At 47.3% G+C, this 70,848-nt stretch overlaps 4 protein-coding genes across 9 annotated transcripts; 3 read left to right on the plus strand and 1 right to left on the minus strand.

Annotated features, from left to right (window-relative positions):
- The first annotated feature begins 3,438 nt into the window (after positions 1 to 3,438).
- Positions 3,439 to 6,717, plus strand: LOC136450744 (pentatricopeptide repeat-containing protein At3g09060-like). Its single transcript, XM_066451336.1, has 2 exons — positions 3,439 to 5,795; positions 6,396 to 6,717. The coding sequence occupies exon 1, from the start codon at positions 3,573 to 3,575 to the stop codon at positions 5,679 to 5,681; it is 2,109 nt and encodes a 702-aa protein (XP_066307433.1). The 5' UTR covers positions 3,439 to 3,572; the 3' UTR covers positions 5,682 to 5,795; positions 6,396 to 6,717.
- Positions 6,718 to 6,856: 139 nt separating this feature from the next.
- Positions 6,857 to 7,895, minus strand: LOC136450745 (uncharacterized). Its single transcript, XM_066451337.1, has 2 exons — positions 7,504 to 7,895; positions 6,857 to 7,421 (listed from the first exon to the last, which is right to left on the minus strand). The coding sequence occupies exons 1-2, from the start codon at positions 7,828 to 7,830 to the stop codon at positions 6,975 to 6,977; spliced, it is 774 nt and encodes a 257-aa protein (XP_066307434.1). The 5' UTR covers positions 7,831 to 7,895; the 3' UTR covers positions 6,857 to 6,974.
- A 2,632-nt stretch (positions 7,896 to 10,527) lies between these two features.
- On the plus strand, positions 10,528 to 17,057 carry LOC136453557 (probable LRR receptor-like serine/threonine-protein kinase At5g45780). 6 transcript variants are annotated; one of them, XR_010759045.1, is made up of 9 exons: positions 10,528 to 11,164; positions 11,321 to 11,392; positions 11,484 to 11,555; positions 11,661 to 11,732; positions 11,828 to 12,966; positions 13,083 to 13,154; positions 13,887 to 13,956; positions 15,993 to 16,067; positions 16,788 to 17,057. XR_010759045.1 is itself a non-coding variant. In XM_066454118.1 (9 exons), exons 1-6 carry the CDS (start codon positions 11,142 to 11,144, stop codon positions 12,009 to 12,011), a joined length of 270 nt encoding a protein of 89 aa, XP_066310215.1. In that variant the 5' UTR covers positions 10,528 to 11,141; the 3' UTR covers positions 12,012 to 12,966; positions 13,083 to 13,154; positions 13,887 to 13,956; positions 14,035 to 14,680. The 6 variants fall into 6 exon arrangements, 2 of the variants coding, with proteins under 2 accessions (XP_066310215.1, XP_066310214.1); XM_066454118.1 differs by lacking the exons at positions 15,993 to 16,067; positions 16,788 to 17,057 and adding exons at positions 11,812 to 11,827; positions 14,035 to 14,680 and having other exon boundaries at positions 11,997 to 12,966; XR_010759044.1 differs by lacking the exon at positions 16,788 to 17,057 and having other exon boundaries at positions 15,993 to 16,166.
- Positions 17,058 to 20,036: 2,979 nt separating this feature from the next.
- On the plus strand, positions 20,037 to 23,672 carry LOC136450746 (coronatine-insensitive protein homolog 1a). The gene is made up of 3 exons (XM_066451339.1): positions 20,037 to 20,967; positions 22,059 to 22,536; positions 22,626 to 23,672. Exons 1-3 carry the CDS (start codon positions 20,459 to 20,461, stop codon positions 23,427 to 23,429), a joined length of 1,791 nt encoding a protein of 596 aa, XP_066307436.1. The 5' UTR covers positions 20,037 to 20,458; the 3' UTR covers positions 23,430 to 23,672.
- The last annotated feature ends 47,176 nt before the right edge of the window (positions 23,673 to 70,848 follow it).

Raw genomic sequence — 70,848 nt, forward strand, 5'->3', positions numbered from 1 at the left:
GTTCCTTTTTCCTTAAAATACTTGCTAATATGTTTTACTTTCTTATTATATATCCAGGTGCCTCTAGGGTGTGTTACTCCTTTTGTGGCAATAGATGAGTCTGCGGGTAGGATTCTTCAAAACACTATGTCTCCACCACCTCAACAACAGCAAATGGAAAATCCAAATGTGCAGGTCCTCTAGGAACCACTATGTCTGCAATGGTTGTGTGCTCCAACTACATTTGCTCTTACGAGAAGCAGGGTTGCTCCATGTTACCCAGTAATAAACAGTGTATCTCTAATTGCTCTGTGCAATGTATGAACCCATCTACTAGGACATGGCCATGTTGACTTCCTCGCCCTGATGCTATTAACATTGGAGCACTGAACACATCTGTTTTGCCCATAGATTTGCCTGCTAATTTCAAACGCCCGCGAGGGCGCGCCCCTTGTACTAATTATATATCAGATATAAGAAGTACAGACTTTATAGGGATTCACGATTTTCTAGGCACCTGAAAAATAGCATGTGTTGAGACAATGGCTGTGAGCCATGAGATGATCTAACGGATTAGATGTATCAATCTTGAAGCAAGATCAAAGGATCACGTTATTGCCCGAACCTGGACAGATTTCAGGCGCCTGCTTTTTTTTTGGAAAAGTGAATGTTCTTGTCCTTAGATATCCCATTTAAAGTTAAACATCTAATATCTCTTTGAGACAAAGGCCCTGTTTAGTTGCACCCCAAAACACCAAATTTTGCAAGATTTTTCGTCACATCGAATCTTTAGACGTATACATGAAGCATTAAATATAAATAAAAATAAAACTAATTACACAGTTTAGACGAAATCCACGAGACGAATCTTTTAAGCCTAATTAGACTATGATTGGATACTAATTGCCAAATAACAACGAAAATACTACAGTAACGTTTTGCCAAAAAATTTAGCATCCAAACTGGCCCAAAGCATACCATTTCCGCCACTATTCACTGCGGCGGTAAGGACTCAAAATCTTGAATGTTATGTTTTTTAAGAAAAAAAGTGCTATTATGCTTTCGTAGTCACACGTCCAATCGTCATCACTACTGTCCTTATGCATCGGCCACCGCGCTAAGTACGGGAAACCTCGATAATTCTCGGCCTGTTCGGAAGGCCGCATCGTATCGTGGATTATTTACTGCTGGCTGATTTGGTGTAAAAAAAAATACTGTTTTCGACTGAAAATTTACGATTGTTTACGAACAAACGAGCAAGAAATGCTCCTACAGTTCTTCCTAGACATCCAGTCCCAAATGCTCAACAACTCCACGGATGAAGGATTAATGGAGAACCAAAACTAGCAGTGCCGAACAGGACGTCAAACAAACAGCAGCAAAGACGGCAGAAATACTACGCTGTACTACTACGCGAATGAGCGTAGCTGGAATTTCACGATCTGACGAGACCATCCAACCTGGGACCATCTGTTGTCACGATGGATTGAGATGGGATTTGGTAGGAGAACCGGTTCCAATCAGATGAGACCCACCGCAGATTGACCGGTTTGACCTAAGTAGGGCAGTAGGCCTCTACCCTATGTAAAGTAGGATGTCAATTGTTAAATCTCTACTATAAAGAATCAATCAAAAACTATATTAGGTTTTTTTTTAAAAAGTCTCCCACTAAAAGACTATAATCATTGTGCACCAACGAAATTGTACCCAAAATTACCGTATCATTAAAATCTATGGCTCATAATCTTTTCTCACAGGCTTCAACTTGATCTGATGGCCAACGTTATTTGGATCTCCCCCGCCCAGGCTTCAACGCACGCCTCACACATCCCGCAGGCTACAGTAAATTGGAAACCAATGGAAATCAATCAAGACAAATATGAAGGTCAATCAAGGCAAATAGGAAGGAGGGATTCGTGACTCCGATGAAGATAATTTCCAGAATTGTCATTATAATAGAAAAACCCACGCCGAGCCCGCCCCCATCTGACGCGCCCCTTCCAAAACTATCCGTGCCGTTCTGGTATTACATCAATAAGGAATGGCGACATACCTGCCAACATACCCACTCGCATGTTTCTGTCAAGAACACGTGGGAGCTGTTTGGTGACCCCACGCGTCAGTAGGAGTAGTGGAGCGTCTGCAGCGTGGCTAAACCTGGAAAGGTCTACCCCTTTCTTCTCATAAAATACCAACGGCGGCACCCTGGACAAGGAAGCAAAACGGGTCACTTACAGTCCGGGCCCACAAAGTGGAGATCGATGAAGAGGTTTAGCACATTTGGTATCAAAGAGAGGAGTTAGACCACTATATTATAAAAGTAACACACTACACGCCCCAACCGAGTTTGCAAAATAAACGAACCGACTTGACACGTGATTATGAAAATAAAAGGCCATTATGAAATAGAACACGCAAGCTAGAGACAATTAGTTTTGTTCTAATTTTTAGATATATAGCTTTTGCTATGCACCTAAATATACATTATATCTATATACATAGTAAAAACTACTTCCTCCATTCTAAATTATAAGCCGCTTTGATTTTTTTGGTACATCTATTTTGTTATGCATCTTGATATAATAATATGTCTAGATACATAGCCAAATGGATGAAAAAAAAAGTTAAAGCGACTTATAATTTAGAATGGGGGAGTATATATCTAGAAAAGCTGGAACGACTTATAATTTAAAATAGATGGAGTACTTAAAACTTACTTGATAAATCAGTTAATTATGCCAAAAAGAAATGTTTTTTCCTTTTGTTCAATAATTTTCATTATTTAGCTTTATAATACCCGAAAATCATCTGAAGAAAGAAAAACAGGATGGGAGAGAGGGAGAAACCGATGAACAACCAGATAAATATCCATCGCGGTTGCGCACATATATTTACGACTATATCTACTATTTAATTTAAAAAAAGATCAAATACAATTTTTTTCTTTCATTTATCAAAAGTGAATTATAGAGTTACTTTAAGAAGCTATATCTACTTTGAGAAGCTTGGTACGACATTTTTGATTATTTAAGATGAAGTTTGCATGAAGATCTTAAAGACATGTTTAAGGACTTAGGCATATTATAAATTATATGGTTAATGCGAGAAATAACTTTGTTATGCCTTGTTACGTGTAAGTGTTTCTCGGATTGCATATACATGATCATATATAATTATGTGAAAGTTGAACTCTGAAAAAAAATCGTTATTTGATTGTTTTCGTGTATATTTCTGAATGAAGTCGTAGCGTAGTCCTCAATAAAACACAAGATCCACCAGGTCCTGATGATCAGCGGCGGATCCACAGGGGGGCTGGGGGGCTCCAGTCCCCTCTAATTTTTTAATTTCAAGCCTAATTACTGTAGTAAAAGCTTGATTTTATCATTAAATGTTTATGTAAATCAACATCTTTATTGTTTTAGCCCCTCATCCCGCATGGTGCATCCGCCACTGCTGACGATGAAAACAAAAGGCACGGCCGGGCAGGGGCAGGCAGCTCCCTACCCAAATGCTCGTCCCCGTTTCCACGACTCCAAGCAAAAACAGCCGCGCCCGATCGGAAGCCGCACGAGGCGAGGGCCCCTGCCGGCGCGATGCCGCCGGCGCGGCCCGACCCTGAGCCGCCGCCTATCCACCGCCTGCTAGGGCTGATCAAGTCCGAGCCCGACCCTGCCAACGCGCTCTCCCACCTCGAGCTCCTTGTCTCCACCCGCCCGGCATTCCCCCCGCCGCAGCCGCTCATCTTCCACCTGCTACGCCGCCTCGCCACCTCCTCCCCGTCGCACCTCCCGAGGCTGCTGGGTCTCCTGCCGCGCATGCGCTATCGACCGCGCTTCTCCGAGTCCGCGGCGCTCGTTGTTCTGTCGGCCTTCTCCCGCGCCCTCATGCCCGACGCGGCCCTCGCCGCGTTCCGCGATCTCCCTTCCTTCCTCGGCTGCAACCCCGGCGTCCGCTCCCACAACGCCCTCCTTGACGCGTTTGTCCGCGCTCGTCGGTACTCCGACGCTGACGCGTTCTTCGCCTCACTCTCCCACGGTGCCTTCGGCCGCCGCCTCGCCCCTAACCTCCAGACCTACAACATCATCCTCCGCTCTCTTTGTGCCCGCGGAGACGTCGATCGCGCAGTGTCGCTCTTCAGTTCTTTGCGTCGTCGTGGAGTGGCCCCCGACAGAGTAACCTACTCCACCCTCATGTCAGGGCTGGCGAAACATGACCAGTTGGACAACGCACTTGACCTGCTCGACGAAATGCCGAACTATGGAGTGCAGGCTGATGCCGTTTGTTACAATGCGTTGCTCAGTGGGTGTTTCAAAACTGGCATGTTCGAGAAAGCCATGAAGGTCTGGGAGCAACTGGTGAGGGATCCTGGTGCAAGTCCTAACCTTGCCACTTACAAAGTGATGCTTGATGGCCTGTGTAAGCTTGGGAGGTTTAAGGAGGCAGGGGAGGTATGGAGTAGGATGATGGCTAATAATCACCAACCAGATACTGTTACTTATGGGATCTTGATTCATGGGCTGTGCCGATCTGGGGATGTGGATTCTGCAGCACGGATCTACTCGGACATGGTCAAGGCTGGGCTTGCTCTTGATATCGCTGTGTATAATTCACTCATTAAGGGGTTCTGTGAAGTGGGAAGAACAGGTGAGGCTGGGAAATTCTGGGATTCCACAGGTTTCTCTGGCATTCGTCAAATAACAACTTATAATATAATTATGAAGGGGCTGTTGGACAGTGGAATGGTCAGTGAAGCTACAGAGTTGTTGAAACAACTGGAGAATGATGCTTCATGCTCCCCTGACAAGGTGACTTTTGGCACACTGATCCATGGTCTGTGTGAGAATGGCTATGCTAACAGGGCATTTGAAATCTTGGAGGGCGCACGGAATAGTGGGGAAGAATTAGATGTGTTCTCATACTCATCGATGATAAATAGATTTTGTAAGGATGGAAGAACACATGATGCAAATGAGGTATATAAGGATATGGTGAAGGATGGTTGCAAACCGAATTCTCATGTTTACAATGCACTAATAAATGGTTTCTGCCGAGCGTGCAAGATTAATGATGCTGTTAAAATTTACATTGAAATGACCAGCAATGGTTGTTGCCCAACCATCATCACATATAACACACTAATAGATGGTTTGTGTAAGGCTGAAAAATATCAAGAAGCTTCAAGCTTAACAAAGGAAATGCTAGAGAGAGGTTTTAAACCAGATATCAGAACTTATGCCTCTTTGATTCGTGGCCTTTGTCGAGACAAGAAGGTTGATGCCGCCCTTCGTATTTGGGATGAAATTCTTGATGCGGGTCTTCAGGTTGATGTAATGGTGCACAACATCTTAATTCATGGTCTTTGTTCTGCTGGGAAAGTAGATGAAGCTTTTTGTATTTATTTGGAGATGAAAGAAAAGAACTGTTCCCCAAATCTAGTGACCTATAACACATTGATGGATGGATTTTATGAGACTGGTTCTATTGATAAAGCAGCATCTCTTTGGACTGCCATTTTAGATAATGGTTTGAAACCAGATATTGTTACATACAATACAAGAATTAAGGGTCTGTGCTCTTGTAATAGGACACCAGAAGGAGTCCTGTTATTGAATGAGGTGCTTGCAACAGGTATTATGCCAACTATCATTACCTGGAGCATATTAGTAAGAGCTGTAATCAAATATGGTCCAATTCAGATATGACACCTTGTAATTCTTCATGGTTTGAAGACTTCTTATGGATCTAACTAACCAAGGATTAGCATCATCATACTGAAAACTTATGCTCTCTCTCTCTCTATGGTTTTGTTTAACAAGGTATGAACTTACGTGCTTATTAAAATTGTTGATACTTGATGATTAGTTAACCTAGCAAACATACATGATATTTTTTTTAATATTATGTGTATGTATTTTCTACTCGCACCCATGATTTTGTCTTCAGAGGCATGTGTCTTTTCTTAAAATAGTATTCAGTTTGGTTGAAATTAGGGTGACATTTCTTTAACGTGTTGAGAATATAACACTTTTACCATGTTTTGGCTGCTGAAACATTGCTGAAGCATATCTCTGATGCAAGATTAAACACAGCTTGAGTTTATCTGATCTCAGGATGGAGAAACCTGTGGTTTATTGGCCATACTACATGTTACTCTTGGATCCTAAAAATTGTATTGATATATTTTCTTTAATGCATCATTGCATCAAGAATGTAACATATGTTTTGGCTGTCGAAACAATACACATCTGTGATGCAATATTATTTAAGACATCTTGAGTTTATCAAATCTCAGGTTGGAGAAACCTGTGGTTTATTGGCCAGGCTACATGTTAAACATTTTTTTGGATTATAAAAGTTGTATCAATATTTCTCTAACGCATCAAGAATGTAACACTGTTACTATGTTTTGGCTATAGCATTGCTGAAGCTTATCTCTGATGCAAGATTGAAGACAGCTTGAGTTTATCAGATCTCAGGTTAGAGAAACCTGTGGTTTATTGGCCAAGCTACATGCTAAACAATTTTTTGGATTATAAAAATTGTATCAATTTTTCTAACGCATCAAGAATTTAACACTGCTACCATGTTTTGGCTATAACATTACTGAAACATATCTCTGATGCAAGATTGAAGACAGCTTGAGTTTATCAGATCTCAGGATAGAGAAACCTGTGGTTTATTGTCCAAGCTACATGTTAAACATTTTTTTGGATTATAAAAATTGTATCAATATTTTTCTAACGCATCAAGAATTTAACACTGTTACCATGTTTTGGCTATAACATTGCTGAAACATATCTCTGATGCAAGATTGAAGACAGCTTGAGTTTATCAGATCTCAGGTTAGAGAAACCTGTGGTTTATTGGCCAAGCTACATGTTAAACAATTTCTTGGATTATAAATGACTAAAACGTTGTATCCATTCATGCTACTTTATACAGTTTACATTGCCTGTGGCAGATCACATCCTACCGCTATGTCTGCAACTCCTTTTTTATTCTTCTTTTTTCTCTGTCTTCTCAGCTTTCGGTGGTGAGATATCCTGCTCGTAGATGACCTGAGCAACCAGGCCAATGAAAATTAGACCCAGAGCAGCCACCTTCCTCCATTCCACCTCTGGTGTTGCAAAGATGGCATTGGCAATTGTAATCCCGAGTATTCCCATCAGGCCCAGGTAAATGTTCATACGAGTTTTTGATCCTGCACTCTCTTTTGCAATCTCTTTGACCTTCTGTGCTTCCACCTTGGCTTGCACCTTTATTTCCTTCTTGTTCCGAGGCTTGACCTTGCCAAGGCTCTGGAAGAACATTCCTTCGTTTTTCTCCTTTTCAATCCAGTCTTCAAAGTCCTCTAACACCTTATCGTTCATTTCTATCTCTTGCCTCTGTGCCTCAGCCGTCTCCTCGAAGGCTTGCATCTTGCTGTCGAGCCTCTCCAATATCTGCCTCATCAGACACCGCAGTTCTTTGTCAAACAGTGAATAGCATTAGGCTGTTCAACTTTTGATTGAAAGAGATGCTCACCTGGTCACCAACCGCATCAAGTTCTTTCATAGCGTTCTGTCCAATCAGGTCGAACTCGGAGTCGGCGTCCTTGGCGAACTTGGTCAGGTACGCAGAGCGCTCGTCCAAGAACTCCGTGATGCGCACCTTCTGCGCCTGAAGCATGGCCATCTGCGCAAGGACCTCCTGCTGACGTTTGTCGCCGCCAAGCGGCGGGGGACTACCGGCTTCAGCATCTTCAGAACCGCTGGCAGAAATGAAAGATCTCTTCCTACCTAGCAGAGCACGCCGGAACAGAGAGGATCTGCGCAGTGAGGGGCATGACTGAATGGTATGGAGAGTAAGCATCTCCTATTCTCCTTGCAATTCTGTAGTCGCTTTGCTGTTGCTGGTGTTGATTTGGCAAAAGTATCTTGCAAGGTATTCTGCCTACCTCTCGTCGCTGGAGCCCGGGAACCATATCTCTTCTGTTCCGTAACAAGACCAAATTGCCCTTGCGTGCTGGGTTTCCTCAGGTCCATGTCTTGCTTGCCCACTTTTTGCAGGAAGTGGACCCTTCGTTGTCCAGTTGGAGCCGCCGAAAATATCGAGCCCCGCAAGGTGCCACGAAGTCACGAGTCGGGCCAAAATGGACGCAGTTGGGCATCATGGGCTCAATCAAGTACTGAAAGACATATGGGCCGTAATGAATGGCCACGTACAAGTCCATGTCCAAGAAATACTATCGATCTATTATGATTGAAGATTCTCAAAAAAAAAAAAAAAAAAAACTATCATGATTGAAGGCGCGAGATCGTCCTTCCATCCATGGCATCATTTTTTCTTTGATAATATGACATCATTCTTGGTTTGATGTCACCACTCACCAATGCTATTATGGAATGAAATGGTAAGGTCGCGCTTATTGCCATCCGGGGCTAAGTTTTTTCCACACGAATTAAAACCTGAATGATGAGTTATTGTTGGTGAGGGTGGACTTTCTCTGTTTGTCGCTTTTTATCCATGCTTGTGAAGTGGAAACGGTGCCCTAGTACTGGCTTGTTCCCTTTCCGTCTGCCAGGTGCTCCCTTGTTCAACGGAGTGATCTATACTATACCTAGAGCATTTCATGTGTAATGATGTTATTTTAATCTCTAGAACTTGTAATGGTGCGGCTCATGATCTAGCTAGCCTAGAAATGAGTTGGGACCCGGGTGAATCCTGTGTTTGATGAGCCCCCTTCCGGGATTTGTAAGACTTTTGGTGGCTCGCGATTCTGTTGAGTCTTCGGTTTCAATAACAAGGCCTTAGAGCTGTCAAAAAGAATCTTGACCTAACGTAATTTCGCAAAAACAAACGGAAACTCGGAATCACGGAACGATGTTCTCCCTCTGCGCAATTCAGTACTGCACAGCCCACATGATGCGAATCCTTTTCCTTCAGGGCTTCAGCAGAATCGTCGGGATCACACGTCGCATCCATTCTACAGTAGGTGAATCCTCTGGCCCCCTGCCCCCCTCACATGCGCCCCTGCTGCCTGTGCTCGTGACAGCAGAAACGGTCTGCAGCCCTGCACGGTCATGACTCAAATGAGCCCCGGCGTGCTATGCCCATTGGCCCATTCCCTCCGCTGTTCTGTCAGAGGGGGGACGGGGGGTGGGGGCCGGGCGGGGCTCAGCTGCTCAGTAGGAGTAACGCCACAAGCAGACGAACATGGCAACATGCTGATGCCCGGGGACAGCGACCAGCGTGCCGAGCGAGCAACTTGGGCCCTGGACGGCTGCACTGGAAGGAGGCGCGAGCTTATGGGTTCCGGGGGAATCAATGCCTTTGGTAACCCGATAGTGCCCATTTGGACCGCTCGACGCGTCGCTGTCGGCGCCACCGGAGCATCGGCTGCGTGCAGATGCAGTGCTTGCTCAGGCACTGTCTAGGTCCTATTTAGTTCCACTTCATTTTGCTAAATTTTTTAAGATTCCCTGTCACATCGAGTCTTTGACGCATGCATGAAGCATTAAATATAAATAAAAAATAAAACTAATTACACAGTTTAGACAAAATCCACGAGACGAATCTTTTAAGCCTAATTAGACACACTAATTGCCAAATAACAACGAAAAGCGCTACAGTGTTATTTTACAAAAATTTTCGGATCTAAACTGGGCCTTAGTTCCCAAAAAATTTTGCACAGTACCCGTCACATCGAATCTTGCGGCATATGCATAGACGAAAAAAAACTAATTGCACAGTTGTGTGAGAAATCGCGAGACGAAACTTTCGAACCTAATTAGTCTATAATTAGACACTAATTATCAAATACAACCGAAAATGCTACAGTAGCCAAAAACCCAAAATTTTTTGGATCTAAACGCACCGTCACCCTCAGTTGCTCTCCTGCCCAACCCAGCAGGCAGCAGCGCAACGCACAGCATATTCTGGCTTCTGCGGGTGAACGACTGAACGCAACGGGGCTTGGAAGTTTGGATATCATCACTAACCGCAGTCAGGTTTCTGAACTCGCCGGCGATGGCGGTGCTGTAGTCGACTGAACAGTGAACACGGGGCAGGGGGCACGACACACAAGCTAAAAACAGGGTGTACGTACGCAGCAGTACGGGGTTTTCATAACACTGTGCTTGAGGTGCTGACGTGCTGTTCATACTCCGTATACTGCAGTGCTTTGCTAGCTGTGTTCGATGTACTGCAACTACTTGCTGCGTTACGATTACGAAATGGCCAGCTGGATTTATTCTCAGCGAAATGGTCAGTTGGATTAATTCCCCACGAAACGCTGTCACTTGGATTAGTTTAGACCTGACCGTCATGTTCTTCCACACTAATAATGGATCGGATAAAAATGTCAACAAAAAAAACTACAGAAATGCTAAAGGACACGCGTGTGTTTTATCTTGTCTTGGCATACGGATTTTGTGTCTGTTGGATGGGCATCGTGTCTCCTTGCCACCGCGTAATTTCTTTCTCTGATTTGGAGGGCCCACTTTGTCTATACTGTTGAAAATTGCTATCCATTTTTAGAGCATTTCCTCTTCCTCTTCTTCCCCTCGACGCACTACCCCGCGGCGCGCTCCCAAGGCGATTTCATCGGCGCTGCGGCGATTGCTCTGACGAACTCGTACTTCCCCGTCGCGGAGTGCTGGCGACCCGCTGTTTTTTCCCTTGTTTGTTGCTCCTTTGCTCTTGTGTGTGCTGGATCCCATTTCGTCATGTGGAGTAGATTTCGTGGATCTATGTATTTTGATGACGGCAGAGAGATGGAGATTTGGATGGGAGATTTTGGGACGTAGGCGGGTGGCGGGGATCGATGAGGTAGGGGACTCGACTCGGGGCTCGGGCGTGCCGGCGTGGGGAGCAGAGCGTGTGCTGTTGCAGCCTGCGGCGGATGATGTGGGGAGCGAACATGCAAGCGGGTCGTGGGTGTCGTCGCTCCTTCGCGGCCGCGGCAGCCGACGAGCCATAGGGCGCTGTTGCGAGCGGGATTAAGACCGACTGCGCTGCTCTGCTGCTGCGCACGGCGCTATGTAGCAGTAGTGGCTATCTCACCGGCCAAGCTAGAAAGAGGACTTGGCCTTGCAGGACTGCACAGGGACACGAACGGAGATCTGCTCACCGGGAGCAGGACAGGCACCGAGCAGCTCAGCTTGCCTGTTGAGTGTTGACGGATGGGCCTTTTTCCTTTTCAGAGGTCTGTAGCAGAACAACTTACATAGCCCAATCCCTGCAGTATTTGATTACTGTTAGTATTTGACTAGTCCAGTCTCGTCGATTTGTTCAGCTAACTCGGTAGAGTATTCAAATCTTTGCTTCTTCTTATTTTTTCTTACTGTGTGTGTATGTTCAGTTACCTGAGAGCCAACTACCTACAAGGAGGTATGCCTTCAGAGATTGGCGAGCTCATGCACCTCACAATCTTGTATGGTCCTTCACATTAGCATCACTCATTATCCAATTGTGATTTAACAGTGTTATTATTATTATTTCTATCTAATGTGTTCAAATTGCAGGGACCTGTCAAGTAATCTGTTGAGAAGCACAATACTAGGCTTGATTGGAAGCCTCACTCACCTTAGCTTTCTGTAAGTTTTTCTTGTGCCCTTGTTGGAAACGCATAAATACATAGTGCTGATGATTTAAAAGTAAAAAAACTGAGAGAGAGCACATACTTACCATGCATCTCCTAGGAACCTGTCTACTAATTTATTCTCCAGAGAGATCCCAAATGTCGGTGCCCTCGGGACCTTCAAAAACAGCTCGTAAGCACCTTTGTCCCTTCTTTACCTGCTTGTTCCTAGTTATGATGTAGGATAGCTATATTTATTGTTGTTGTGTATTTGCTCACGTGATGCAGGTTCGTCGAAAATCTGGAACTTTGTGTCCTATCCATCCAGAAGGGTTGCCGTGGAACCCTCGGCTTTCCTGCTATGCTGCCGCACTCCGATCCATTCTCTTCAGCTGGCAAGTCTTTCATTTCTATTCGTGTTATAGTGTTGAACTCTTTTTTCACAATTTTGGTGCAGGTGCAATGTGTGTGACTGACTGGTGGAGTTATTTGTTTCTGGTTGAAGTAGATTTTTCTCCAATCAATAACAACAAGACATCACATTTCTGAATGGCATTGTGATCAGCTCGATGTCAACCTTGGCTCTTGCCTTGGTACCTGTGCTCGGATTCCTATGAATTTGCTTGCTGTCCAGGAAGAAGAGCATTGGTGGGAACTATGTAAAGATGGACAAGCTAACTGTCATAGCTAGATCTTCTTTTTGCACCAATGGCATTCTAGTTGTATTTGTGGTTGATTGAGGACAGGGGATGGGGACTTATGGGAAAACAAAAGTTTAGATGGGAGTATGATAGCTAGATCTTCTTTTTCTTACTATGTCGTGCTTTTCTTCTAGTTGGACTTTAATTTGCATCAATTCATGTGAGACCAGCATGCATGCAAATGTATAAATCTAGTCTACTACTAGTCTAGTTAGGTTTTGGATAGCAACATAGTAATCTGTGCTAGAACATGTTGGAATCTATTCTTTGTGATTTGTGCCAACACACACCTCTTATTTGAGTGCATTTTTCTGTGAACTTAAGTTAAACTTGTCTAAACTATGAACTGGTATGAACTTAATTGTGAATATGAGGTTGATTCAGTAGTCCAGCATAAGTTTTTTGAGCTAGGCAAATTTTTGACCTGCATGTAGCCATGGAGAATGATGAATTTCTACTGCAAACTGCATTAGAATTCTACTGAACCGTGATTTTATTATATTCTTTTATGTAGAAGCATCATTTTGTTGATTGCACATTTATTAGTAGTAAATTGTACACTTCAACTACTGCAATTATGGTGTGCAACATGTGCAATATCTGATCTTTATAAATAACTTTGTCACTATTTTAGTTAACTTAGAGCATGCAATTGTTCTTGCTTTAGGGCATCAATATTCTTTTGTATGGGCTATCTGGGACTGGAAATGGGTCCTCTGTTTCAATGTAAGCATTAGACACTACATTTTTATGGAGTGCATATAATTTCTATTTTAATACAACTCTTCTCTTTAAGGAATAGATCTTTTGGCTTGATACGACAATTGTTTCCTTAACTGCAGTGAAAATGCTAGAGGGTAGCTGAAGGGTAGTGCATATATCAGCTGGTTTCATGATATTCTTCTCTATTCTAGGTAAATTTACTTGTCATGGGACTAGTATTTGATTCTTTACCAGATCTTTGAGATAATAGATTTTAAGCCTAACATGTATGATGGAACTTCAAAATTGGTCTTGTCTTTTCATAGATTTATGCCAGCTCACACCTTATTTTTGTTCATGTCTTTTCATAGAAAAAAATTGTTCGTTGTGATTTGTGCTAACATATATTGAACTTTGTTAATTGTGATTTGTGCTAGCACACACGTCTTATTTGTCCTTGTCTTTTCATAGAAAAAAAATATCACTTGTGATTTGTGCTAACACATATTGAATTCTGTTGATTGTGATTTGTGCTAGCACACATCTCTTATTTGTCCTTGTTATTTTATAGAAAAAATTCTCTTGTGATTTATGCTAACACATCTTGAACTTTGTTAATTGTGATTTATGCCAACACACACCTCTTATTTGTCCTTGTCCTTTCATAAAAAAATTATCCTCTTATGATTTGTGCTAACACATCTTAAACTTTGTTAATTATGATTTATGCCAACACACACCTCTTATTTGCCCTTGTCCTTTCATAGAAAAAAATTGTCTCTTGTGATTTATGCTAACACATCTTGAACTTTGTTAATTGTGATTTATGCCAACACACACCATTTGCCCTTGTCCTTTCATAGAGAAAATTGCCTCTTGTGATTTGTGCTAATACATCTTAAAATCTATTAACATGTTACATAACTGAACCCTTGATCTGTCAGACCTTTTGTTACAGAGAAGAGGCAGTCTGCAGCTAACCGGATCAGAGAGAAGTACCTTGATAGAATTCCAGTAAACTTCTACCCTCCTGTATGCATTGTTTTTTTGTTTATGTTGATTTACTCAAAATCCTAAAATCTTCTCTGTCAGTGCATCCGATCTGCAGCTTGGCCGCGCTCTGCTACTGCTGCTACATGCTCCCGGCCATGTGAATAGTCTGCTATAGATGCTCTGAACATATAGTATCTCCTCAGGTCTATCCACTAATGGATTAGTGGCGTTTATTGTTCTTGTCCATAATAGTCGCAGTGCTCTATTCCTATTAATATGTTCTATTCATGAAAAAACAAATAAAACATTCAGTTACTTAATAATTGCAACAAATAAGTAAATATTTATAGTTTTATCGTACGTTGTGATCGGATGTGGCCTAGCACTCAATGACATATGGTTTATACTGGTTCAGGCAACGTGCCCTACGTCCGGTCTGAGTCGGTCAGAGACTTTATTTCTGAGCCCAGGTGCTCGAAGTTTACTGTGGGGTTACAAACGAATGAGAATAAGATGGGGGTGTAAGAGGTCCGGCCGGACTCTGGACTGAAGGGCCAAGAGTGACGAGAACTCCTACGTGCGCTAAGTATTGGAATGTGTAGCTTTAGAGTTCTAGAGCCGTGGAGCTGTTCGAGTGCTCAGAATATCTAAAGCTAGTCGAGAGAGAGTCGAAATGAACTGTCCTTGTTGAAAGAGAGTACATCCCCTTTTATAGATGAAGGGGACAGCCTTATAAGTTTTAAGAGAGAGAGAGAGAGTTTTTTTAGTCTTGTTACCCACGCTATCGGGTACAAGAAGGTCATCGACGCTTGCAACATTGTTTATGTCAGACGTATGTGGCAAGCTTTACTGTGTTTGCCTGGTACGGCAAAGGACGGTGCCCACGACACTGTAGGGTAAACGTCAGTGCCCACAACACTGTTTGGGTTCTAACATACTTGGAAGGTTGTAAAGCCGCTAGAAGACATGCCTGGAAGGTTGTAGAGCACCCTTCTAGCGGTACTATTCTGTAGGTGTGCATGGTACAGTCCTTGGTTTGCTTTATCTGCTCCGCCTTACTCTTGGGTCTTCACCGAGCGGGCGTCCCCGGTCGATCGTTCCCAGTTGACTCCGGCCGCGCTGATCGGAGAAGAGCCGTAAGCAGAGGTTCGGTGTATTCCAGTCAGAGAAGCAGGTCGGAGTCGGAAGCAAGCGTCGTTCCCTCCTTAACCAGGCCCCTCGGTCGGAGAACCGGGTTGGAGTTGTAAGCGAGCGTCGTTACTTCCTTGGCTAGGCCTCTCGGTCTGAGAACGCGGGTTACTCTTTCGGCCTGTCGTTAGATAGCTGGGCCGGCCTACGAGTTGTGTGTCGTTCGTAATGCCGTTCGCTGGGTCGGACTTTTGCTGGGAAGCGGGTCCATCGGGTACCCTGGGTTTATGAACCCGACAAATTGCAATAACAATATGTAGTATTTGCACTATTTGAAATGTGCAATTTTTATATTCTTGTTTTGTAATATTTGACGATGATATTCATTGTGCATTTTTTCACTGAGAACATCTCATTATGTGCGAGTAAATATTTTGTGTCGTAGTAATTTCATCAATATAATGCATTACACTTAATTTGCATATAAGATTGTGCAAAATCTAGCAGCATCTAAAATAGTAATTGGGTGCTCTGAGTTAATTTTGATTTGTGGCAGAGTTTCTTTCTGCAGTGGCAGAGTTGTTATTTTGTCAATAAGCTTGTACGTGTGTTTACTATGTCAATAGTTCAATTCTAGCCCAAATAAGCAAAATTTCAGTTACGGGTATCGGTTTATCCTCCCGTTAAGCTTTGGCGGGCCCGGTAAGGTTTGACGGGTTTGATTCGCGAACCCGTTAACCCTGCCTGCGTATAAAAAAACAACTGAAACAGAATTTGTGCGTTGAATCCAGATCTGATGGTCCACGTAATCCATGTGCGAGCTTTTGGTAAAACACATGTTTTTCTATCTGTCACAACACATGTGTTCTGCAGTCAACAAACATCTATATGCTAGCTTTTACTAACAGACATGGTTGTTCACTGGACAGACTCAAAAACCAATACGTACGGCAGCCGAGTATGATTCGGGGTGATATTGGACTTCACGGAACCGGAAAATTCGGGTAAACACTTCGTACCAGCTGTACGTTGTACTTGTAGCCGTAGCTGTCCTTTTTACGACCAAAGGCTTTGCATATTGTTATTATAACTGCGCAGACGTATTGCATGAAGTCATATCTACATCTATACATTTATATTATGTATATTATTATTGTTACTTAATACTTCATCCGTTTCAAATATCTATACATGTATATTATGTATATTATTATTGTTACTTAATACTTCATACGTTTGGCTTTTCTAATTACTAGATACATAGTTTTTACATTATATCTAGACATATAGTAAAAACTATGTATTTAGAAAAGACAGTGTGACTTAGAATTTGGAACGGATGAAGTATTAAAGAGTGAAATAATCCTTCTGTTGTTTTTTTTCTACATTTTAAGGTGCACATGCATCTCTTGTGATCCGTATCTGATTTGGACTTATGACTTATACTCATACGGGTTAGAGCATCTCCAAGAGTACCTAATATTTTCTTCCTAATAAAAACATAAAGTTTTATGACTCCTAAAAAAACATTAGAAGGAATAAAGAAGGCCATCTCTAAGAGTTTCTAATAATCCACTCCTTAAATATAGAAGACAATTTTACATCAGAAATCCTATACTATTTCAAAATTATCCTAACCAATTTTATATATTCTTTTTCTTTTATATATTTGCATCAGTAACCCTTTCCTACTCTTTATTTTTTCCATGTCATTCCACCTATAGATTGGTTGATAAACACGCGCGGGAGAGAGAAGATACGCGCGACTCCGAAACGCGTAACTTTACGCGAAACATGGTGACTTTTTCTAAGTTCTAAAAGTTTAAGAGGATGGATTAAGAGTTATTGAAAATGAGTTTTTTCTCATCTTACTAAAAACCAAGGATTAGAAAGGGATTTAGGGAATTCTTGATATGCTCTTAGAACCCCGCATGTTTGTACGTCCAAAGATGTTGTGGAGTCTGATTCTGATACACATCGGAAGAGATGACACCCTCCAAATATCAAGTTGTTTAGTTAATTACGCAACAAGGTGTATATTTCCACATCGGACTTGATTGTTACGGACAATATGCGTTCTCTGCATTACTGTTATCTTTGCTTGCTTGCACAACCGAATGAAAAAGATATGTCATGATGGGCAAGAGTACAAAGTCAGACCTCCTCGAAGCAGATAGCATTTCACTAAGGGCTCGTTCCGTCAGGGCATTACGACACCAGGAATCACTCCAGCTCGTGGAAGCTTATATAAATCTTTTTTGCGAATAGGAAGCTTATATAAATTAATGTAACGATTCTAGCCGAAATTCTTCCTAGGCTTCGTTCCTGGAGAAACGAACGGGGCATAAGGGTGTGTTTGTTAAAGAATGAGGTGATCCATCATCTTCTCACTCTTCACTTTTTGTATTTGGTTTGTGGAATAGAATGAGTTGGTTCATCACCACCTCATTCCTCACAAGCTAATAACTAGTATATGCACGAGGAATGATTTGATTTTATCAAAATTTATGGGATGAACTATGAGTTGATCCATCGCCACCCCATTCCTCACATGCTAATAACTAGTATATGCATAGGGAATGAGTTGATTTCACCAAAATTTTATAGGATGAACTCATAATGCATCATCTCATGAAGCATGAGGCACACAGATATATTCCTAAAGTTTTTCTGTGAGAATCATGACTCGCTTGGAACGAGAAAGAATGAATTCTCAAAAGTTTGACTGTGCTTTGTATTTTGGGAATTCTTTTCCCACACTAATATACTGTGCTTTAACGTGGGTCCCGTTCGCTGGTCTGAAACTTGGCTGAAACTGGCTGAAAATACTGTTCTGGCTGAATTATTGTGAGAGAAAAATACTGTTCCGGCTAAAAAAAGAAACTGTACAAGACGAATCTGAGGTAAGCCGAACAATACCTATATATTAAAAGTTGTCGTAAAAAAAACGAATTCTCAAAAGTTCATTCGCTTCGGGCAGAAAACCAGGGAACTTTTTTCCCATGTCTTTTTTTTAAACGATTTTTTTTCCATGTCTCAAACGGGCCTAGTTGAACGCAATTGCCAATTTGCCATGAAATAAGATGTCACTGTAGTAAAAATGTAAAATACCCAGTATTCCGTTTGATCCGTAGAGATCTGTAATCTTGTTTATTGGCTTTCACCTGAACTAAGCCTGGTCCACTTGTCAGCCTGCGTGAATGCTGACGACAGGGCCGTTGTTCGCAGAAGAGGCCTCACGCTGCGTTCACGTGGGCCCACCGGCGGCGATGGCAGGCCTCAAGCAGAGAGGAGGGACCACCAGGCTGTCGAGGTGGTTGGTGCGCCTGAGAAGTGACGCCGTTACTTACGTCAAAAAAAAAAAAATGGTCCGATTCCAACAAACCACGGACACTGCTTGCAGCAACAAGATATTTTGTGTAAAGCTTTACAGCTTATTGGTCGCGATGATGAATTTTCTGCCATATAGCTGTTGTTGGACTATTTCCCTTAAAATGATTAATTCACTCACAGCCTGTTTGGATCTTTCAAAATATTTTGAAGGAAGTACAATCTACTCCCTATGTTCCAAATTGTAAGATATTTTGATTTTTTAGTAAATTATTTTTATTATGTACATAGCAAAAACTGTTATATCTAGAAAAGTCAAAACATCTATAATTTGGAATGGAGTGACTAGACTAAACCCCTATTTATATCCATAGAGGTAATAGTTAGTTGCACATATTAGCTTTGTTGGATCCAAACGGGTCCGGCCAATAGTCTAGCTAATTGTTAGTTGAATACTAACTAATAATTATCTCACTAGTTGGACTAAACCAACTAATAGTCAGCTAGTTAATATTAGCTAAAAGCTATTAACTAGCAAGCTGTAGCAACTAATGAATTCAAATAGGACCTCAGCTATCTAATTGGAATTTGACATTTGAAAACTTTTCAAAGTTTAGGTAGGGGGGTGTGAGATAGAAGTAGATTATGTTGATTCTCGTGCTCTATTTCGGCTCTGCAATTTATACCATACTCTTTATCCCTCTCCCCTACAACAACAGGGCAGCACACAAGCATCTCTCCCATGTGGCCAAGACAACATATATATAACGTATACATGTTAATTGAATGAATCTATTATGTCTAAATTGTGATTATTAGAATCAATTTATATTTCAACGATCCAAATGAGACTTATTAATTCGAAGTATCACAACAGAAAAGAAGAGAGGAAGTCATGGGGGTGGAAGCGATTATGCTCTGTCAATCTAGGCACAGGCATATGTACAGAGTACTTTGATTGATGAAGATATTTGAAACACTTACACCGGTGATACATTTAGTCACAACTTGCAGCCAACTTTTGGCGGATAAGTTAGGCAGCCATCTGAATACTTAGCAACAGAACTATCACGTAATATTGTGCTACTATATTGAATAATGTATAGGTGTTGGTACAAGTTAAATGCTTGGTATCATCATCTCATAGCCTGTAGACTGGTCTCCTCCAAATTTTGTATTGTCATTTTTAGCAATGAGGTCTACCGAAAAGGACATCTCTAAATTAAACTTAGATGGTTAGGCCACTAGATATATGTAGAACAGGTCCCAGCAAGGTAAGACAACCAAGGGGTTCCATTGACAGCAGTGTGGTACACAGCGCAATCTTGCAGAAAAAAAGACGGGCTTGTCTACTAATTGTATATTGCGGACCAACTCCATTGGATGGTAGACATCATACCACATGATTAGTCAGACCAATTGTTTTTTTTTTGTCTTTTCTAAACTTCACCTCAAGATATAAATTCCAAGTTTCACCCTACCACACGTCTCCTCTAGATGTTTTTTTTTTATCTTGCTGCTAAATTTGAAAACGGTCATACATAAAAACACTTCTGATTAGATTCACACATAAAAACAAGTCGGTCGTTGCTACGGAATGGGCATAGCCGAATAGCATAATTGATTTTCTCTTATCACAGACAGGGGAGACAGACGGACAGACACCCTTTTGAGCTGGTTGTGGCGCAGCTCACTGAGCACTGTGCTGCGCCCGGCGGGCGACGCCATTTATCACCTCACCTCCTCCACCCGGGTGCTTACGTGACGCGGCACCACCGGCTGATCGGCGCGGGAACGGAGTAAACGCTGGCTCTCCAATCCCCGTCCTCCCTCGCTGCTCTGCTCCTCATCCCTCACTCTCCCTTGCCGAGGCAGAGCCGCAGAGGCTTGCTTCTCCCTCCAATAATTCCCTTCCGCCTCTCCTCCTGTCCTCTCAAGCCCACACACCAGCAGAAATCACAGCGGCAGGGGCAGCAAAAAATCTCCATGCCCACGCTTGGCCTAGATCTCCGGCGAGCCGGCCTCGCGCGGTAGCAGATCTGCTCCCCGATCCCCGGCCGGCCCGATGGGCGGCGAGGTGCCGGAGCCGCGCCGGCTGAGCCGCGCGCTCAGCTTCGGTTGCGGCGCCGTCCCCGAGGAGGCGCTGCACCTCGTGTTCGGCTACGTGGACGACCCGCGCGACCGGGAGGCGGCCTCGCTCGTGTGCCGCCGCTGGCACCGCATCGACGCGCTCTCGCGCAAGCACGTCACCGTCGGCTTCTGCTACGCCGTGGAGCCCGCGCGGCTGCTCGCCAGGTTCCCGCGGCTCGAGTCGCTCGCGCTCAAGGGGAGGCCCCGCGCCGCCATGTACGGGCTCATCCCCGAGGACTTCGGCGCCTACGCGGCGCCCTGGGTCGCCCAGCTCGCCGCGCCGCTCGACTGCCTCAAGGCGCTCCACCTGCGCCGCATGACCGTCACCGACCAGGACATCGCCGTGCTCGTACGCGCGCGCGGCCACATGCTGCAGGTGCTCAAGCTCGACAAGTGCTCCGGCTTCTCAACGGACGCCCTCCGCCTCGTCGCCCGCTCCTGCAGGTAATAGATACCCGTGTTTCTGTTCATTTGCTGATCTGCCACGCCGTGTTTGTTCAGCCTGCTTTCCCATTACGGTGTGCTGGGAAAGTAAGCTGGGTAGTTGCGCACTTGAGTACTTGATCTTTCCCCCCTCTTAGAGAAATCATGATTGATCCGGTGGAGATGTTCCTACAACGGAGTAACGGATAAGCTTGAGCCGTGTGTCAGTTTCTCCAAGTAGTCAGCTCGCCCGCTTCTGGATTCTCCTCTCTTTCCTGAGAAATTGGCATGGGCAAGCTCTGATGCGATCTTAGGTCATAACATGCAAGAATTTTCTTGACTATAAATCGATAAGAGCTTTGGATATGCAAAAGACACATTCATAATACTGCTGGTTTGATCATTAGTCCAGTGTTTTTTTTTTGTTTCCTTGTCCATGCTACGTGAGGAGTCCCCAGTTCTTAGTACAACAATTTCGCATAAGCAGGCTGTTTGAGGTGTCGACAAAATGACTGGTGATCTATCATTCCCAGGAGGCCAAGAGTACTCATGTACCACGTTGATTGGAATTGAACATGGCTACTCTGTCCCCAATGAAACATATTTTTGACCAAAATTCAGTTGCAGCTTTGCGCGTTGTTGATTTCAGTTATCAACCAATTCAATCATGAACACATCTCATATGGTAGCATCTTTTCCCAGAATGTCTTGTATTTCAGGCAGCATCTTTTCCCCTTCTCTCTTCTTCCCAGAAGTCTTTCAGATGGTTTAATCTTTTATTTCTTAGTTTGAATTCTGTAACGATGTTGTTGAATCGGTTGACTAAGTTGAATAATAGATGTTCATGGAAGTTTTGTTTTTGATATCCATCTCAAATGTTTACTATTATTTTTTGTGTGCTGAAGCTACATTCCTTTTTGATACTGGAGGCAAGAAACCATGGTGGATGCTCTGTTGCAATTGCAAGTCATTTTTCCTCATGAAAAAATTGCACTGGTTTCTTTAGCAAGTCTTTTTTACGTATTATTTACTGATGCACAGTGAATTTATCATTCTAGTTGCTATGACTACATGATATCACAACAGTAACATGTCATAAATCGTCTTGACAGATCTCTGAGAACTTTGTTCCTGGAAGAATGCACAATTGCCGATGAAGGGAGTGAATGGCTCCATGAACTCGCTGTCAACAATTCTGTTCTGGTGTCACTGAACTTCTACATGACGGAACTCAAAGTGGAACCTGCTGATCTGGAGCTTCTTGCAAAGAACTGTAAATCATTGATTTCTTTGAAGATGAGTGAGTGTGATGTTTCAGATCTGATTGGTTTTCTCCAAACCTCCAAAGCATTGCAAGAATTCGCTGGAGGGGCTTTTTTTGAAGTTGGAGAGTACACCAATTACGAAAAGGTCAAGTTCCCACCTAGGTTATGCTTCTTGGGGGGTCTTACCTTCATGGGTAAAAATGAGATGCCCGTTATCTTTCCATATTCTGCAATGCTTAAGAAACTGGACTTGCAGTACACTTTCCTCACCACTGAAGATCATTGCCAGCTTATTGCTAAATGCCCCAACCTACTGGTTCTCGAGGTAATGTTTTTGTACATCTTTAATATTACTTGTGTGTCTAAAATAAGTGACTATCTAATTTCAACTGACAAGATAGATGCTCTCGACAGGTGAGGAATGTGATTGGGGATAGAGGATTAGAAGTTGTTGGCGATACATGCAAGAAGCTACGAAGGCTCAGAATTGAGAGGGGGGATGATGATCCCGGTCAAGAAGAGCAGGGAGGAGTCTCTCAGATAGGCTTGACAGCCGTAGCTGTTGGCTGCCGTGAACTGGAGTACATAGCTGCCTATGTATCTGATATCACAAATGGGGCGCTGGAATCCATTGGCACCTTCTGCAAGAATCTCTATGACTTCCGGCTTGTTCTACTTGACAAACAGAACAAAATAACAGATCTGCCACTTGACAATGGTGTCCGTGCTCTATTGAGGAATTGCACCAAACTTCGGAGGTTTGCCTTCTACCTGAGACCGGGAGGGCTTTCGGATGTTGGCCTTGGTTACATTGGACTATACAGTGGAAACATCCAATACATGCTGCTTGGCAACGTTGGCGAATCTGACAGTGGATTGATCCAATTTGCAATGGGATGCACCAAACTGCGGAAGCTCGAGCTGAGGAGCTGCTGCTTCAGCGAGCGAGCTCTGGCAGTGGCCGTGCTCCAGATGCCCTCGCTGAGGTACATATGGGTGCAGGGGCACAGAGCCTCTCAAACGGGCCAGGACCTCATGCTCATGGCCAGGCCGTACTGGAACATTGAATTTGCGCCTCCCTGTCCCGAAAGCGCTTATCGGGTGATGGCAGATGGACAGCCTTGTGTTGACACCCACGCCCAGGTTCTTGCGTATTACTCCCTTGCTGGAAGGAGGCCGGACTGTCCTCAGTGGCTGGTTACTTTGCATCCTGCGTGACTGTAAATACGTCAAGCTGTCCGACTTGTGGTTATTGTACCAGCTGCTTGTGTACCGTAATAAACTCTAGTACTGTAGTGGAGGTGTAGTGCAATAAGGTGCAGTTGTTGCTTGTACTAGTATCTAATCCTAGGAGGATGTATACTAAGTTGTTCTATGCTTTCCTTTCCTTTCCCTGGAATTGTATTTTGCTCCACTGTAAATATAAGAAATGGCCTGCTAGTTTTGGCTGTGCTAGATAAATTGGAATCATGGATATCAGGTGCATTGCATGCACAAGAACAGATGAGCCGAAACGGATTTGGACGTGTACTAGAATTGATAAAGAGGCAATGCATTTGGACGTGTACTAGAATGTCTGGACTCTGAAGCTCGAGTCCAGGTCCAGCACCAGGAAGACGACGGTCACTATGAAACGGGTGGCTCCGTCCCTCACTTGCCACTTGGAGCCCCTACGTGGAGTAGTACGTGGTCTCGGTGGGCAGCGACATGGGCCGTCGCCGTGTGGCGGGGGACCTGTCATCTGTGCCCACTGCCCACCCAGCTACCGCGGCACCGCGCCCAGAATGCGATAGCGTCGCGTTCCAGCACAATGGCCAATTGCTTGGCGATAGCAGTAATGGCTAGCGAACAAAAAAACGTAGCCCCGCCGCTGAATCGACAACTGGGGGCGGCTTTCCTCGTCGGGAAAAGGACGTTTCTGTCAGCTTGCCCATGAATTCTGGGGCACCATTTCATGAAGAACCCGGTTGATCTGAACATGCCAAGGGCAGATACGGGGTTAGGAGCAGCTGGAGTCTGTTGTTACGTCCACTTCTGTAACATTCTAACTGAAAGACGTTTTATATAGTAATTTCCACCTAGGATTCTAGAATGTTACTCTATCGATACAAATCTTGAGAGCAGTTAAACAAACATGTGAATAGACGAGATGGAAGCATCTGGTTCTATCTGCTCCATGCAGGGAAAGCCACAACCTCAACAATAAACTGATGTACTGTTAAGTCCTAGACAGCCGAATCTCAACAATAGCAACAATTGTGTTTGGTCTAAAATCAGACAGGAATTAGAGAGAGTTCTGAATCTTGCACAGCGCATAAAAGGTCAAAAACATTGGGTTTTTTAGCGCCCATCCGATCCGGACGCTGCCCGCACAGAGAGTGAATGAGGGCCCAGCGCGTCAGGCTCACGAGGGAGCGCACCAACAGTGGGCCCGCGCCGCCATGGACGTCGCCCACGTTGTCTTGGATGTCGCTCACGCCGCCGGAGGCTTCCCACGCGCATCCCATGTGCAACACCGGATCTACTTTTAAAATATCCAGATGTAACAATTACAACATACAAAAGAAAACAAATGATACACTTGAAAAAAACATCTGAAACACTCGCGAAGACACCTAAAAAGCATTTTAAAAACCATTGCAAACATATGCAATATCCAGATGAAACACTTACAAATATATTATGAAACACCGTGAAAACACTTGAAATATATACTTGCAACATGCATGTATATGCAACATCCAACTCTACTTTTGCAACATCCAGATAAAACACTTGCAACATTCGTCTGGAACAGATAAAACATTTGGAACATACACTTGAAACATACGTGTATAACCATTACCACATGTGCAGCATCCCGACTACTTTCTTAACATCGGTATACAACACTTGCAACATGCCTCTGAAACATCTGAAATACTTGAAACATACTATTGCAATATGCGCTTTGAACATAGCATCTGCTTGCTGATGGGACGAATGAAAGCTCGTCGACACAGAGCTCGATACCACGGAATGGCGCGGAGGTCGCCGGTGTGGAGCTCGTCGGCGGCACGAACCTCGGCAGAGGCAGAGGCAGGCGGATGGAGCACGACCGTGATGGGAGGCGCGAGTCCAGGAGCAAGCGAGCGCCAAGCACGTCAGGCTCACCGTGCGTGGCGCGGGTGGGCAGGGCAGCGAGAACGAGGTCCGTCCAGCGAGCAAAGCGAGCAGGGGCATGGGCTAGTGCATGGTCTGTCCGGACGGACGGACACCCTATAAGGAGCGTTTCTGTAAAAACATTCCATGTGCATGTCATATTTTGGATTTTTTTCTAGGTTGAGTAAAAAATTACAGCCCAATCCGGTTACGATTGAAAATCATGGCCCAGACTCACCCGATGCATAATTTTTTACGAACATATCATAGGACCTATTTAATTAAAAGAAAAAGAATTATACAATACAACTACTAGAGAACCCTCGTAGCGCTGGTTACGTACCACTGAGGCAGTGGTAAACGGCCTGGAAAGGCATTAGGGCAGCAAAAAAAAGCACGAGGGGAGGAACTTCAACCTTAAACACTCAAACAGATTGAACCTATGAGAACAAAATAGACATCAATGCAATGGTTGGCTATAGAGAAGTTATAATCATGCTGGCAAAGAATCCACCCAAAGAAGATGAGATGAGCTACCAGGAATAGCGATGACAAAGCAAGGCCTAGAAAAGTAGACCAAAGCGACCTAGACGGCAAAGCATCCGCCATGAACGATCTCGGAAGCAAAGCATCTGACAACAAAAAGAGACCAATGTGACATCGTCGATAAAGCATCTACTAGAGAAGAGATCATCGGCGGCCAAGTAACTGCTCGGAAAGCGACACACAAGATAGCGACAAAGCATTTTTCATGAAAGCCGAATGACTTTAGTAAAGCCTTCATCAGATAGGACGACCCTAACAAGCACTACGGTAGTACAACACCACAAGGAAAACAGACATGAGGCACGCACATGCACAACAAAGAGCTCCAACATGGACAAACGACGTGGCAGGGACCACGGGCGGCAACGATGACCTTGCGAGACATCAACAGGATGAGTGGTTCTTCAATGACGCCTTCAAAGAAAAGAGTAATGCCCGAGAACATCATCACCATCAATCCATCATCGATGCCGGCTATGAGCTAAAGCAAGGCTTTCGCTAAGAAATCACCGTAATGGCCAAGCAGCATGTCATCCACCAGGGCACCGTGGCCGCCACATGCAGAACACCACCGGCCATCCCTAGCCCGTATGCTCATGATCGAGAGAATACCCGTTGATACATGGTCAACACCAAATTGAGTTTGCCCGTGGTTGCTCATGCTTGATGTGGCAGAACCGCCTGAGCTAATGCCCTCCCAAGAGTACCTATCTACCATTAGATACTAAGTACTTAGGGGAGCGCACTAATTTAGATTGTTCCATCGAGCGCACCCAACGGAAGAACTAAAAAAATCCTCATTTTTCATCAGGATCATAAACGAGTGGATAAAGCTTACAACATTCCTAGCCATTTCTTACATCACTTTATTACAACATCAGAGTACTTAAACAAGTTGAATGCAACAACGAAAACTAAACATTTTACATGTAAACGAGTTTATACATTCAGGTTCACAAGTTTTATCTTGCAGCGAAAAATAAACATATGATCAGAGTTACAGCGAAAACAAAGATTAAACTAATGACATGGTAAAACATTAACGTTGTGGACATTTCTATACAAGATATGCTAGCAGATTTTACATCTTTTCTTATAAAAACCTTTAGTGAGGGTTATAAATAAACACTATGATCGCAACATGAAAGAAATTCTCTCTGAGCCCACCAGAAGGTTTCCACACACAAGAGTCAGCTCTAGTATCCACCTGTCATCTGCAACAGGGGGAATAAAACCCTGAGTACTCGATTGTACTCAGCAAGACTTACCCGACGGGGGAAAAATAAAAGACTCCAAGGATATGCAAGGCTTATTTGGCTTGCTGGTTTATTGCATTTGCAGGAATCATTACTAATGGTGCATCCTTATGTTCTAAGTTTTTAGCAGTTATTTTTAGTTAATTAGCTAATCATTCTAAGTAAGCACCTAAGCTACTTTCAAGCATGTGGTAAGCAATCAGAACCATTTTACCATATCTCATATTCCAGTTCTTACTACGATGCTAGACATAGCCAAGTCGATACCGTTCATAGAAACGGCGATTCGTGAATCAATATATCCCAGCTAGGTACCTCAAAACACATGTCTCGCTTGTACCCCAGGTACAAATGAGACCAACCTATTTCACTCCTATTGAGGGGTCTATGTCCCTGTCCAAACTTGGACTCCAAGCAGCCACACTTGAGACCCGGTCTTAGTGTGGTGCTTAGACCTCCACCTTTCCCCGCCTCCAATCAGTCGGTCCGAAAAGAGACAGAACCCACGACAAGAGCGCAACGAGTCTTTCCGCTCCAATAAGCAAGTATGTGCTCAAGATAATAAGTCTGTGACCTGACTATCATCCACAACAATGGACGGTCCTTAACCGACACAGACGGAACCAATGCAACTAGAGCATCGCTTGGTTGCCTAACCAAGTCCACATACGGTCCCGCCCAGTCATATATATATATATATATTCCATGTGATGTTAGTATGATAATAGTAACAATGATATCTTTTCCTATCTCTCGCGAGTGATAGGTAATCACTCGACTTCTACCGGGTCCTATAGCATAGCAATCTACACAGTCGTTGCACAATGTCGTTGCCCCAGTTGGCTAGGTATGATGTGACGGTGTTTCTAACTCTCATTTTCCCTTTCTGTGCCTCTAAGTCTTGTCCTCTCCACAGTCCCTTATGGTTCGTAGCTAGGAGAAGTCCCAATTCCTTCATCGTGAGAATGACATTTGGGACCACCTCACCGAATAGACATGATAGAGTGAGGGGTTGGTCGCATAGCTCATTGTCACCCATTAGGAGGTGGCTGAGCTTGCCCCCGCCACCTGAGAGCTAGCCGACATCTAAGTCAGGGAGAAGGATGCTTGCTATGATGCCCGTGAGGCCAGGGAGAAGCTCATGGCCCTGATCAAGAGGACGCACACGGACATCATGGAGGCCAAGTGGCTAGGGAAGGAGTGGGATGATTTGCGCTGGGCTATAGAGGGGCTTCGCATAGAGTGTGACTTGGCTTGCTAGGAGTGCCGACGCCCAGCAGTAGATTGACCTCCTCGAGAGTGAGCTTAAGGGGGAGAGGGACCTGAAGGTTGCAGCCGAGGGCATGTCTGCCAGGCTCACCATGGAGGTTGGCCAGCACTAGGAAGAGGTCTGGTGCTTGGAGGCCAAGGTGACCCAATAGCGCGATGAGGTGCGCAAGCTTCGAGCGGACATGAACGGTAAGCCTCTGGTTTCCCTTGTTGTCTTTCTTCCTAGAATCTATGGTAGGCCTTTTGACATGGTCGATATGTAACTTAGATAGGTCTCAACGATAAGCTTGGGGCAGAGGTGATGAAGAGTCATGGCCTAGAGAAGGAGCTTGGGGAGGTGAAAGCCTCTCTCCTAGAGAAGAGCGATGAGCATGATACCTTGTGCGTCGTCATCCAGCTGGTCTACGATGACCTCAAGCTAGCCCTGGAGCAGGAGACAAGCTCACTCGTGGTCCATGCCATCTAGATTACGGATGGGGAACATGAGATCATGAGGGATGCGCTTCGCTTTGGCGCTCATTGGTCATTTGCGATCGCTCGTTCTCACTACGAGAACATTGATCTAGCGATGATAAGTCAGGGCTTCGTGCCCGGTTACTCTGAGGCCGAGCTGGAGGAGTCGAGGAGTCAGTGGCCCCCCTGGCGTAGGACCTATCTGTCATGATCGAGGATGAGGTCATCTCCCCAAGGGGTTAGTTAGTTAGATAGGCCAGGCAACGAACTTGTAATAAGTAGACAAGTTTTTAACTTTTGTTATGGTCGAACAGACTCTTGGTTTTTCTCTCTTTTTTATGTATAAAAAGGTTAATGCATTCTGACCCTTTCCATAGTTAAGCCTATAAAGCACAGGGTACGAGCAAAAAAACTTTGATCACGCTGGTGAGCAAAAATACCGTAGCCACTGGGGCGTAGGTTTCTTGCGGTTCAACCAGTTTTACTCAGTGTTTGTTTTTGTAGCCCTTGCTTCTAGATCTTAATGTAAGAGGGGATCGAGCACAAAGAATGTTTTTGGGTAGATATACTGCTATCATCCCCCGAGTGAGGCCCGACCCCTTGCCGTTGCTGGTGTAACACCCCAGGTGTTTAAATATTAAAAACATGACATGTCATCATATGCATTGCAAGGCATCTGGTCAAATTGCAAACTTTGATATGCATTCAATAAAACAAGTTTACATTTGTGTTATGAGTGTTGAATTGAATTGTTTGAATCAAGTTAAAATTTGGTTTGGATTCGAATTTTCCAAAAAAAACCCTGATTTTTAGTATTTAAACCCTACCCTAAAAATTCATTTCAAAATCTAAGCATATTTTGGGGTTGAGCCCAAAAGCAAAAGTGTAGAGATTGACAAGTTATACAAAGTTTGTTTTTGGAGTTTTTCAAGTTGTTTAGAAAAATTTGGAGTAATTCAAAAAGGCGTAATTCGTTAAATATCCCCTATTTGAATTCAAAAGTTCATTTCAAAATGTAGACCGAATTAGGGGTTGGTTATAAAAGCAAAGTTGTAGAACTTTAGATTTTGAACAACTTTTATTTTTGGAGATTTTTGAGTTGTTATGAAAATTTGAGAGTAATTTGTGAATTTTGGCGAATGGCAAACTTGTAAATACTGTGACCAGTGTTCACCGCCGTAGCTACATGGCCGGCGACCTTCTTCGGTGTTCCAGGCACGTCGTGGCCATCCTTGGCATCGCGCTGGCATGGAAACGGTTCCGTCGTGTCTTCCTTGAGCTTCTGAGCTACGCTATAAGTACCAAAACGCCGTCGTCGTCGTTTTTCTTCTTCCTCTGTTTTCACCGCCGCCGTCGTTGTCATCGCTCCGGCGAGCTCGCATCGTCTCCCTAGCGTTGTTGCCATCTCGGTAAAGGCCGTTCTAGTTCCATCATTCTCTTGCACATCCACCCGCCAACTATGGTCGACTGATTTCGCCGGGAATCTGCTGTCCACGTCCTTCTTCCTCGCGGTCGGCAACTTCACCGCCGTGGGCGTGTCGTCGTGGCCAGGGCTCTCCGGTGAGCCGTTGCCCGTGATCAGTGTACCTACAGCTTCGTCTTGATGCTGTAGTACTTAATCCGTTGTTGTTTACTCATTTTGATCACTACAGTCGCTGGTTCTCCATCACCGACGACCTTTGCTCCGCCGTGATCACCGTGGTCGTCGTCACGCCTCTCCATTGCTCCTCCGGCCTTGTGCTCTACTCAGTCGCGTTTGGCATGAGCTGCTGATGCTTCCTTGGCAATCTATTTAAGCTTTACAGGTCTCATGTCACCAGTGTAGCGCTGTCGTGCCACCGCGTCCACCATGGCCGGCGTAGTGCTCGGTCCAGTACGTAGCTAGTCCAGCTTATGCCCTAGATCGATACGCCTAGTCGAGGGTAGTGTTTTGGTGCTTTGGTCGTCGTCGTTGGTCTCGCCATTGTCGAGATATCGCCGGTCAGTGCCGTCGTTGCCGTGGTCAGCGCGCGAGGTTAGGGATGACAGGTGGGGTTGGGTTGTCAGTGACTCAACGTTCAAATGGAATTTTTCTATTTTCAGATTTGAATGAATAGTGATGTAATTTGTTATTTTTGTGTAGATTTATTTAGAGCTCCAAAAATTATGAAAATTTTTGTATGACTTCTCTGTGATGTATAGTATTTAAGAAAAATATGAAATAATGTTTTTCAGTACTTTTTGAATGTGATAAAAATTGCTTAATTTATTAATAAATGGATTTCCATGATTTTTTAGGCTTATTTAATTGTCCAAAAATTATGAAATTTGTTTGCCACTTACTTATCATGTAATGGACATTTACTAAAATTTTGAGCTCAATTAGAATAAGTTGATTTATTTCATAATTTTGAATTAAATAATTAATTCATAAAAGCAAATAGTTACCTTTAATGATTTAGGTTTTTGTTTGAAATTTTGGATTGAGTGATGACCTTGGGTCATTAGTTGGTAATGATCCTTGGCAATTAATGTAAGTAATATGAAAAAGATTTGGATAATTTGACTTGCAACTGTACCATGAAGGAAAGTTGTATTCAAATTCTTAATTTTTGCATTCATCATCGAGCATCATGTTTCGTATTCCGCATCATGTTAAACATGGCATTGTTACTACGTGTAGTGAATGAAGGTGAACACATGGTAGTTAATCAAATTGCTGAGGAGGTTAATTCGTCTGTTGAGGTCGGATCAAATACTTGTGAAATGTTGCAGGAACCGGACTTTTTTGTCAACGAAGGCAAGCCTCGGATGCATACAAACCTACCTTGTGTTTTACAAATTAATTTCACTTTTGCCTTCTGTTACTGCATTAAGTGATTAGGAGTTAAGTAAGAACCTAATTGGTGTATTACCACCCTTGTTATTCCATATTTATCATATTACCAGTTTTAAATTCGTACATGCCTAGTTTTACTTAGCTATGCGTAGAACGATGAAAGTCGGGTGATTACCTGCCACCTGCAAGTTTTAAATGGAACCTTGTTTACTTATGTTACCATGTGATATGGGAATGTGGAGTAATAAATCTAGACCGGGCGGACTCGGTGTGCGTGAGCCACAAGACTTGGAGGTCTTGTGAGCGGGCTCTTTCCGCCTATGTCGATTAAGGTCTGTCCGTTGTTGAACTGTGTGCAGTGAGACTTTGTAGTACTAACCACATACTCTGGTAAGCCTTAACTTGGTGATTCTATTATGAGAATGGCTACTCGCGCACTGGGAGTGGAGAGATGGCAGGAATAGCGTGTACCCACGTGGCAATGGGCTAGATTGGTGGAGTACTGTATTCTCGGGTGGCGTGGACCCATTCTTATTTTAGAGGATCCAAGAATAGGTTGGTATATGTAGGTCGGGGACCTGCATATGTCGTGTGGTCTAGAATCCCCAGCTGGGTTTAATCAGTTCAAATCGTCGTTGCTCCTCGGTTATGGAGACTCACTTCTCTGTTCATCATCGTAGTACTAATAACTAGAACTCGAATAAGGCTTGTGAAGGGGTTGGATATGAAGTTTCATGATCTCAACATGGATCGTGTCAGCTTTGTATATGAGTTTATGAAGTTTTCCATATAAAGAATTTTGTTAAAGAGCTTTTACACAAAAGAACTTTGTTTATTGTTATAGCCATACCTTGAATCCCTGAGCTGGCATTCCTAAGTTTATCAGTTAATATTTTCGGTTAAGTCTTGTTGAGTACTTTTGTACTCAGGGTTCGTTGACCCTTGTTGCAGGTGAGCCTCATGAGCAAATCTATTTTGGATCATGCTGCATGACAGTTGTTCCTTGTGATGATGATGAGAAGTAAATGTGTGGTCCTTGGGCAGGGCAGTTTCATTGTGTGTTTTGTATAATATTATAATGCCACTCCACTACTACTATGGTTTGTAATAATTATCGAACTTAGTTTGTAAGGTTTGAAACAACTGGTTTGTAAACTAAGTTATCGTAAGACTTCTGCTATTTTTACTCTGTATTGATATTTGAACAAATGTTGTAATACTGCAATGACTCTATAATGTGATCCTGCTCGGAAATCATGGATGATTCGGGGTTCCTCGAGGACACCCGATAGACTTCTTAAGTTACCAGGAACATATGCATAGTTGTCAAAGGTCGTTGGACAGTGACAAGTGCATGTGGGTCCTATAATTTAGGAGGTTCTGCCATAGCTGGGGTCAAGTGTCACTAAAGATCAAGGAGACAAATAGCGAAACTGATAAGAAAAAAAATGTTTTTGCATTTCAGAAACATCATTCTTAATTTCCACAAGTATATGCATAGGCTAGGGGTAAAAGCGACATAGTTGTTTGATGTTCTAGGCATTGATGAAGGTTTTGCCATCAATGGTCTTGAGCTTGTAGGTGCCTGGTCGGAGCACCTCCACGACGATGTATGGTCCCTCCTACGGCGGAGAGAGCTTGTGATGGTTCTTTTTGCTTTAGACGAAGCAGAGCACCAAGTCCCTGATGTTGAAGACCCAACCCTACACCCGACGGCCGTGGTACTAGCGCAACACTTGCTGGTACTTGGCCGAGTGGAGGAGGGCAATGTTGCGCGCTTCATCGAGCTGATCCATGGCGTCCTCGAGGGATGCCTCAGCTCGCTGCTCGTCGTACGCCCTAACCCTCGGTGCTCTGTAGCCAAGGTCGGTTCGGAGGACTGCCTTATAACTCTAGACCATGAAGAAAGGTGTGTAGTTGGTCACCTTGCTAGGGGTCGTCCTCAAGCTCTAGAGTACCATGGGAAGCTTTGCAACCCGTCGTCCACTGAATTTGTTCAGCTGGTTGAAGATCCTAGGCTTAAGGCCTTGCAAGATCGTGTAGTTCACGTGCCCAACCTACCTATTCATGCAGGGGTGTGCCACGGTGGCCTAATTGACATGGATGTGGTAGTCATCATAGAATTGGAGGGTTTTTTTCCTAGTGAACTGTGTGCCATTGTCTGTGATGATAGAGTTCAAGACTCCAAAGGAGTGGATGATGTCGAGGAAAAATTGCACGGCTTGCTCGGATTTGACCAGAGAGATCGGCCGAGCCTCTATCCATTTTGTGAACTTGTCCACGGCGACAAGCAAGTACGTGTAGCCCCCAGGCGCTCTTTTGAGGGGTCCAACCAGATCAAGCCCCTAGACCATGAATGGCCATGTGATAGGGATCATCTAGAGCGTTTGGGCCAGCAGGTGGGTTTGGCGAGCATAGTACTGATACCCTTCATAGGTGTGCACAATTTGCTTGGCGTCAACCACCATGGTTGGCCAGTAGAAGCCCTGTCGGAATGCATTTCCAACCAAGGTTCTGGGTATGACACGATATCCATAGACCCCACCATGGATGTCCTTCAGCAGTAGCCTCCCTTGTTCGATAGGGATGCAACACTGTAGGATCTTATTGTGGCTTCGCTAATAGAGCTCCCCTCAATAATGATGAAGGACTTGGCGCAGCGTGTGAGCCACTGGGCCTCCATTTTATCCGTCAAGAGCACCTCATAGAGGAGGTAATCGAGGTAAGGTGTCCTCCAGTCAACTAGAGGGTTGGGCTCTGCCACTGGATCTTTGTCAAGCTCCATGACTTCGGGATCAGAGGAAGCCAACGATCGGTCAGCCTCGGAGCCTAGGGCCGGCAGCCTATCATTGGTCTATTCCTGCTCCTCATAGAGGACCATGGGCTTGTACTAATCGCTAGTGAAGATGCCCGTTGGCATTGGCTCTCGGCTGGATGCCATTTTCGCTAGCGTGTTGGCTGCCTCGTTGAGCTGCCTTAGGATGTGGTTGAGTTTGAGACCATCGAACTTGTCCTCTAGCTGGCGGACTTCTTGGCAGTACACAACCATCTTGGTGTTGTGGCAGCTTGACTCCTTCATGACTTGATCGATGACTAGTTATGAGTTGCCTCTGAAGTCAAACCATCAGATGCCCAACTCAACGGCGACACGTAAGCTGTTGATGAGTGCCTCATATTCAGCCACATTGTTAGAGGCAAGGAAGTGGATGTGAACCATGTACCTCATGCGCACCCCATGGGGCAAAACAAAGACCAGTCCCACGCTGGTGCCTTTCTTTGTTAGTGATCTATTGAAGTACATCATCTAGTACTCTTGGTCGACTGCTGCTGGCGGCATCTGGATCTCGGTCCATTCTACAACAAAATCAGCCAGTGCTTGGGACTTGATGGCCATTCGAGGAGCATACAAAATGCCCTGCCCATCAGCTCAAGTGCCCACTTCACGAATCTTCCTGTGACATCCCAATTTTGGACTTCACCGAGAGGGAAGGATGTCATGACCGTCACCAAGTGAGACTCAAAGTAGTGACGCAACTTCCTTCTAGCGATCAGGACGATATACAAGAGCTTCTGGATTTGAGGGTTGCGAGTCTTGTAATTGGACAAGACTTCGCTAACGAAGTATACGAGATGCTGCACCTTGAGGGCGTGTCCCTCTTCTTCCTGTTCTACCACCAGGGTAGCACTGACCACTTGCGTGGTGGTCGTAATGTAAAGGAGTGGTTCCCCATTGGTCGGTGGGACCAGAATCGGGGTGTTCCATCAGGATTTCCTTGACCTTGTCAAGTGCCTCCTAAGCCTTGAGCATCCACACAAATTGGTCGGTTTTCTATAGATGCCGATATAGAGGGAGGCCTCATTGACTGAGGCGCGAGTTAAAATGGCTGAGCACGGTGAGGCACCCCGTAACTCATTGTACTCCCTTTAGATTCTGAATCGGGCCCATCCTCATGATGGCCGAGATCTTCTCTAGGTTGGCTTTGATGCCGTGCTCAGAGACGATGAACCCAAGCAGCATACCCCTTGGGACCCCAAAAATGCATTTCTTAGGGTTGAGTTTGATGTCATTTGCCTAAAGTTTCGTGATGGTTTGCTCTAGGTCTGCTACGAGCTGGTCAGCCTATTTGGACTTGACCATGATGTCATCTATGTAAGCCTCAATGGTTCACCTGATGAGGTCCCCAAAACACTTGAGCATACAACACTGGTATGTAGCCCCTATGTTTTTTAGACCAAACAGTATCATGACATAGCAGAACGATCCGAATAGGGTGATAAAAGAAGTCACGAGCTGGTCGGATTCTTTCATCGTGATCTGATGGTATCCAGAGTACGCATCAAGGAAGCAGAGGGTTTCACACCCCGAGGTTGAGTCGACTACTTGATATATATGTGGCAAAGGAAATAGATCCTTTGGATATGCCTTGTTGAGACTCATGTAGTTAACACATAATCTCCATTTCCCATTCTTTTTTTCATACCAAAAGCTTCGTGATCTCCTCGCTGATGGCCCTGCGCTTCTCCTCGTCGAAGCGATGCAGGCGCTGCTTTATCAGCTTGGAGCCTGGCCTAATCTTCAAGGCATGCTCAGCGACTTCCCTCGGAATGCCTGGCATGTTTGAGGGTTTCCACACGAAGATATCTCTGTTGGCGCGGAGGAAGTCAATGAGCGCGCTTTCCTATTTGGAGGAAAGCATGGTGCCGATGTGCACCACTTTGTCCTCAGAGCTACTGGGGTCTATGAGGACCTCCTTGATGCCCTCCATGAGCTCAAAAGATTTGACCGGCCGCTTGGAGTCAGGTGCTTCCTCGACGGTCCCCTCCTTCATGACCGCAAGCTCCTCGGAGGCGATAATTGTCAAGGTGTGCTCACAGCACTCAACTTCACACTTGTAAGCACGCTGGAAGGAGGTGCCAATGGTGATGACCCCACGTGGGCCTAGCATCTTAAGCTTTAGGTAAGTGTAGTTGGGGACGACCACGAACTTCACATAGCACGGTCACCCCAGGATGGCGTGGTAGGTTCCATTGAACCTGACCACCTTGAAGGTGAGGGTCTCCATCCTATAGTTGGCTAGATCCCCGAAGGTGATGGATAGGTCAATTTGCCTGAGCAGTATGACTTGTTTCCCCTACACGACGCTATGGAAAGGTGTCCTGGTCGGTCAGACGTGTGATCGGTCGATGCCCATGGCATCAAGCATCTCGACGTACATGATATTGAGGCCGCTGCCTCCATCCATCAGCACCTTGGTGAGCCGCTTCATGCCAATAATTGGGTCGACCATGAGCGGGTACCTTCCCAGCTATAGGACGCTCTCTGGGTAGTCAGATTAGTCAAAGGTGGCGGCAGATTCTAACCACCAGAGGAAAGATGGTGTGGCTAGCTCGGCCGCATAGACCTCATGACGTGTGAGGTTTTGGTGATGCTTGGAGTCATAAGCCATCGCCCCACCGAAGATCATGAGGCAACCATCTGGCGTTGGAAAGTCGCCATCCTCCCCCTCAATGTCGTCCACCGCCAACTCAGGCTTCTTCCTCTGGTCCCCTTTTTTGGAGCCACCGGACAGAATACACTTCATGAGGGCGCAGTCCTTGTATAGATGCTTAATGAGGAAGGCATGGTTTAGGTACGGCCCCTCGAGTAGCTTCTCGAAGTGGTTGGGAGCACCCTCGGTGGGCGCCTAACCACCTTTTTGCTCGACAGTGGCCATGAGCGAGCTCCCGTGTTGCTGCTTGTTCTTCTTCTTGTTTGGGCAGTTGGAGGTGCCCTCATCGGTGTCCTCATCCTGCTTCGCTTCTTTAGAGGTGGATTGAAGGTGTCACTCCAAATGAGGTGCTTGGTGATGTGATGACTGAGGGCCAATACAATAGTGATGGTGAAGAAAGTGTGAAGGAGGAAGACAAGAAGAAGAAGAGTGTGGCATTCAAGGCCGGCAATTCATCCTCCAAGAACAAGAGCAAGGGCAAGGCTAAGAAGGAAGAATCAAGTGATGAAGAATGCTCTCATGATGATAGTAATGATGAAGCACTGGCTCTCTTTGTGCACAAGTTTGGCAAGATGATGAAGAAGAAAGGCTATGGTGCAAGGAAGAGAAGAGATCACTTCAAGAACAAGAAGTATGTGAGGTTGTGCTACAAATGCAAGAGCCCTAATCATGTTGTATCGGATTGTCCCTACAATAGTGACAATGAGGGTAACGAGAAGAAGAAGAACAAGAAAGAGAAGGAGAAGAAAGAGAAGAAGATGACCTTCAAGAAAAAGAAGAAGGGTGGATCCTATGTTGTCACATGGGATAGTGATGCCTCCACTGATGATGATTCAAGTGATGATGACAAGGCATCCAAGAAGAAGGCTCTAGCAAGCATTGCTATCAACAAGCCTTCACTATTTGACACTTCATCATGCTTCATGGCCAAGGACTCCAAGGTAAAATATGATGAGAGTGAAAATAATGATAGTGAAAGTGAAAATGATAGTGGTGATGATAAATTCTCAAATGAACAACTAATAAACATGCTAGAACAAGCCGACTCAATAATTAATAAGAAAAACAAGAATTGCAAAAGAAGCTTAGTGCTCTTGAGCAATCCTTTGATAAGCTCAATGCTACTCATGAGAGGCTAGTGGAAGCCCATGAGAAGCTTGGCAAAGCTCATACCAAGCTTGAAAAGGCTCACTCCTTGCTTCTTGAACAAGATAAGGAAAGGGTCATAGTATCATATGATGTGGGCATAACATGTGACATTATTGAACAATCATCTTATGAACCTATTGTTGTTTCTCCCACTAACCCTTCTTGTAGCTCATCATCCACCACCGCTACCACTCCTACCTCTACTACTAGTGATGGTTTCACTTCTTATGTCTCACTAATGGTTGAGAATGAGACTCTCAAGAGAGAGGTGGATGAGCTCACTCACACCCTAGGCAAGGCCTATGGTGGTGAGGCTCGCTTGTTAAAGTGCTTGGGTAGCCAACAGTTCTCTCTTAACAAAGCGGGATTGGGCTATACCCCCAAGAAAGGCAAGGCGGCCTTTGCTACTCTCAAAGCTAGCTTTGTGAAGAGCAATGGTCGGTTTTGCAATAGATGCAAGCAAGTAGGGCACATAGAGCAATATTGCATAAAGAACAAGAACAATGCTAATGTAGCCTCAATTTGTTTTGATTCTTGTTACATGCTTACCAAGGGTGTGAATGGTGTGAATTCTAAGTTCGTTGGTACACCTATTGTGGTCTAAAAGAAGAAATCTATTTGGGTACCAAAGACCTTAGTAACTAATCTTCAAGGACCCAAGCAAATTTGGGTACCTAAAATGAATTGATTTTCTTTTGTAGGTAAACTATAAAGCCAAAGGAAGGCATTGTGTGCTTGATAGTGGGTGCACACAACACTTGACCGGTGATTCAAGAATGTTCAATTTAATCAACTCAAATGATGACAATGTGATTGATAGTATAACATTTGGTGATAATGGGAAAGGCAAGGTCAAAGTGCTTGGTTAGATTGCAATATCCAATGACTTGAGCATTTCCATGTGCTACTAGTAGAGAGCTTAAACTTCAACCTATTGCCACTAGCTCAACTTTGTGATCTTGGTTTTAAGTGCATATTTGGAGTTGATGATGTAGAGATCATAAGTGTAGATGGCTCTAATTTGATCTTCAAAGGCTTTAGATATGAGAATCTATACTTGGTTGATTTCAATGCTAGTGAAGCTCAATTATCAACATGTTTGTTCACTAAGTCTAGCATGGGTTGGTTATGGCATAGAAGGTTTGGTCATGTTTAAATGAAGCAATTGAACAAGTTGATTAAGCATGATCTAATTAGAGGCTTAAAAGTTGTCACATTTGAAAAAGATAAGCTATGTAGTGCATGTCATGCTAGAAAGCAAGTTGGCAACACACATCCTAAGAAGAGCATGATGAGCACATCTAAGGCATTTGAGTTGTTGCATATGAACTTGTTTGGACCAACCACATATAGTAGCATTGGTGGAAACAAATATGGATTTATGATTGTGGATGACTTCACTAGATATACTTGGGTATTCTTTCTTGTTGACAAGAGTGATGTATTTGCAACATTCAAGATATTCATCAAGAGAATTCACAATGAGTTTGAAACAACTATAAAGAAAGTGAGAAGTGACAATGGAAGTGAATTCAAGAACACAAGAGTTGATGATTTGTGTGATGCGTTTGGGATTAGGCATCAATTTTCGACCAAGTACACTCCTCAATTAAATGGCCTAGTTGAAAGGAAGAATAGAACCTTGATTGACATGGCAAGATCAATGTTAAGTGAGTACAATGTGAGTCATTTATTTTGGGCCAAAACAATCAATATGGCTTGATACTATAGCAACTACCTCTATTGTCATCCCATAATAGAGAAGACACCATATGAGCTCTTGAAAGAAAGAAAGCCTAATGTTACATACTTTTGGGTTTTTTGTTGGAAATGCTACATATTGAAGAAAGGTACTAGCTTGAGCAAGTTTGAGAATAAATATGATGAAGGTTTCTTGCTTGGTTACTCAACTACTAGCAAGGCTTATAGAGTTTAGAATTTGGCTAGTGGTACTCTTGAGGAGGTTCATGATGTGGAATTTGATGAAACCAATGGGTCCTAAGAGAAAGATGAGAATCTAGATGATGTGAGAGGCACTCAATTAGCCAATGCAATGAACAAGATGGATGTTGGTGACATAAGGCCTAGAGAAGTAATTAAAGTTGAAGATGACAAGAATCAAGTGCTCTATAACTCAAATGTGCAAGCTACTGATTCTCATGATCAAAATCAAGCTAGTTTATCATCTCAAGTGCAAGATCAACAAGTGGCTAGTACATCATCTCAACCAAATGACCAACCAAGTGCAAACAATCAAGTACAAGTACTCCAACCAACCAATGTTGCAAGAGATCATCCATTGGATTCTATCATTGGTGATATCTCAAGAGGTGTGCAAACAAGATCAAGATTGACATCATTTTATGAACATTTCTCATTTGTGTCATCCATTGAACCTAAGAAGATAGAGAAAGCCTTGTTGGATGTTGATTGTGTGAATGCTATGCATGAAGAGCTAAACAACTTCATAAGAAATCAAGTATGGGAGTTAGTTGAGAGGCCAAGGATCATAATGTGATTGGAACTAAATAGGTCTTTTGCAACAAGCAAGATCAAGATGGGATAGTTGTAAGGAACAAAGCAAGATTAGTGGCTCAAGGTTACACTCAAGTTGAAGGTCTTGACTTTGGAGAAACATATGCTCTGGTTGCAAGATTGAAAGCAATTAGGATCTTATTAGCCTATGCTTATGCCCATAATATCAAGTTGTACCAAATAGATGTGAAAAGTGCATTTCTAAATGGGTACATTAATGAGCTTGTGTATGTTGAGAAACCTCCTAGTTTTGAAGACGAGAAGAAACCCAACCATGTCTACAAGTTGAGAAAGGCTGTGTATGGTTTGAAGTAAGCACCAAGAGCATGGTATAAGAGATTGAGGGATTTTCTACTCTCTAAGGGATTTAATATGGGCAAGGTTGACACCACTCTCTTCATCAAGAAGCTAGGCAATGACTTGTTTGTGTTGCAAATCTATGTTGATGATATTATGTTTGGATCAACCAATCAAGATTTTTGTGAAGAGTTTGAAAAGATGATGGCAAGTGAATTTGAGATGTCTATGATTGGAGAGCTTAGTTACTTCCTTGGTCTACAAATCAAGCAATTGAAGAATGGCACATTTATGAGTTAAGGCAAGTACATTAAATACATGCTCAAGAAGTTTGGAATGGATGATGCAAAAGCTATTAGTACACCAATGGGGATAAATAGAAACTTGGATAGTGATGCTAGTGGCAATATGGTGGATCAAAAGATATATCGGTCTATGATTGGAAGCCTACTCTATGTGACCGCATCAAGGGCGAATGTGATGTTTAGTGTATGCATGTGTGCTAGATTTCAAGCCTCACAAAGAGAAAGTCACTTGAAAGCAACAAAGAGAATATTGAGGTACTTGAAGCATACACAAAATATTGGATTGTGGTATCCTAAAGGAGATAGATTTGAGTTGATTGGATATTAGGACTCCGATTATGTGGGATGCAAAGTTGAGAGAAAGAGCACATCGGGCACATGTCAACTATTGGGAAGATCACTTGTGTCTTGGTTATCAAAGAAGCAAAATAGTGTGGCACTTTCAACCATCGAAGCAGAGTATATTTCGACCAGTAGTGTTATGCACAATTACTTTGGATGAAGGCTACTTTGAGTGATCTTGAAATTAAGTTCAAGCAAGTGCCATTGCTATGTGACAATGAGAGTACAATCAAGCTCACCAACAATCTGGTTCAACATGCAAGAACAAAGCACATTGATGTCCGCCATCATTTCATAAGAGATCACCAACAAAAAGGAGACATTTGCATTGAAAGTGTGGGCACCGATGATCAACTTGCTAATATATTCACCAAGCCACTTGATGAGAAGAGGTTTTGTAAGCTAAGGAATAAATTGAACATACTTGACTTCTCCAATATGTGTTGATGCACCCCCCATATATGACATGCCTCTCCTTCGAGCAAAGCAAGGTAAAGTTGATTGACATATCATTCATCCATTGCTAAGGACTTGTTTAGTGCATCTAGTCATTCCTATCATGTCTTAGGATCATTCATGAAAATCAAATGAATTTGATGTTTGTATGGTACCACTATTGCTTCTATGCTTGATATGATCTAGTGGTAGCATATGGCATGTTTGTGGGCTTGTGAACCTAGTGTTTGATCTAGAAAATGAGCTATAAGTGTTTAACTCAACATGGTGCATGATAACCCATATTTGGAGGTGTGAAGAAGCTTTTCCTTGGATCAAACCGAGTTAAATATCTTTTGCAATTGATCTAGATTGAATCAAATTGGGAAAATGATCCTCATTTCACATGGTTTCACCCCAACCTATCAAAAATTTGAGTTCACCTTTTGTGCTAATTATTGATAAAGGGGGAAAGAACTCACAAAAATAGTAAGAGATAGGGGGAGCAAACAAATGAAATAGCGTTGTAAGGGGATCAATTAAAATTTTGAAGCACACAAGTAGGGGGAGCAAGTTCATAAACTTGTATGTTGCATTTGTAAGTGCATTACATATGTTTGCTTGCATGGCATAAGTTTAAAATTCCATATCCATGCTTGTGTGGTGTATGCTAGATCATAGAAAATGTTTGATGAAATGAAAAACTAGCATGCATAGGATAGCTAGACACTTGAATTGTTCTTACAAGTAGTACTAGAACTTTGCTTATAATTTTGATCTCACGAGGTATCTAGTTCTTTGTTGTTTTTCAAGTGGTATCTAGAAAATCATGGTGTTAAGGATGGTGTTCAAATGGCAACTTCGATTGGTATCACGCTTCAAAGGTCCATTCTTTACACCTTAGCATCATTTGGTAGCTATTACTCTCCCAAACTTCTAATCCATGCATATGTGCAAAGCTTTCAAATACAAACTCTTAGCACATATGTAGGGGGACCTAATACTACCATATTAGGTTGATGAAACTTATCCATAATCTTTATATAGGGTAATATGCTTGGGCAAGCAACATGAATCCAAAAAGATTTAATTAAATGTCTTTGTAAATAGGTTGTCATCAATTACCAAAAAGGGGGAGATTGAAAGCCCTAGTTTGGTTTTGGATAATTGATGAAACCTAGCACTAACCTTTGTCATGAGTTGTGAAATGAGCTAGGTTGGTGCAATCCAAGTGTGGAACAGGTGATGAAGTCCATGGAGATGGAGATGGACATATGTTGAAGATGATAAAGCTCAACTTGGAAAAGAAGAAAGAGAAAAACAAAAACCGAGATTATCAAGGCAAATGTATATAATAGGTTTTTGTTTTGCACTCAAGACACCATAGAAGGTGTGAGTGACTTAGGATCGATAGCCGTACTATAAAGAGGGGAAATCTTTGGCTAAACGGTTTATCGAGTGCCACTAGGTGACATGACTTTTGCATATGCATTTATAAACCTAGTGTGCTAACTTTGACCCTTGTAAAATATTTTGAAAAATGCTAACACATGTGCACCCAAGTTCTACACTTTACGGTTAGCAAGTTGGAAGCAAGGGCAAAGTGTTTGAGGAGATAGAAAAAAAAATTTGGCATCGCTCCCTGACCAGATGCTGGACCTGACTCTAGCGCCGCGCCAGGTCATTTATAGCAAAGTGGTGCAACTCTAGCCAAGAAGGCCTATGAGCGATCTGACGCTAGGACCTGACACAGTGTCTGCGTTCGGTCATCTCAAGTAGAGGAGAAGCCGCTCGCTGGTGCGATCGGACATAGGCGCGTTGTGGCGATCTAACGCGTAGGCTCTGAGTCAGGTGCATGCTGACATACGATGACGTTAGGCTCACGGGCGCACATAGAGTGAAGAAGGGATGACCGAACGCTAGGGCGTGTCAGGTCAACATTGACCTGATGCATCCGATCGCTATTTTTGCGCTCTGGATCGTTTCTAGAAATGATCGGACTCAGCTTCGCGCAGCGTCAGGTCGCTTGAGCTGCGCGTCCGGTCATCACTTAATGCACGAGCGTCTAAAACTTGACCACTAGAATCTAGCAGCTAAGGTTTGAAGGGAGGCGACACATGGACGGCTGTGGATGACCGGACGCTGGTGCCTACGTCAGGTCATGATCCACCAACGCATCCGGTCATGCCGATAAAATAGGGGGCAGGGGGCCAATGGCTCTATTCATTTGGGCTCCCTATTTAAGTGTCTTGGCCGCTCTTGGCTCACTCTCTTGGCACTTTGACATACTTGACATCCTTGTGAGCCTAAGCAAACACCTCCCACTCATCTCCATCATTGATTCATCATCATAGTGAGATTGGGAGAGATTCCTAGTGTATTTGCTTGAGTGATTGCATCTAGTGGTACTTGGGGATCATTGTGGCTGTGGATTTTTTGTTTCTTTTGGTGGTTGCCACCACCTAGACGGCTTAGAGCAGCGGAGGAGCTTCAGCACGAGTTGGTGATTGTTCATGGCCGACTCCGGTGATTGTGAGGGGTCTTACACCTTCTATGACGGAGAGTCGCAAGGTAGCTCTAGTAAATTACTCGTGTCATTGAGTTACCTCACTTAAGGTTAGGTTCTTACGGTGTCCAAGTGTGTGGACAAGGTTTGTGCAACACCTCTTGGCCGCTGAACCACCAAGTGCTGGTCGACACAACGGGGACTGGCGTGCTGGCAAGCACGTGAGCCTCAGAAAGAAAAATTTGTTATCTCTTTCCTCTTGGTATTCTCCCGGTGATTGAATTGATATTCATCTTGTGATTGGTTCACTACTCTACACAACGGTGTAATCACCATACTCACTCTTTTATATCCTGCAAACTAGTTATAGCAAACTCTTTAGTGTAGCTAGAATTGAGAGCTTGCTTTTAGCTTAAGATAGCTCTTTAGTGTAGCAAGTGTGAGAGCTCTTAGTGAGTAGTGACTTAGCTATTTGTGTGCCTAGTGATTATAGTAACTAGAATTATTGGATAGGTGGCTTGCAATCCTTGTAGAGCTAGAATAAGTTTATATTTCTTTATTTGTCATACTAATCAAATTGCTGTAGTGGTCTTGTAGATTTTTAAATAGGCTATTCACCCCTCTCTAACCATATTCGGATCTTTCAAGCGGTGACCCGTGCGAGAGGCTTACGGCGGAGGTGTGCAGTGTTCTTGGAAGGGAGAAGAAGAAGCTTGCAAGCCGTATGGACCTTGGCCCAAAAGGGTACCAGTTTAGCCTTATTTTTTGTCAAAAAAAATAATTGAAATATTGTTTGCTTTAATCATGACTATATTATAATAATAATTGATGCAATATTGTCAATTACCTGTATTTTAATTTCTCATGTGTACAACCAAATCAAATAATAGGAAGAGGGATTGTGGACATTTGATATATCTCATTCATTTAAAAAAACAGAAGAAACTGTTTTGCTAAACATTTTCTAAAAGTGCTTCAGCTCCTTCAGATAAACCATTTCTTCAGATAAGCCAGAGCCGAAGCTATTTCTGGAGGAGCCAGAGCTCTACCAAATAGGTCTGGCTGGATGCTGACCGGCTCTACTATCATACATTTTTAAACCCACGTTACCTAGCATCTGATCAACTATGAAAAATGTATAGTCAAATGGCATATCATTCCTAGTGAAATTGCTCACATGGAAAGTTTCTTCTGATATGAGAGAGAACTATAATTTAATCTGCAGTAACTAGCCGCAAAAACCACTGGTTCACAGTGCCTTGTGGCCTTCAAAATCAGTGCTTGCTCTTGAAACTGATCCACAGGCTGCATCATCCAGGCGACTCGGCTTGGGTGCAATGGACAAGAATGGGTCTCGACCTGGCAAACCTCACTGGCCGTAGTGCAGTTGGAGCGCACTAGGATGCCCTCCGAAACCTCCTGCCATTCTATCGATGCATCACTTACATTGTACTCAGTGATGGGCGCGCCACTAGTTTCTGGGATTATCACTGGCATGGCTATGGAACTCTCGCATCCACCTTTCTTTGCTTAGCAAGCCATGTTGCTAAAACTAGAGCCTCGGTGAGTGACACCAAAAGACTAGTGTCGGGTTCATAAACCCGGGGTCCCTCGAGGACCGGCTTCCACGTCCAGGACCGGCTTCCGCGCTCGGGCTTGACCTAGGAAAACAACATATAATTCATGGGCTGGCCCAAAAATCTAAAACACAGCGGGCTAGAAGGATAGTTCGGTCACCGACCGAAAGGTCTACCCTTAAGAACAAATGCCCGTTCGTCAACTTTCTCGATCCACCTCTCCGATCGGAGCGCTCGCTTCAGGCACCAGCCGTCTCCAAGTAGTCTCTCCAATCAGAAGGCCTAGCCTAAAACGCTGATTCCGACTCCGACCCCACGACCGGGGCTCGTGGGAACCCTGCTCACCGCTCTTCTCCGACCGGCACACTGAGAGTCGACTGGGGCCATCCGACCGGGGACACCCCGCTCAGAAGGAACCAGAAGACGTGCGGAGAAAGGCAGGGCATGGCTCATAAGTCAAAACCACTGTACCAGGGACCATACCCTGCACAAAACAGTGCTCTGCAGCCACTCTGACACAAAGTATTATAGGGGCCGCTAGAAACTTCCATATGGTAAGCCCCCCATGTGTCTCTGGACATCGATCGCAGTATGGTCTCCAAGATCTGCCATGCTGGGTGAACATAGCGTGGCTCCTCACATGCCACTAGGCATCAAGAAGTATTTTTTTAGGTACCGACGTCATCCTTCCTGAAGAAGATAGCTTGACCTCCCGTGCACATCTGACATCCTACAGCGACATTGATAGTATTGGGGGGTGTCAACCATTATCCAGTTTTCATCACCGTAGGCAGTAAGGCTTAGAAACATCCGTACTCTCTCCCTCTCACCTGTAAAGCCATCCCCTTCATCTATAAAAGGGGATGCGCTCCCTCCAACAAGGGGAGATCGACTTCTTCAAGCTCAGACTCACTAGATCGACATCAACACCTTACAACCATAGGACAACCAAGTTCCGACCGTGACCCTTCCGGTCGGAACCAACCGAACCTCTTGTATCACCCCTTCTTTCTCCTTCTCGTTTGTACCCCCACTACAGACTTCGAGCGCCTAGGCTTAGGAATAAAGTCATCGACCGATCCCAACTGGACGTAGGGCACATTGCCTGAACCAGTATAAATCCTATGTCATTGAGCGCTAGGCCACCTCCGATCACAACGTACAGCAAAACTATAAATATTTACTAGTTGGTCACTTTCTGCACCGACAGTTGGCGCCGTCTGTGGGGAGAACGCTATATGTTCAACACTCTTTTGGTCATCGGATGGCCCATTTTTCCACCACCCCCACCATGGCGGGCTCGGGCGATACGATTCATTTTGGCTTGCTGAAGTTCCTCGCACTCTCGCCCGCCGGGATGCGGGTTCCACCCATCTTCGAGCCGTTCCAGGCCTTCTGCTTCGAGAGCCTAGACTTCGTCGCCGATCGGATCGGCGTACTCCACCTCTGCGAGGAGGCTTGTGACCCGACACCCATTGGAGGGACGTCCACCATCAACTCTAGGACGCACGACTTCGATGGCGTGGCATCTGCGCTTCATTCCAAGCAAACTCTCTGCTCAAATCGCACTATAAGTAATATGTGTACTACTACTCGCTCTTTATTACCTATCTCTCACCAATCACCCGGAGGGAATGAACCGCCCATGCCACAAATGCCATGTGATCGATTCCCCTATGGCCTTATGTCCTCCATGGACGCATACGCTTGGGGGCTCTGAAGGATGCTGGCACCATCCCCCCTCACGTCCGAGTTCACGGGAGTGGCGGGCTGCATTCCTGCCATTTCCCACAAACTCCCGGATGGAGATGGTGAGAGCGACGGTTCTAGCATCGGTGACGTGGCGCCCCACCACTGTCTGTCCTAGGAGTACGCTATGGCGGACGCTCTGGGACGACCGCCGATGGTTGCAGAGTCTGTGCAAACTCACACCCCTCCAAACCTGCGTGCGGGAGCCCTCGCGTCTACGCAAGCACACGCTGAGGAGATACGACAACGACGGCAGAATCAGTCGCCACCTGCACCGGTGCCATCAGTACAACATGTTGCGCCCCATTCGCCTAGCTCGGTGGGTGGCACCCGGGGTCGCGCTCGCTAGGTTCAGCACGACATTGTGAGTGAGGGGAATGATATCCCACAATTTGCCCAGGCCAGCCAGAACATCGCTGCTGCAGCAATGCTTCTCCACGGTGTTCCTGAGCCCGTCGACCCTCAGGAGCGGGCAGTCTACCCGAACCTCCGGGTTCTAGTAGAGGCCACTGCCGTCCAATAGGCGGAAAGCTCCGCATCTTGACTCTGACCTGCGCCCTCTCTCCCCATCGGGGGGATGGGGACGCACTAGCCAGATCAATCCATTCGCTTGTCGCCACAGCCGGTAGGCTCGGCTTGGGGAGCGGTGGCCATGCCACGGTCCAACTAGGCACATTCTCCACACCGACCGCACCAGGACGCTCATAGCATCGCTAGCAACCATTGTCGGGCCCGACACGGTAATGACATCCACCATACGGTAGTAGACGACATGGACCCTAGCTGAACCATCGAGGGAAGCGGTGAAACGCGCCCTAGGCATGATCACTGGCCAGATGATCGGAGCCCCAGCCCTGAGGGCCCAGGGCCACATGCCTTCAGTCGGCGCATCCGGAGAGCACCGTTTCCACAGCATTTTTGGCCTCCCACCAACATCACCAAATACACCGGGGAGACAAACCTAGGCATTTGGCTTGAAGACTTCTGGCTCACCTGTCGAGCCGGAGGAGTGGATGATGACTTTTTCATCATTCAATGTCTTCCCATTTGCGTGGGGGAACATGTTCGAGCATGGCTCCAATTCCTTCCACATGACAGCATCCGTGACTGGACAGACCTCAAGAGGGTCTTCATCAGGAATTTTTAGGGGACGTACGTCCACCCGAGAAACTCCTAGGACCTCAAGAGCTACCAGCAGGAGCCCAGCGAATCCCTATGGGATTACATCCATAGGTTTTCCCAATGTTGTAACTCCCTCCTTGATGTCGCCGATGCAGACGTCATCAGCGCTTTCCTCTCCAAGACAAACTGCGAGTCCCTGATCCACAAGCTTGGCTGCCTAAAACCCCATACCACCCATGATCTGCTCGACGTCGCCACCAACCATGCCTCTAGCAAGGAGGCGGTCGAAGCAGTCTTCAGTGGAGGCTAGGACAAAGGCAAGCCCAAGCGCATGGATCCAGACAAAGGCCCCTCCACTCAGAGGGGCAAGAAGAACAGGAAGGATCGGCGCTGGTCGGACGACACCGCATTGATCGCCGTAGTTGATCGTGCACCCAGGTAGCCCCAACAGGGACTGTCTAACCACTTCAACAAACTCATGGATGGTCTGTGCCCCAATCACACCTATTCCATCAAACACCTCTACAAGGAGTGCGAGCTCCTCAAACATTTCCTTCGATAGGCCAGCGCGCCAAAGGAGGGGGATGGCAAGGAGCCGGTAGTCAGGAGGGGTGGCGCGGTAGGCAAGGACGGGGACGATTTCCCTGAACCTAAGGAGTGCATCATGATCTTCGGTGGGTCCAACACCATTTGGTCCAAACGCCAGCATAAAGTACGCTACAGGGAGGCGTGCGCCAGCGAAACGGTCGTCCCCTCTTTTTTTAGCTGGTCGGAATCCCTAATCACCTTTGATCAGAGGGACCATCCCTCCTACGTCATGAGACCAGGATGCTATCCGCTCATCATTGACCCCATTGTCTGCAAGAAGCGCCTCACCAAGGTGCTAATGGACGAGGGCAGCGGTCTCAACATCCTATACGTCGACACCCTCGATGCCATGCGCATCCCCCGATCAGAGCTCCGCCTGGCGGGCTCCCCTTCCATGGGGTAATCCCAGGAGCGTAGGCATACCCGCTCGGATAGATTGATCTGCCCGTCACGTTCGGCAGCCGGGCCAACTTCCGCTTAGAGGTCCTCACCTTTGAAGTGGTAGACTTTTTGGGGTCCTACCACGCCATCTTGGGGCAGCCATGCTACGCAAGATTCATGGCGATCCCCAACTACACCTACCTCAAGCTAAAGATGCCGAGACCAAACAGTGTCATCACAGTGATTAGCACCTTCTCACACGCCTTTGAGTGCGACCGCGAGCACTACGAGCTCACGACCGCGGTCGTCAACTCATCTGAGCTCCTGCAGCTCGGGGAGTCGTCAACCCCAGCAGTCCTAGACTACAACAAACCAACCTCCTCGACGGCCTTTCGCCCACTCGAGGAAAGCAAAGCGGTGGGTATCGACCCCACCAACCCGACCAAGACGGTGCGAATCAGGACCCAGCTCCTGGCCCAATAGGAATGCGAGCTTGTCGACTTCCTATGCGGCAATCACGATGTCTTCGCATGGCAGCCTTCTGACATGTTGGGGATACCACATGAAGTCATTGAGCACGCACTACGCCTTATCCCAAGCTCAAGGCCTGCCAAACAACGCCTGCGTCATTCCGACGACGAGAGGCATAGGGCCATAGGCGAAGAGATCGCCAAGCTCCTAGCGGCCAGATTCATCAGGGAAGTTTTCCACTTCAACTGGCTCACCAATCTCGTCCTTGTCAAAAAGAAGACCGGAAAGTGGAGAATGTGCGTCAATTACATCAGACCGAAGGATCATTTTCCTTTACCACGCATAGACCAGATAATTGACTCCACCTCGGGTTGTGAGATCCTCTCCTTTCTGGATGCCTACTCAGGCTATCACCAGATCGTGATGATTGATTCTGATCAGCTCGCAACCTCGTTTATCACCCCGTATGGTTCGTACTGCTACATAACCATGCCTTTTGGTCTGAAGAACGCTGGCACCACCTACCAAAGGTGCATGCAGTGGTGCTCCACCGACCAAATCGACCCACCTAATCAGCCTGACCAAGCTGAACGGTTGAAACCAACAATTGCCATCTATGTTGATGACATAGTAGTCAAAATGGCTCGAGCTTGTGACCTGATCGCAAACTTGGCCGCAACGTTCGTGAACCTCCGAAGGTTCAACATCAAGCTAAATCCCGAAAAATGTGTTTTCGGGGTTCCAAGGGAAAAGCTACTTGGATACATCGTATCCGAGCGCGGCATCGAAGCCAACCCTGAAAAAATCGCAGCCATCTCCAACATGGGTCCCATACGCAACGTGAAAGATGTACAAAGGCTCACCAGCTGCCTGGCCACCCTTAGTCGCTTCATCTCTTGGCTCGGCAAACAGGGGCTACCACTTTATAAGCTCCTCAAAAAGACGGACACCTTCATCTGGACCGAGGAAGCCCAGCTGGCTCTCGAAAGCCTCAAAACATCCCTGACGTCAACCCTGATCCTCGTCGCTCCCGAACAGGGAGAACCCCTCCTCCTTTACATCGCGACAAGTAACCATGTGGTGAGTGCCGCCCTGGTCATTGAAAGGGAGGAACTGGGACGCCAGCTCAAGGTACAGCGACCCATGTACTTCGTCAGAGAAGTACTTACCGACCCCAAGGTCCGGTACCCCTAGGTGCAAAAACACCTATACGACGTGCTAACGGCCACCAGCAAGCTCCTACACTACTTCACCGACCACGAAGTCACAGTCGTCACTTCATACCCACTCGAAGACATCATCCACAATCGTGACGCCATGGGATGAATCTCTAAGTGGGCCCTTGATCTCATGGGCCATGACATCAGGTATACCCCCCGCATTGCAATTAAGTCTCAGGCTCTCATGGATTTTGTCACCGAATGGATGGAGGTCCAGCTACCGGCCCAGGATGTCTCCCATGAGTACTAGACAATGTACTTCGATGGGTCCATAATGGCGCTCGGCTCAGGGGCTGGAGTGGTTCTGATCTCCCCAGATGGGTGTAGGCTCTACTACACCATCCGCCTCCACTTTTCAGCTTCAAACAATGCCGCGGAATATGAGGCCCTTATAAATGGACTACGTATCGCCATCGAGCTCGGCGCTACGCGACTCTATGTCCGCGGTGACTTGGAACTAGTCATTGATCAGGTCATGAAGGAGTCCTCCTACAAAAGTCCCCTCATGACAACATACTGCCAAGAGGTGCGTAAGCTCGAGGACTGATTCCAGGGAATCAAACTGCATCACATCCCTCGAAGGGACAACGCCGCCGCCGATTTCCTCACAAAACTAGCCACCAGGAGAGATCCGTCCCCGAGCGGAGTCTTCATCAACGATGTCCATGAGCCATCCGCCCGCATCCTAGAAGGTCCGACCCAGACACACCCCGACGGCCAGCTAGCGCTTGGGGGCTCTGATCCTAGTACCTCTATAATGATGTCACCCGCGGACATCGCCATATTGGCACTCGATCAAACCGATTGGCGAGTACCATTACTCGCCTACCTCCTCGAGAAGGTTCTCCCAGCTAAAAGAACTGAAGCCCGATGAATCGCTCGACGCGCTAAGACCTTCATCATGCTCGGTAACGAACTCTACAAACAGAGTTCGTCAGGAGTGCTCATGAAGTGTGTTCCTGCCAGCCGGGGAAAATAGATCCTCCTCGAGGTCCATTCTGGGATCTGCGGGCATCATGCGGCCCCAAGGTTCCTAGTCGGAAAAACCTTTCGCCAAGGTTTTTACTAGCCCACCATGCTATGAGATGCAGAGGAGGTCATCCGCAGGTGCGAAGGATGCCAGTTCTATGCTTGACAAACCCATTTACCAGCACAAGAGCTCCCAACCATCCCAATCACCTGGCCATTCACGGTCTGGGGCCTCGACATGGTAGGACCTCTCAAGAAAGGTCTAGGTGGTTTTACTCACCTACTCATAGCACTCAACAAGTTTACCAAATGGATAGAGGCCAAGCTCATCACCAATCTCCGCTCGGAAGAGGCGGTCAAATTCTTCCTCGACATCATCTACCGATTCGGCATTCCTAACTGTATTATCACCGACCACGGGACTAACTTCACCGGGAAGAAGTTCCAAGACTTCAGCAATGGATACGGCATCAGAATCGACTGGGCTTTGGTCGGACATCTATGAACTAACGGTCAGGTCGAACGCGGTAATGGCATGGTCCTCCAAGGACTCAAGACGCGCATCTTCGACCGACTCAACAAATGCGCTGGGCGGTGGGTTGCAGAGGTCCTAGTGATCCTCTGGAGCCTAAGAATGACCCCAAACCAATCCACGGGATTCACACCTTTCTTCCCAGCCTACGGAGCGGAAGCTGTGTTGCCCTCCGACCTCGATCACGGCGCACCGAGAGTAAAAACTTTCGACCGCAACCGAGCCACGGTAGCTCAACAAGACGCAGTCGACCTGCTCGAAGAGGCCCATGAGACAACCGTCATCCGCTCCGCTCGCTATCAACAAACCCTCTGTAGGTACCACAAAAGGAAGATCAGAGGAAGGATTCTCGAGGTCGGTGATCTCGTGCTATGAAGGACCCAATTGACAAAGGAAAAACACAAGCTCTCTCCACCCTGGGAGGGACCCTATATGGTAACCGAAGTAATCCAACTGGGCACCTACCAACTGGACAACAACAACGGCAATGTTCTCAACAACACTTGGAACATTGAACAGCTACATCATTTTTTTCCCTTAGAAATCGGTCTAAACACCTTCGATTAAAGCACATGCTCCTGTAAGAGCGCCCCCGCCCGAACACTTTCAACCCAGGTCGCTCGGGGACTCCATAAATATACAAATATTGAGTACTACCTCTCTGTTTTGTTTACTATTGTATGGAGAAATTCCTTCCTACCCTAACAAAGGGGTAGTTCATTCCTTTAATTTACCTTACATAGCTTTGCTTTAAAAATTCCGACTGATCGCACCCTGCTCTTTCCTACGGTTACGAATAGCTGAGCCTCATGGGCCACGCCCTAGGCTCACAAGGTCGCAATCTACGGAACAAATGGGCAGGTACGAGAAAGAAAGAACTAAAAAACGAAATTATGTTAAGGGAAAAACTAAGGAACGAAGGGGAACAAGCTTCCTCGAACGGAGTAACTACATCACAGAAAACAAAATACCATTATAACTGTTAAGCACACGAACATTTTATACGGGGGCTTCCCCCACAAATTTAAAACTGCTATGGTCACTCGACAATTTCACTTGAACGCTAGAAATCGCTCGGTTCCTTTCCTTCAAAACTTCAGCAAAACGCAATAGGTACCTCAAGGGCGTCGCACCTATAGATGCTCAGCAGAAGAACATGGAGCTCCTAACCTTCTTATGCAGTCAAGGCAGCTCCTGAGGGGGGCACCGCCACCGAGGTAAGGTTGCCATGACTAGAAGAAATCTCATCAAACTTTATAAACTGGCCAACTTGAGCAGCTACAGGCACGGAACCCTCCACCAGCATAGTCGCGAGTGACCTCCCCTCCGACAAGGCTTGCCTAGAAAAGATTCGCTAGAAAGTCTACGCGTGGCTCCATCCCGAAGGAGGCCTCGCAGACTAGATCTGACATCACGCTCTAGGTTCGCAAAAGGATCTGTAAGTCCTCCCCCTCGCTCACTCTTCCTCTCACTTAGGAACCGCCGTAGCGTGCTGGCGCTCTTGGTGAGAAATAAGAAGGAAGAAAGAGCGAGGAATCTCCGCCAGAAAAGATCAACCAACCTCCTGAGTCGATCGATTCACTCTAGATAAGCACCTGAGATACAGGTAGGAAGCGAAGGGGTGCCCCATGCGGGCCATGCCGACTCCATCTTGAATGATGAGCACTGGTCCCGGTCGGACATTTCTGACTGAAGCTCTCCGAACCCCGTCTCTCAGGACATCAAGGTGAGCATGTGTTCTTTAAAATACAAAATTGTTCACATGAGGGCTAACCCGCAATTGACGAGCGCAGGTCCCAGATGGATGTTTCTGACTGGACCCCTTCGAACCCTGTCTCTCCAGTCTTCAAGGTAAAACACTATCAAAGCCCCTCTATTTCATTACAAATCATTCATACATCCATACGCGCATTCATCTCATACGCCTGAACCCCTCGGACGGTTAGGGCATGAACCGCCCGGGGGCTCGGGAACTAAGCATCGCACATGCAGCGAAATGCACCAAAACACTCCGTGTTGTGCCACGAAGGGGCGGCTTGCCTCATTCTACATGAGCAACCAAACAGAGCTAGGGGAGAAAACCATAGATGAGCACCGTGTGGCCTTCGCCCGGTCTAGCAAACTGGGTCATCTCAACCTTCTCGTTCGATCCTGAACCTCTCGCCCCAGCCCACAGAATCTCCATTGAGGAGAGACCGTCAGGCCACCCGGTCGGTCTATGGAATGACCTAGGTATCTGCCGGGCTACAAGTAAAGGAGTAGTGGAATGCCACAAGAGGGCTGTGCCGACCCTGTCACGAACGACGGATCCAGATTCCACTCGATCACACCCGTTAGCGAGCTCACCGAGCTAATCTTCGAGTCCGAGCGATCGGGGCCGGCGACGAAACTCAGCCCCTCCGGTTGTGAGGAACCAGATGGGGTAGCGCAAAACAACTCACATCAGCCCCCACGAAGGCACGACAAGGCTCGGGGGCTTAAATGCCATGGGACCGCGACTCCGAACTCGCGTCGACGGGATAGGCGACATTCGGCTATGGCTCTTGGGACCGCGACTCCGAACTTGTGTCGACGGGATAGGCGACATCCGGCTACGGCTCTTGGGACTGCGAATCCAAACTCGTGTCGATGGGACAGGCAACATCCGGCTACGGCTCTTGGGACCGTGACTCCAAATTCGCGTCGACTGGATCGGCGACATCCGGCTACGGCTCTTGGGACCGCGACTCCAAACTCACGTAACGGCTTCACTAACTAAAACTAACTCTCTCGATCCACGGCGAGCACCGACGCCTAGGACTACTCACGACTCCACCTTACCCGATCCCACGGCGCGCACCGACGCCAAAGATCGAACTCTGTTGCATCAAAAACTAAGCTATTTCCGTTCACGACGCGCACAGACGCCAGGGCTTGTTTCAAAACTAAAAACTTCCTCGCCCGATCCTCGGCGTGCACCGACGCCGGGATCAATAAGTTCTGTCTCAATCCAATCCCTGCGCTTAAAAAACACCTCGGTTGCACAATGACGCCATGATTAAACAAAATTATGTCTTAAAACTCAAAACACGCGCACCCACAGACACCACACAAAGAACCCCCCAGCCGGTTCCGCCCGAACCACCCGGGGGCTCGGGGGCTACACCCGTAGGTGCGCTCGCGCGCACCCGACAGCAAAACAAAAAAATCCCCCGGACAATTCGGCTCGAATCGCCCGGGGGCTCGGGGGCTCCTGTCGGGTTCATAAACCCGGGGTCCCTCGAGGACCGGCTTTCGCGCCTGGGCTCGGCCCAGGAAAACAACATATAATTCATGGGCCGGCCCAAAAATCTAAAACACAGCGGGCCGGAAAGATAGTCCGGTCACCGACCGGAAGGTCTACCCTTAAGAACAAATGCCCGTTCGTCAACTTCCTCGATCCACCTCTCCGACCGGAGCGCTCGCTTCAGGCACCAGCCGTCTCCAAGCAGTCTCTCCAATCGAAAGGCCTGGCCCAAAACGCTGCTTCCGACTCCGACCCCACGACCGGGGCTCGTGGGAACCCTGCTCACCGCTCTTCTCCGACCAGCGCACTGAGAGCCGACTGGGGCCATCCGACCGGGGACACCCCGCTCGGAAGGAACCAGAAGACGTGCGGAGAAAGGCAGGGCATGGCTCACAAGTCAAAACCATTGTACCAGGGACCATACCCTACACAAAACAGTGCTCTGCAGCCACCCTGACACAAAGTATTGTAGGGGCCGCTAGAAACTCCCATATGGTAAGCCCTCCGCGTGTCTCTGGCATCGATCGCAGTATGGGCTCCAGGATCTGCCATGCCGGGTGAACATAGCGTGGCTCCTCACATGCCACTAGGCATCAAGAAGTATTTTTCCAGGTACCGGCGTTATCCTTTCTGAAGAAGATAGCTCGACCTCCCGTGCACATCTGACATCATACAGCGACATCGACAGTATTGGGGGCGTCAACTATTATCCAGTTTTCATCATCGTAGACAGCAAGGCTTAGAAACATCCGTACTCTCTCTCTCTTACCTGTAAAGCCATCCCCTTCATCTATAAAAAGGGATGCGCTCTCTCCAACAAGGGAAGATCGACTTCTTCAAGCTCAGACTCACTAGATCGACATCAACACCTTACAACCGTAGGGCCACCAAGTTCTGACCGCGACTCTTCCGGTCGGAGCCAACCTAACCTCTTGTATCCCCTTCTTTCTCCTTCTCGTTTATACTCCCACTACAGACTTCGAGCGCCTAGGCTCAGGAGTAAAGTCACCGACCGACCCCAACTGGACGTAGGGCACGTTGCCCGAACCAGTATAAATCATGTGTCATTGAGCGCTAGGCCACCTCCGATCACAACGTACAGCAAAACTACAAATATTTACTAGTTGGTCACTTTCTGCACCGACAACTGGCGTGTAAAGTTTTGACGTGTCACATCGGGTGTTATATGACGTGTCGTATGGGGGTGTTTTGATACTAATAAAAAAACAAATTATAGAATCCGTCAGTAAACCGCGAGATGAATTTATTAAGCCTAATTGATCTGTCATTAGCGCATGTGTTACTGTAGCACTTTATTGTCAGATTTTGGACTAATTAAGTTTAAAAAAATTGTCTCTCAAAGTAGTCGCAATCTATGTAATTAGTTATTTTTTTAATCTATATTTAATACTTTATGTATGTGTCTAAATACTTGATGGGATATGATGTAAACTTTTAGGGAGAACTAAGTCCTTACGCAAGTTGAAGACATCCTTGACAGGCTGCGGCCGGCTATGCCCTCTGATGACAGCGCCTGGGGATCACCAACTCCGCACATCGCGGGTGTATCAAGCTATAAAGAATCACGGAACCCGGCCGACTTCGCCAAGTTCGTTTGGAGCAATCGTACCCCACCAAAAGTCCAACACTTCTGCTGGCTGGTGGTTCAGGGCCGAATCAAATGCAGAACAAACCTGAAGAGGAAGAACATTGTGGAAGATGACACCTGCCCCGTCTGTGGCGCTGATCAAGAAACTGCAACACACCTGATGCTCGCTTGCCCCTTTTCGTCGCAGCTCTGGGGCAAGTTTGGGATGGATGTTTCTTCACTACAGGCTAGCACTATCTGTAGCATTGCTAGGCCAAGTCATATCGATGCCCTGCACTTTGAAACTTTGGTCCATCTCATCTGTGGAAGCACCGCAATGGAGTCGTCTTCAACAACTTGCCGCCTTTGGCTAGTCGACTTGCTGCAACTTTCAGAGATGCCGCTCACCTGTGGCAACACCGGTTCCTTGCTACTGAACGCTCTGTTGTGGAGCAATGGTGTAATTTAGTTTCCTCATAACGTACGCCCCAAATATCATGTGTTTTTGGCTATCCTCATGTAATTGAGCTGCAGTGTTTCTGCTGCTCCACTGCAAATGAAAGGTGGGGAGTAGGGATACCCCCCCCCCCCCCCCCCCCCCCCCGATTAACTAAAAAAATCTGCAGTAACCATCTAGTAGGATAATAGATTTCAGTTTGATCCCTTTCCACTATAAGTTGAATAGGTAACTTAGGCAGTGAGCATTATTAAATCTGTGCTGGCAAATAAGCTTTGCCAATCATGCCACGAGTGCCAAAATCTATTATTGCAGATTTTAGCGAAGTAGGATTAAAGTTCTCTGCAGATGAAAACTGAACTGATATTACTAATTTTAAAGAAAAATGACCTGCTTCTGTTAAAAGTCGTGATGTAGTGTACTACTCCTTATGCTTCCATCAGGTTGCTGCTTGGAGGAACTGTTTCGAATTCTTATCGAGTTTGATTTTATGAGTGCACTTAATATTCCCTTCTTATAAGAGTTACAGAAAACAGAAGCTCTGCTGGTAACTTGATCCACTTTCTGAGAAAGTTTGAAAAGAGAAACTTTTACCTTATGATGAAATCAGGTGTTTAACATGTAGGCTATTTACCGCCCTCTCATTTATCACGCAGATTTGTCATTTGCTGCATGTCACCCATTCAGTCTTGCCTTCCTATTGGGTTCCATCTTCAAGGAATCAGGTTCGCGCTTAGTCTTACCTCTTCTATATGTGGTTAACTTTAGCTGATGCTATGCGATACTAGATGGCATTTAGCACGTCCATTTGGTGGACCTCGTTTTCCCTTTCGATTTCACGTTCAAAACTACTCCCTTCAGTTGCGTTTAGTTGTCATTTGGACAAGCAAGTTGACTTTCAATTAGTTCTTGTTATGCAGACAGCAGTAATTTTGTTGTACAGGCATCAAATTAGCCAGCGTCTGTATTCAGAAAGGTCGAACCCTTGATGATGCCTAACGCGGTATCAGCTTCAAGCCTTCGACAGCTCCCATTCTAACTCCTGTAATTTGAAGTTCTGAACTTTCAGGCTTTCAGACATGTCAATGGAAGGACTTCCGTACTTGGAACTTCTGCAAAATATTTATCTCTGATGCAGATTGCAGACTGGTTGACATCAGAGCTAGTGGAATCACTAGCTGTTTGGAGATAAAGCCCTTGTTTAGTTGGACCCCAAAATCCAAAAAGTTGCTACAGTACCTGTCACATTGAATGTTTACGGCCCGTACATGGAGCATTAAATGTAGACGAAAAGAAAAACTAATTGCACAGTTTGGTGGGAAATTGCGAGACGAACGTTTTAAGCCTAATTAGTCAATGTTTGGATACTATTTGCCAAATAAAAACGAAGGTGCTACAGTAACCCCAAAATCCAAATTTCACGAACTAAAAAGGGCAAAGATTTCAGTGGCATCTTTGTCGAAGGGATGGCATCTGCCAGTCACGTCAGTATATGGAGGTGCTGAGTACGGAGTAACCATCCTGTTCGTTTGGCTGCGGCTTGTCGTAAATGATCGTAAATTTCCAGCCGGAACAGTATTTTTCTCTCACACAAACTAACCAGCAGTACTTCTTCACGAACCAGCAACGATATGAACCAGCCAACCGAATAGGCTGAGGCCACATATTTCCCATCGAGCTCCATAAAATGAGCAGAACAGAACATGTCGAGGGGCGGTGGACTAGTAGTTGAGTGGAATAATCTGATATATGTCAATGGCATATCATAGATCCATACTTGTATGTCTGTTCTTAAACAATGCACTTCACTAGTTATCTAGCCTCTCTGGTCAGACAAGTTCGAGCAATAAATAAAACCATTCTTTTTGAACAAAAATAAGGCTCTATTCGTTTTGCTGAAAAGTCATGACTGAAAGTATTGTTCACTAATTTATTATTAGAGAAAAATATTGTTCATTCGCTAAAATAGTAATACTCATAAGACAAGCGAACAGAGCCTAAATAAACAAGACCATTCTGATTGCACAACTCGCAGGGTTTCCTAGCAGGAACCTATTTCTACCTGCCCTGCTCAATAATTCTGCTATTTGACGTTATTTGATGTGAAGAGTGCAATATTTAAGGTGCTCGCACGTCGCAGGTCAACCGTGGAATGGAGAAGAGTGCAATATTTAAGGTGCTCGCAAGTCGCAAGTCAACCATGGAGTGGATGGAGAAGGGAAACATGTCAACTGCGGTGGAAGCTCACAGTTCGCTGTACCTGTTAAAGATGCTCCAGCTGCTATACCAAATTGGAGCGCACCACTTCCTCAGATAACGGGTGTTAAGCTAATGGGCCTTCACTGCTATGTTCAGTGGAACGCTATCCCGTATTTTTTTTCTAGAAATTTTCTAGAAATTTTAGGTACACATACATGTGCACGTTCGGTGATACTACGTGTTTTTCGCGCACTGGAGGCGACGTCTCCCAATCTCTTCTTTGCATGTGTACGAACGCGCACACGTGTGTACGTGTGGTGTGGTGTGAGTGTGAACTATATAGGTTACGTGCGTCCAAATTGTACCTGATAAAAAAAAGATAACGGGTGCTAAAAAAAGGAGGTTCTAGTTCTCCTAGTCAGCAATTCCACATTGAAGGACTGAAAACGGTGATTAGATAGGGGTGAATGGGAGCCTTAAATTTCTTTAGAAACTTTCACCACTATCCCAAAATCGACCTCAAAAGGCACACAACCAAAAGCAATAAAAACACGAGTCACTGGGTGTCAAGAGAACCTAGAGAAGTTCTCTAGATTGCTAGAAACCCAACGCAAAAGACAGAACTCGAATCGGAGCACAAAATAGGGAACGGCGGACTGTCTGCTACAGCACCTCAGACAGTCTGCTACAATACCCTAGACAGTCTGCTGCAGTGCCCCTAGAAAACCGAAGCGAAGGAACAAATTTTGTACACTGGCAAAAAAAAATAAACGTCGGACAGTCCGGGACCAAAGGGTAGACTGTCCGTGATTCAAATCAGCGAAAAACGAAGTTGAAAAACAGGTTCTGTACGAGGCTAAAACCCGAGTGGCGGACAGTCCTCGGGTAAACCCCGGACTGTCCGGGAGTCGCGAAACAGCACAGAACAGATCGCCCGAAAATCGCCACAAACCAAAATCCATTCGATTTGCGATCAAATCAAAACCAATTGCCACAAGATTTTAACCACATAGTCGCAAGGCAATAGGTGAGCTACCCCTAAGAGATCATCGCCCAATTTAAAGCCAATCAACGGGAAATTGGATGAACACAAAAAACATCGATTTCCCAACCCTAGAGCTTGATTCGCCCCGATCTATGAACTCGTGAGGAATTAGATGAAATCCTTTGGTGGAAAGGCTCAACTCACATCCTAGTTCATCACAGTGCAAAAGGAATGAATCAAAATGTCGGTGTTTCAGACTGGGGGGGGTCCTCAATCGACTAGTGAATTTGTTCTGCGTGCTCCTGATTTCGGATGGTGATGCAAAGAGACACAAGATTTATACTGGTTTAGGCAATCGGTGCCCTACGTCCAGTCTGAGAGATCGAACTTGTATTCCTTGCACCGAAGTGCTCGTAGTAGGGGGTTACAAGCTAAGGGAGAGAGGGAACTAGTCCCAGGTCTCGACAGGGTGTCGTGTGGGCCGTCTAAGGCGTTGCTCTCTAGCGGCTGGAATGTGTGCGTGTGTGTGCGTTACCCGGTGTCCCCCCTCTAAGTGGCCCAAGTCTTCTCCTTTTATAGTTGAAGGGAGGACACGGACAGTACATGTATTACTATACGGCATCATGCCGACAGAGACGGTATGTCCGAGCCCTGTGGCCTGTTCCTGTGGTGGCGTGGTCGTCGGAGTGGTCCATCCTTAGAGTACTGGGGCGGCGTGGTCGTCCCATCAGATCCTGTGCGTCGTGGGAGCCCCAGGAATGCCTCGGAGTGGACGCGGCGGTGAGCGTGCAAGCCACTGTGGACGGACTGTACGCGAGGCCGAGATTTGGTCGGTGCCGAGGCTTGCACTGTGGTGGGGGGTCTTGGCAGGCACAAACCCCAAGATCACCGAGGCCCTGGTGTACAGTACCGAGGCCTTGGGTGGGCGGCCGATCATGGGTACAGCGTTAGGACACAGTGGCCGGTAATCCCCGTCGTACCCTGTCCCAGCCAGTATGGCGCTGATCGTGGGCACAGTGGTAGGACACAGTGGCCGGTAATCCCCGTCGTGCCCTGTCCCGGCCGGTATGGTGCTGATGCGACCTCGGGTCGCGTCGGCCATTCTGTGGTGTTGAATCGCCGTCCGGCTGAGATTGCGGGAGTGGTTGAAGCATTAATGAGACATGACACGCTGTCGGGAGGGTCGGATGAGGCGGGGGGCGACGGACCGCGGATGAGCCGGCCTCGAGCGACATGGAGAATGAGGCCTCGTGCAAGACGGAGATCAGGCTCCTTGCCGAGGCCTTGTGCGAAAGGCCTCGCGCGATACGGAGAACGCGCCTCCTGCCGAGGCCTTCCGTGGGGAGTCTCGGGCGAGGCGGAGACGGCATTCCCTACCGAGGCCTTCCCTGGGGAGCCTCGCACAAAGTGGAGCTTGCGTCAGGGTGCCGAGACCTCCTGCTCGAGGCTCGAGGCGAGGAGGGGGAGAACCCAGTGGGCTCGGTCGTGGCGGGTGAGGGGCTCACGACTTACCTTCTTGCTTTTATTATTTTTAGATGGGACTTTGGCAACCCATTTGATGTTTTGCTTGGGGTACCCCATTCTAAGGTACTCGACAGTAGCCCCCGAGCCTTGGGGGGAGTGCGTGCACTCCCCCTGAGGGTTTGCCGAGGCTTGGTTTATACCTGCCTCGTAGGAATTGGGGTTTGTTTTTTTGAGGTTCCGGTGGGTGCGCGCGAGCACACCCGTCGGGTGTAGCCCCCGAGCCCCCGGAGGAGTGGAGTTACACCTCCAGGGGCTTTCTTCATTTTCGCGTCTGAACGAGTAGTTCTTATTGCCTTTGCTGAGCCCCCAAGCGTAAGTTCGGGTTACGAGGGTCTCGGCGAGGCTGCAGGAAGAAGCCCTCTAGCCTCCGCGCGGAGCGAGAGGTTCGTCAGGGGTCCCCAGACTTTGGGTATGATCCTCACGCTTCCTTTTGCTCGGAAGGAGGGGTGGAATGTGCCAGGCTACCCTCGATGGGCGCGAGCGTGGACACTTCCGGTGAGCTGTTAGCGGGTAGTCCGAGTGGAGGCCTGAGCCCCGTTTGCTGGGGGACGGCTAGTGGTCCAGAGACGCACTCCAAGAGTACCAGGGGGTTTCTCTAGTGGGTGCCGAGGCCATTCGCGGGCCTCGGTGGCTTGGTGCCTCCCTACAGTGGGATCCCATTCGGATACTTCCCCACCGGTCTCGGACACAACTTAGGACGCCTTGAGCGACCGTTCGCTCGGGCCTGGGCCATTCGTAGGCTCGCCCCAATGTCGTCCCTAACTCTGTTGCCCTGGGGCGGCTGTCGAAACCTTTTGGAGACCTAGCCTTCGAACCCCTGGACCGTAATGGGCTTGGTGCCCTTTTATCGTGTTTGTAGCGAAACTTCTAGCGCGGTTTTGGACTGTTTGTCTTTTGTCTTGGGTGCTCTATCCCTTTCATCTGATCTTCACATGTCCTTTTCGTTCAGACGGAGGGTTAGTTTGCCGAGCCCATTCTGGTCTCGGCAAGGTTGTAGGAAGAGCCCCTAGCCTCTGCGTGAGAGGGCCATCGGGAGTTCTCCTAACTTTTTATACGCCCCTCGCACGTGAGGGTTTGTTTGCCGAGGCCCCTTTGGGCGCGAGCCCAGGTCGTGGGGTCTCGGCAGATTTGCAGGAGGAGCCCCCTAGCCGCTACATAGGGCGAGAAGGCCATCAGGGGTTCCCCTGACTTTTTATGCGACCCTCGCGCTTCCTTTTTGCTCGGAAGGAGGGGTGGAATGTGCCTCGCTACCCTCGATGGGCATGAGCGGTGGCACTTCCGGTGAGCTGTTATCGGGTAGTCCGAGTGGAGGCCCGAACCCCATTCGTTAGGGGATGGCTTGCAGTCCAGAGACACACTCCAAGAGTACCAGAGGATTTCTCTAGTGGGTGCCGAGGCCGTTCGTTGGGCCTCGGTGGCTCGGTGCCTCCCTACGGTGGGATCCCATTCGAATACTTTCCTGCCGGTCTCGGACACGACTTTGGGCGTCCCAAGCGTTTCGCTCGCTTGGGTCTCGGCCCCGTATAGGCTCGCCCGCAGTCGCCCCTGACTCTGTTATCCTGGGGCGGCTGTCGAAACCCATTGGGGCCCAGCCTTCGAACCCCTGGATCATAATAGGCTCAGAGCCCGGTTCCTTCCTATGAAAGGAACAGGCCGCGGGAAATATCTTCCCTATCGGCTCGGCCACGGGTGGCGCGCCTTTTGAGGCGGTTTCATGGGGAGGTGAAACGACGCCTGCTGCCGTAGTGGCCGGGCACGACGTGATGGACAGGACGTAACTGTCCTCGCATTTAATGCGGGAGATGTGGGCGCGTGGGCCACCGAAATCGGCTCATGGTTAACCGCGTCGGACGGGGGAAAACCTCCCCGATTTCATCACCCGCTCGTTTCGCCTCCTCCCTGCATAAATACCCGAGGAATCTTGCCCCTTCTCGTCTTACCTTGCCTGCCACCTCCACCGAGCCGTCGCCAGAGCAGCGGGTGCCGGGAAGAAGAGGAGAGAAGAGCGAACCTAGGGAGAAAGCGAGAAAAAAGCGAGAGCGTGGGAGGCAGAGAGAAAAACTCACCGCCACGCCTGATTCCTCCATCGCACCCATGGCTGGCAACATCGTCGTTGTCGAGGCAAACCCTTGGGATCCGTCGGATGTTACCGAGGAGATGCTCCAGTCGCTTATCGACGGCGGGCTCCTCCGCCCGGTGACAGACCCTAGTAGGCCGGAGTGGATTGCTCCGTATGGCGAGCTGGAGTCGAGGCCTCGCGACGGCTACGTTGTGAGCTTCGTCTCCTTCCACGAGCACGGCCTCGGTGTCCTGGCGGACCGGTTCATGCGGGCGCTCCCACACTACTATGGCGTGGAGCTCCACAATTTTAATCCCAACTCCATCGCTCAGGCGGCTATCTTCGTTGCCGTCTACGAGGGGTATTTGGGGATCGCTCCCCATTGGGATTTGTGGCTCCACCTGTTCCGGGCGGGGCATACTACCAAGCCGACGGGCACATCGGGTAAGAGGAAGGCATCGAGGGCCGGAGGCTGCACTCTCCAAGTGCGTCAGGACCGCCTGCACCTCTACATCCTGGCCCAACTCGTGTCCTCCAACCGCCGGTGGTACACGACTTGGTTTCACCTCCGCAACGACGACGGAGGACTTCCCCCTTATACTGGGCGGATTGTGGGGAGTTGCCCGGAGAAATGGAAGTGGGGTGTCCCGAAGGTCGACCAGCCCAAGCTGGAGCCGCTCTTGGAGGGGCTGGCGAGGCTGCGGAGCCATGGCCTCACCGTCACTGTGGTCGTGACCGCCTTCCACCGCTAGAGGGTGCTGCCGCTGATGGCTCGGCGGCGGCGACTGTTTGAGATGAGGCCGGGTGAGCCCGTCGAAGGCACCCGGATGTCTTCCTCTGCCCTCTCCGACGAGGAAATTCACCGTCGGGTGGGGGAGACAGTAGATGCGAAGTTGAGGGGCGGCAACCTGACCCCCTTCGCGATGCGACCATCATGGGGGTTCCTTTCGCTGGTAAGTCGAGTGCCGCTGTAGCCTCTGAGCCTCCTCAATCTCCCTTTATCCCTTGTTTCCCTATGCGTGTTTGTCGTTCCTTCAGGGGATGAGGGATGTGCGCACCTCCCCGTCGCCCGTTCCCGAGGACGTGGGGCAGCGGGCGGTCAGCCGCGCTCACGCCGATGTGCAGAAGAAGCGAAAGGACGCTAAGGCGGCGAAGCGCACGAAGTACATCCTTGCACGCGAGGCATTGGATAAGCGCCGCCGTCAGCAACGGAAGGATGGTCTCCCGTTGGAGGAATCCCCGTCGACGTCGTTGTCGACGGAGGCCTCGGATGGGAACAACAAGGGCGAGGGAGGGCAAGGTCCCCTAGACCACCTTCCTGACGTCGAGGAGGTGGCGCCCGGGGCGTCGGTAAGTAGCCCGGCACCCCCGGGAAGGGGAGAAGTGGACCCGGGGCCAGCGGTTGCCCGCTCCGGGGTCGAGGCCGACACGCCTGAGGCGCGGGCGTTAGGCAAACGCGCCGTTAGCTCAATAAGCTCGGCGGCCGCGGCGGAGCAGGTGGCAGTGGAGGCGACGCCACCGCCCCTGCAGAGGACCGAAGGGGCGCCGGGGTCCGCTGAGGACCGACCGGCGCCGATGGATACGGATGCGACGCCACTGCCACCGCCTCCGCTGTTGCAGACGCAGTTTGCTGTGGCGAAGCGAGGGCCGCCCTGTTCTAAGTAAGTGTATTTTTGGCAGGGTTATAGTGTCTTCTGTTCGCTTTTTTGGTCTCGCGCTGACCCTGTAGGTTAATTTTCTTTAGTCGGAAGCGGCCTGTGGACGACCTCCCCTTGGCGCCCCTTAAGGCGCTTAAGGCGAGCCCCGGCTCCTCCGCCAACTGGGTGGTGGAGGCACAAGCCGCCATCCAATGTGGCGCGGCATCGGCGAGGGTCGACCCAAAGGAACCAGCCGCCCAAGGAGGGGTTGCCGAGGCGGCCCCTGCACGGTCGAATGGGGCCATCATGCCCTTTGTTGCCGAGGCTCCTAGGGCCTCCGGGGCTAAGGCGATGGAGGCCCTGGCGCCCACGACCGCCAAGACCGCAGTGTCTGCGGTCGGCATTTTTGCGTCTGCCGAGGCCACAATGGCGGAGGCCGGAGCCCCCGAGACCGCTGAGGCCGTGATTGCAGAGGTCGGAGCCCCCAAGGTCACCACGGCCGTCATGATGGCGGCGAGGCCGTCTGTGCAGGAGGCAGAGATGCAGGCGGCGGAGGCCTCGGCCGTGCCCTTGGCTCAGGGCCCGCCATTGTTGCGGGAGAGCGCCCGAGAGACGGAGGTCTATCCGATCTCCTCCGACGATACTTCCCGAGCGCGGGAGGAGGTCGACACCGAGGAGACCAATGCCGTGGAGCAGCCGGCGCCGCTCTTGGACGAGGGAAGCTCGGCCCTCGTGTGGGTGCGACCCGAGCCCCGCGGGTGGGATCACCCGCGGGTACTGTGGTGGAGCCGGGACGACCCTGAGGGGGAGCCCCTGTTCACCCTCGAGGACACAGCCGAGGGTGGGCGCTGGCGTACCTTCGAGCAGTACCGTGAGCTAGCAGAGCGGTCGCTACAGACGGCGCTGTCCGTGGTGGCCGACGAACTGCCCGGAGTCACCCAGGTTCGTGTTTTCCTTTCTCGCGTGACGTTGTTCTTTTCTTGATTTTGTCGCAGTCCACGACCTCTGCTCTACCCCCTCAGGAGCTCGAGACCCAGTCCCTCGGGAAGTCGGTCTTCCTCCGGTGGGAGAGGGGAATCTGGGACCAGCTTCAGCGGCAGAGGGGCCTTCTTGCTGATGCTAACGAGCTTCTATCGGCACGAAGTTCAGAGGTGGAGGACCTCCGCCTTCGCTGTGCTAACACGAAGGTCGAGGCGGCCGCAGCCCAGACGCAGCTCACCCCCTTGGCGGCGCAGATCAAGGAGCTGGAGGAGGAGCTTACTCGCGCCGTCAGCGATCGGGATGCCTTCAAATCCTGGGCTGAAGAAGCGACGGCCTCAGGCAAGGCCCTCACCGGGTAGCTGGGGGTAGAGGAGAGTGTGCACCGGCTGACCAAAGGCGCTCTGAACGAGGCCCTTGCTATGGTTGAGGCCTCGCAAATCGAGGCTGTGGTTTTGAGGGGGACGGTCGAGGGTGAGTTTGAGTCCCTTTGTTTTGTTTTCTTCTCCTTATGTTCGCTCCCTAACTTCCTTGTATGATGTAGAGCTGGGGAGTGAAGCTTCTAGGGTGGCCGAGGCCTCTTGGGTCGAGGCCCAGCGGTTGAAGGAGAAGGCCAAGGCCTGTCAGGCTGAGCCCCGACGCTGGGAGCTAAAGGCCAAGGGTGAGTTTTGTGGGCTTCCATCCCTAACTTAGGTTGTTTTTCTCTAGCTCGACCTCATTACATTTTCTGTGGTGCAGAGTCAGAGGCGAAGTTCACCCGGGCCACCGAGGCTTCCAGCGCGATGCAGACAGTGCTCGATACCGAGATCAAGGAGCCTGAGGCGCTGAAACGTGCCACCCTTTCTGCCTGTGAGGCCTTGGAGGTTGAGGGGGGTCAGTCAGGCAGCTCCCTTGGGAGCTGCTTGATTGCGCTGAGCAGCCAGATGCGCGAGCGGCTCCGAGGGGCGCTGCACACAGGTGTCAAGCGGGCGATGGCCATCATCTCCTCTCACTACCTTGGCGTTGACCTCCCGGCCGTCAGTGATGGCTACATTCTGCCTAATGATGACGAGGAGGCCGATGCGGCGGTCGCGAAGCTGATGGAGGTGGCGGAAGGCCCTGGCGCGGCGCTGGTGACGCTCTTCGAAGAGGAGGTGATGCCCCCCTACCATCTACCGATGCTGAGGGCCCTGAGCCTTGACCTGGGCCCCGGGGGCTATGTAAAGATAGAATAGGGGTTATTTTTGTATCATAATGTTTGTGGCCGTCAAGGCCTTTATTTCTGAAGTATTTGTGTTTCTTAGTTGTTTTTCTCATGTTTCCGAGCCTTTGCCCTCTGTTGCTTCTGATCAGATTTCGTTTGCGAAGCACCCCTTTGGGGCCTAAGCCGTTCCTTGAGCGAGAGGTAGTGAGGGAGTGCCGTAGCCCGGGGGCATAGGCCATCTCGTGACTCTACCAGCCTCTTGCTTAGGAAATAGACCTTGGTCCAAGGAGTCTTCACAAATGATTCGTCAGAGCCTGCTAGAGTCTTGGCGTAGGAATTTTTGCGAAAAGCAACTAAAGAATGGTGCGTGGGACCTGGGGGGAGTCCCCCATCTAGCCCCCGAGGGAGGCTCAGTTCTGCTAGGGCAGAGCCGAGTCTCCCTTGTCGTGTTATTGTACTACCGAGACCTACGGTGGGCTCGGGGGGTTTGTCGAAAAATAAGACCAACTAAAGAACGCTTTTTAATTGTATTTCGAGAAACAACATATACAATGCTTGGAATTTTTAGGGATAAAAGCGACGTAGTTGTTCTATATTCCAAGCGTTGGTGAAGATTTCGCCCTTCTCATTGGCCAGCTTGTAGGTCCCGGGCTTCAGTACTTGGGCGATGATGTACGGTCCTTCCCATGGCGGGGTCAGCTTGTGGCGGCCCTTGTTGCTCTGTGCTAGCCTCAACACCAGGTCACCTACTTTCAGGTCTCGGCCTCGGACGTGTCGGGCCTGATAGCGCCGCAGGCTCTGCTGATACTTGGCCGAGTGTAGTAGCGCGACGTCTCGGGCTTCCTCCAGCTGATCGAGGGTGTCCTCTCGGGTGGTGCGGTTGCTTTGTTCGTTATAGGCTTGCAGCCTCGGGGAACCATATTCCAGGTCGGTGGGGAGGATGGCCTCGGCCCCATAGACTAGGAAGAAATGCGTGAATCCCATGGCTCGGCTTGGAGTGTTCCTTAGGCTCTAGATGACCGACGGGAGTTCGGCGAGCCATTTCTTGCCAAATATTTTCAATCGGTTGTGAATCCTTGGCTTGAGGCCTTGTAGGATCATGCCGTTGGCACATTCTACTTGGCCGTTGGTCCTTGGGTGTCCTACGGCTGACCATGCCACACGGATGTGGTGGTCGTTGCAAAACGTCAGGAACTTTTTGCTGGTGAACCGCGTCCTGTTGTCGGTGATGATGGTGTTGGGGACCCCAAACCTGTGGATAATGTCAGTGAAGAACAGCACCGCCTGCTCGGATTTGATTCGACTGATCGGACGAGCCTTGATCCATTTGGAGAACTTGTCAATTGATACCAGTAGATGGGTGTAGCCCCCGGGGGCCTTTTGCAGAGGCCCGACCATGTTGAGCCCCCACACGGCAAACGGCCATGTGACGGGGATGGTTTGCAGGGCCAGGGTCGGGAGATGCGTCTGCCGAGCATAATACTGGCATCCTTCGCAGGAGCGTACTAGCTTGGTAGCGTCAGCGACCGCCGTTGGCCAGTAGAACCCTTGGTGAAAAGCGTTCCCTACGAGCGTCCGAGGCACCGCATGGTGCCCGCAGGCGCCTGCGTGT

This window comes from Miscanthus floridulus, chromosome 5 (genome assembly GCF_019320115.1).
Source record: "Miscanthus floridulus cultivar M001 chromosome 5, ASM1932011v1, whole genome shotgun sequence".
Classification (NCBI taxonomy): Eukaryota; Viridiplantae; Streptophyta; class Magnoliopsida; order Poales; family Poaceae; genus Miscanthus; species Miscanthus floridulus.

Excerpts from the sequence above, each read along its gene's own strand:
- LOC136450744 (XM_066451336.1), top strand. The coding sequence starts at position 3,573 with ATGCCGCCGGCGCGGCCCGACCCTGAGCCGCCGCCTATCCACCGCCTG.
- LOC136450745 (XM_066451337.1), bottom strand. The coding sequence starts at position 7,830 with ATGCTTACTCTCCATACCATTCAGTCATGCCCCTCACTGCGCAGATCC. Across the intron at positions 7,422-7,503 it reads TTGATGCGGTTGGTGACCAG|ATATTGGAGAGGCTCGACAG; the intron begins GTGAGCATCTCT and ends CTGATGAGGCAG.
- LOC136453557 (XM_066454117.1), top strand. The coding sequence starts at position 11,142 with ATGGGCCTTTTTCCTTTTCAGAG. Across the intron at positions 11,165-11,320 it reads GGCCTTTTTCCTTTTCAGAG|TTACCTGAGAGCCAACTACC; the intron begins GTCTGTAGCAGA and ends GTGTATGTTCAG. Across the intron at positions 11,556-11,660 it reads CTCACTCACCTTAGCTTTCT|GAACCTGTCTACTAATTTAT; the intron begins GTAAGTTTTTCT and ends TGCATCTCCTAG.
- LOC136450746 (XM_066451339.1), top strand. The coding sequence starts at position 20,459 with ATGGGCGGCGAGGTGCCGGAGCCGCGCCGGCTGAGCCGCGCGCTCAGC. Across the intron at positions 20,968-22,058 it reads CTCGTCGCCCGCTCCTGCAG|ATCTCTGAGAACTTTGTTCC; the intron begins GTAATAGATACC and ends TCGTCTTGACAG. Across the intron at positions 22,537-22,625 it reads CCAACCTACTGGTTCTCGAG|GTGAGGAATGTGATTGGGGA; the intron begins GTAATGTTTTTG and ends TGCTCTCGACAG.